Source organism: Primulina eburnea, chromosome 5 (genome assembly GCF_022965805.1).
Source record: "Primulina eburnea isolate SZY01 chromosome 5, ASM2296580v1, whole genome shotgun sequence".
Taxonomy (NCBI): Eukaryota; Viridiplantae; Streptophyta; class Magnoliopsida; order Lamiales; family Gesneriaceae; genus Primulina; species Primulina eburnea.
The window spans coordinates 14,600,347-14,672,435 of record NC_133105.1 but is presented as its reverse complement, the minus strand read 5'-3'; positions in this window follow the sequence as shown (position 1 = coordinate 14,672,435).

The window sequence follows — 72,089 nt, the reverse complement described above, 5'->3', positions numbered from 1 at the left end:
TAAACCTTTAATTTTTAATTAAGGGCCCATTAATGTATTATTTTTAACTTAAACCTAAAGAAGCTAAACCATAAACCTAATATCATAAAGTGGCCGCCCCTCCCTCATTCAGTAACCTCCATTTTCGAAAATATCCAGCAGTCATATCGGTTTTTCCTCAAAGCTTTCAAGAAAAATGCCTCTCCGCCTCTCTGGTGCAAGTCCTACGAGCATTAGGGGTGGGCAACGGTCGGTTTGGTTCGATTTTAGTCTACAACGGTTTGGTTTTTCGGTTTTCGATTTTGAATATCTCTAGTCCAAAATTAAACCATTTTATTACGGTTCGGTTCGGTTTTTTTGTAATACGGTTCGGTTTTTACGGCCGGTTATATACGGTTGGCTAAAATTTGTTGAGAGATAAAATTATATGTCACTTTATGTCTTTAAAATCTAAATCATAGTATTTTTCAAATATTTAATTTGTGAGACTTGATCATTTATATATATATATATATATATATATATATATTATATATATATATATATATATATATATATATATATATATATATATATATATATATATATATATATATATATATATATATAACATGTGTTGTGTATAAACATGTCATACGAATATAATAACTATATATAACTAATTAACCATGTAAACACGGAAAATGCATGAATCCAACGGAATATTCAGTAATAAGAATGATAACAAGGTGTCAACCAGCTCGAATGGAACAAAAATATTCTTACGAAATATTAAAGAAATATATACAGAAAAAAAGAGAACGTCGACTGATGAGTGGTGAGAAATAAGAGAAAACGATCGGATTGAAAAATTGAGGGTTAATGATACTAAGTTCCTAAATCTTAATAGGCCCATTATATATAAAAAGACTTATATTTAACAATAATATGACCCATTATACATAAAAACCTTATATTTAACAAAAATATGGCCGGTTCGGTTTTTCGGTTTTTTTGGGGCTTAAAACCGAAAACCGAACCGAAAAACCGAACTTTATATATTTTAAAACCATAACCGACCGAAAAACCGATAAAACCGAACCATTTAAACCGAATTATTCGGTTCGGTCGGTTTTTTCGGTTTTTCGGGTTTTATGCTCACCCCTAACGAGCATATCTTCGAGTTTTTGAGCACATAAATGTTAAGGCACGTCATGTATCTCATTTTCTCATCATTTACGCCATTTATTTGCTGATATATATGTATTTGCATCAGGAATTCTTTGATTTATCTGTGGTGTCATTGTTGCAAAGGTTTGACATGAAATATGCATTTCCTTGACTCATACTCATTTTTTTCCTTGTGTTTGTGTAAAGGGCTGCCAGTCATGACCCTAGGGGACTGTTCACATCAAGGACCAGGTCGAGAGTTGTGTGGGCCGATCGGTACTTTGGGGTTCTATAGCTCTGGTAGGGCTAGATCGAAGGATTTGGGTGAACCGCCATGTATGGCTCGATTCCAGCCAGGAAGCTAACCATCTTGGGTCCTTGACAGCGCTGGGAGAGGGCTATGAACAGCTGGACATGGTCTAGAAGCATATAAGAGGAGTTAGGTTGAAGGGTGGCTCGGTTGGCTTGATCGGCGTGGCTTCGGATGTAACGCACAGGGCTTGTTGCTTGGGCAGTAGGATTAGCTAGGTTTGGTCAAGTAGGGCCTCTTGGGTTTGGACTTGGTCTAAGAATTGTTGGTTAGGTGCTGGTTCGCTTGGTCTTGAGCTAAGGTCGATTATTTAGAGCTCAAGGTGCACTAGGGTTTCGTTCTTCTTGGTGCAGAAATTTTCAGCAAGGGTCAGGGGCATTTCGAGGGTTATAAATGGTGGGACATGGGTTGTAAGGGGTATGGTTAAGTATTATTAAGTCACGGTTTAAGTTGGGAAAAATTTGGTTAGGTTTCGGGTGGATTAGGGTTAAAACCGAGACTTCGGTCCAAGTTTTAAAACGAATCGTATAAGTTTTGAAACGAACTTGAGTTTACCTCTAAGAATTGCTTATAAATGTGTTTTGATGTGTTTTAAGGAGTTTGGTTGGCTTCGGGTCGAAATTTAGAGGTCTAGGGGTAAAATGGTAAATTAGGGTTTCCAAGGGCAAAATGGTCATTTTGCACGCGGGTCATCCTAGTTGCGCCCTAAACACGATTTTACATGTTTTAAATGCTTATGTTATCACGAATATGACTTTTTAGGTAAATACAAAGTTCTAAAAAGCGCTCTAGGCGGCTAGGCGCTAGGCGGAGGTCAGCCGCACCGATAAGGTGCTACGCGACCATCCGCGACGCTAGGAGGACCTGGGCGCGCCTAGGCGGACTTGGGCCGCCTAGGGCCTGCTTTTTTTTTAAAAAAAACTTTGGCCTTTTAAAATTTTTTTATCCACTAACAAGCCCATTTAACAAAATAAAATTTGGGCTAGGTCTGCTACAATTTTTTCATTGCTTCTCGTTATTTTCCCTCCTCCTCGGCCACGACTGATGCTCCTTCTCGGCCACAACTTCTGCTGCAATTCTTTCCTTCTCGGATTTTTGTTATTTTCCAGACTGGAACTCTCCTTCTCGGCCACGACTCCTGCTCCTTCTTGGCCAAAACTCCTGCTGCAAATCTGAAGAACTGTTGCTCACTTACTCGGGTTTTTCTTTTGTGTAGTATTATTCATTGACAATCTTCAATAACAATGGCAGTCGATAATAATAAATGGAGCCTCCTCCCTCGTGAAAACCTTGCTACTTTACAAAATGAAATGGTCCCATTTTTTAAATTCATTGATTAAGCTATTAGCTAGAATCTGGCCAACCTTGATGAATCATTGTATATCACATACTTCAATCTTCAAGTCATCTCTTAATTCTCATCTTTTGGACCTACTATGGAATAAGTATTTGGGTTTTTTTGTTATCAACTTGATATGTTTTGAGAATTATTTTGAATTACTCGTTGAAATGTGTTCTGAAATTGAAAATTTGTATGCTTAATTTTAATTGCCTATTGTACATTGCTGATACAGCCTCCTTCCACAATTTTGTATATTACTCGTTGAAATGTGTTATTGAATTATTCTTTTTCTGAAAGTATCCAGACTCCTTCCACAATTTTGGAAAAATGTATGATTCTGTGGCCATGTATTTAATTATTGAGGCATCTACAACTTCTGATACAGCTTATTAGCAGTTAACTTCTGTATTTAAATATCATGTTGTATAGATTTTGTGATGTTGTGGCAGTGCATTGTCAAAATATATGGAGTGACTTTGAGCTTTTTAGTACTATCATTTGTTTGTGTGGTGTTATCACATCAAATTTTTATGTCTATTGCTGAAAAGGTTTAAATGTTTCGTATTCAACAAGATTTGGAGGGTAACAATGACAATCAATCCATCGTCGACTGCATCCGTCACTCAGCCTGAATCTGGGATTTTTAAGAGAAAGTCGAATGACATCGGAGTATGTTGATTGATCCTAAGAACCTCGACAAAGTTAAATGTAAGTTGTGCGGGAAAATGATGTCCGGTGGAGTGTATAGAATCAAGGAGCACATAGGAAATATACCTGGAAATGTATCTGGGTGTCGAATCTAATAAGTGCAAACATGCTATTTTAGAAGGGAGAAACAAAAAGAAAAACAAAATACTTGAAGAAGAAAGTTGTAGAGCGGAGGTGAATATTTCTCTAGACGAAGAAGAAGATGCTGAAATTGAAGGGATAGATGGAATTAAAAAGCCTCATCTACTTGGCCCCATGGATAGATATGAATTGATGATTGCTCACGAAAAATAGTCCTTAGCCTTCATGAGTCCCAATTTTTATTCCACCTTCTTCCTCTCTTGTCCAGCCCTTACCTATGCATCTAAAGGTCCTTAAACATGTGTTAAATCATCCCTTCAAGTTCCCCTATTATGGCAACCCCTTTGTGTATCGTTAGGAAGAGTTTTTTTTTTTTTTAAAAAAAAAGAAACTCTAGTTTTATGCATGTATATCCTTAAAAACGTAAATAAAACTTGTGCACCATATTCCTCATGCAAACATAATCAAATATACATAATATGGTGTAAAAGATGTTTGAAAGAAAGTTAAGACGTACCTTTGCGTTTATTATCCACGAAAAAGGGATTGGCGATGCGAGGGACGTCGGCGGAGAGGACTTTGCGGAATTTTTCCTTCCATATTCATATGAGTTTCCTTTCAAACTATTGTGTGTGCGTGTGTTTTGGGGGAGGGGAGAGTCCTATTATTATGTTGAGGGGGAAGGGCGAGAGTTTTGTGTGGGTCGGGGAAGGTTTTAGGCTTTTAATTACTAAAATTAAAACTGCTAGTATAAGTTTAGACCCATTAACCTAGTATAATAGGCCCATTAAACTCATTAGTTAATATTTAAAATATATTTTTTTAAGAAAGTCTACGAAAATATTAGTCGAGTTCTCGAAACATTCGTATTTTCGTAGAAAATCAAACACCCGTTTAAAAATACGACTAGGCATATAAAATCACTTCAAAATATCTCATTTTAAAAAATTCCACATAACAATACCACATATTAAACAATTTAAAATATTTATTTAATAAAAATAATTTTCTTCATATAGCCACAGGTCTCCGTTCCTCGATCGCGTCTCGAATAACATTTAAAATACAATTTTATGCATTCTAACAGAAAATCATATTTTAAACATGTAATCATGCGCATCATAATTAATTCATGCCATTAAAATCATTTAATTAGTCATTTTTCATTTTTCCCTAGGTTCGCATGTAGTTAAGTTACGTTATCGCATTTTAGACCTTACAATTCCTCTCTCACTTAGGGCACCCAGAGTAGTGGGTATTGTAATTGACATGTCATCCAAATATTTTTCAACCCCTAACATTCACCACTGTGCTCTTTTGATTTGTGTGCCAAATCAATAACCGACTACAACTTTGTAACTGTTATTCATATTTTTTTTTCATTTTTTATGCTTTTATTTATATTTAATTATTTAAATATACATGAAATGTCACTTTCACACTGCAGAATATCTATCTTTTTAATATACTTTTTAATTATATTTCAAATCCAATCAAGAATTCTCCCAAAGAAATAAATTTTTGAACGTTAGTTTTTTGAATGTTACCCAACGTTCAAAAATAAGTTTATAAATACATTAGTTTTTAAGAAATTAAAATTCATATTTTAAACATCCTACATAAATATTTCTCTCACAAAAAATATTACATACAAAAAATTTTCTGAATGGATAATAATTCCAATAATTTTTTTAGGGATTTTTTGAACTCTCCAAATATCGACGAAAGTTCAAGTGGAGAAAATTCACGAGTTCGTCCGAGTGTCCAACATCCTCCATTTTCATTTCTTGCAAAACAGCAACAAAATTTGCAACATTTTCCATATTCATCACCATTTTTTTGAAAGCCCCTCTAGCTTCGTGGAATACATGTCCCCGAGAATATTGGCAGAATAGCCAATATTTGGTGCAAGCTCCATCCCATGGAACTAATCCTCTTCAATCACCGGGGCTTCAATCAACTGAATCGATAAGGCCTAGTGTTGATGTAAGTGTAAGTGATAAAGGGCTAGAAGCATCTTATGAATTCCGAAATCCACAATTTCTTCCTTTTTAGTCCCAAATAGGACTGGAAAATATTACGGTCAATCAGGCAAGCGTAACGGTCCAAGATTCAGATGGAGATCATGGCAACCGAACAACGTGGACAGTAGCAGATGATAAGCTCCTTCCAGCAGCATACACAATGATGAGCGAAGGCCCAAGTGTTGGTAATGCCCAGAAGAGTGAGTCTTTTTGGAAACGGGTGGTAGAATGCTACAATACCAATCGAGACACGAAAGATAAAAAAAAGGACTGCAGAGAAAGCCAAAGCACACTGGGCTGCGGTGAAAAGGATCGTGAATAGATATAATGGAATCTACAATAAATGGTGCACAGATCGACCAAGTGGATGGAGTGACGAGGATTTGATTAAGCGGTCTCATGAAGAATACAAGAGTACCATCAAATATACTTTTCAATATGAACACGTGTGGAGGATACTTAAAGACAGTCCTATGTATGCTCCTCAATCCTAAGGACACCTGTTACGTACCGTAATTTTAAACTATTATAAAATTTGAGGAAAAATAAAAATTTTCTTAAATAAGTAGGAATCATCCAAATTTCAATAAAAAATCATCTGTTTGTATAAAATATTTGCAATAAAACAACCACAACCAAATTTTGCAAAAGCAATTGTTTAAACATCGTCAACTGTATCATGAAATCAAAGTATTTGAAACAATCATAAAGTTCTTAAAAACATAGGCGGTCCTCAGGTTTAGCCTCCTGCACAGTCCAAATCAGCTCATTGGTCCCTACCTTTCATCTCCTCATGGTAATCCTCACCTGCATCGATCAAGTCTAGTGAGTCTAAAGACTCAACATGTATAAACTAGAGATAACAAATAATACGTCATAAAACCACATGCAACTTAAAAGTAGGACGTACATATATAACTTGAACGTAATGATATAAATATAGACGTGACATCATCATAAAACTTTTCATAAACATACTTGCATCATACATACTTGAACATGCATAACTTCATCATTTTTCATAGAGATATGTTTCAAAGTAAGTGACTCATACATAAATGTGCCTGATCAGACTAAACCACAATACTGGGCTGGCAAGGAAAATCCACTACCACATACATGAGATCCCCGTTCATGCTTTACCGGGTGGATTGCTCTCTGGTCATGCTTTACCGCTTTCGAATTCTGATCTAAACCCGGTCATGCTTTACCGGCCGGGGTCAAGAGGTCACCGGTCACCGGCTTCCAAACCCATTCATAATTGGTTACAAGACATTTAGCAGACCTCAAAAATAAAATACCTTCTCATTTTTCACGTCGAACATACTTACATGGCGTTGAGGGATTCGTTGGCTCTCGCTTGGGGTCACTGCTTCACATACTAATATGAGTTCAAGCACTTATCTTTCATAACTTAGACGTATTAATCATGCTCACAACCAAAAATGACAAATTTTTTATGATGTTCAAATCTCTCGGGACTCGACCTCGTTTAGTCATCGTACTAAACCATGATATTAAACCCCAAAACAATCCTTATATTTTCCCAAACATGGAAGAAATGTACCACGTGTACACATCCGGGTCGGGGTCTTTGTGTAGACTCTGCAAACTTAACCTACGAAATTAACAAAGGCACAGAGCCCATGTCAGGGTCCGGCTAGGGGTCCGTCTAGGCTCTGTAATTTCACACTCCGGAAGAAACAAGGGCATGGACTATTAGAGTAGGTGCCCGGCAAGCCAACATGTGGCTAGAGCTTTTATTGACTCTAGTGAAAAAAAATCTTTATTTTAATAATATTTTACGATTTTAACCGATTACGGCATTATACTTTATCTGTATACCCATGCAAGCTGCATAGATAAAGTCCTTGAATATACAATAGGTACCATGAGGTCTGCGACTCAACGTAAGATCATGAAACTCATTAAGAAGTGTACCGTATATTCTAAAAAGGTTGCTAGTCGAATCAGCCGCCTAAAACAAGGATAAAGGTCGCTCGAGCTCGAGACTAGCATCTGTGATGTAAACGCCATGTTTCATTGGCAAGTGCATGGAGATGTCCATTCACACATATGGGTGATCATATGATGATGCACTAACAACCCTCCCTCGGACTGTCCAAGTGGTTCTCACTTATCGAGTGGAATAGTCCGCAGTTATGGTTGTACACCATTAGTCCTTTGACCCAGGACAATGTAGGGGCTATACGTACTAGCATGCACTTTGATCCGTTTACCGACTCTATCGAGGGTCATCAGGTGGCGAGTTTGGGTGTAGTTTCGAAATACGTAGGAGCAAATACATTGTAGTCGGGGATTCACCGTTCGTCTACGGGTGAAGATAACATATGTGATCTGATGAGTTAATAGTGCAAGGAGTCTCTGGCCAGAGCAAGAAATGTGCTTTAGGAAAAATTGTTTTCCTAGTTGCACATACCATTCCACTAATAGTACTCAAAGATAAATCACATCGTTATCGAATTCATATGCAACTCTCGATATACCAATAGTTTCATATTCGTTCGGGATATATGTGTTGAAAGGACCGTAATGTACCCTAACTGTAAAGGCCCTCTAAAACTTCTTGCTTTAAAATTTGCGGAAAATTAAAAATTTTCTTTTTAAAAGAACTTAATTGGCCTTACTCATAAAATCAACCGGTGAATCAAGTTCAATGTTTAAAATAAAGCAGCGGAATAAAATAATCGTTTTCCAACAACAACAATTTAAAATGTTCGATGACTGATAAAAATATTAGTTTGCGGAATAAAATAAACACTGCTGCACTGAGGTCCTCGGGTGCCACTATTGCCGACCCAAGCTGGCTCACTGGTCCCCGCCCTCGGCCCTGACCTCATCAGTACCTACAACAATCAAGTCTAGTGAGTCTAAAGACTCAGCATGCATATATTGCAGTAACGAGTAAAAATCTGAATTATAATAACCATGGGATAAAATTTCATGTCATGAGGCATGCTGAAAATAATCTGTACTCATGCTGAAAATAAACTGATCTGAGCAATTATAATACGTGCATAACTGAACTGATAATCACAGTAAAAATATTTGCTCCTTGGAGCCTGTACTGAAATAACTGATAAAATTTTTTGTTGAGATTATGTTTTACGCTTGTGGCCACTGCACTAAGCTGAACTGATCGGTAACTGACTACCGGGGAGCCTGGAACTGAGCTGGCGGTCACTGAAGATCCGATGGTGTCATCCTGAACTGATCGGTCACTGGCGACCGGGTGGTACCAACCTGAACTGAGCGGTCACTGGCGACCGTATGATAATGCTCCCACATAGTGAATGAACCACAAGTCATATCGCATAAATCTCAAAAATATCATTTTATGTATTCATGCACGTAAAATAATTAACTGACGATAATGAAAATATCCTGAAATTTTTTACCAACTGGAATGGATCGTCCCCAGGCTCGCTGCAACCTAACTGTGCTATGGAAAATATGCAAATTCTAAAACTTGCCCAACTATGAAATTTACGTACAAAAGATGCGACTATGACGCCTAATGACTTCGTATTCAATCATGACTCTGAACCAAACCCGAACCAACACTGAACCGTCATTTAGTCATGATTAAAATACGCTAAGAATACTGAAGTAATGCTCCTAAAATTATGAGGGTCGAAATCTAGGTGAAATGGAGGCCAAAACATGAAACGCTCTTTCGAAAGTCAATTTGGCACATCGCACCGTAAATTCTCGTACGACCTCAAAAATGATCCGAATCACGAACGGTCAAAAACATGACCTTCCTAACTCAATGGGGCACTGTCCAGTCCAAGGCCATAGGCTAAAAGCCGACCGAGAACTCGAACGAACCTCTGAACCGACACAGCAACTTGCTGTAATTTCCAGCAACTGCGCAACTACAAGACTTGCGTTGGTTTCGAGACTATCGTCCATTAGGGGCGTGAACCACCGACCAGAGACTCTTACCAACGTCCCAAGGAATGATTTGAACCATGGCTAAGGGCCCTAGGCCAGCCAAGATTCGCACATTCCAGCAACCAACCGACAAATCCTACCCGAGAACAAAAATCTGCACGTCGGGCTCTTGTTCTTGTTTTGCTGTCATGGATCGTTCCGGTGGTCATTTGATTGACCAAGGCTCGATCTAGAAATCAAGGGGCAAGGTGTAAACCATGGCTAAGGGCCCTAGGCCAACCAAGATCCACACCAAGCCACAATAAAACGCAAACACACTTGCTGTCCAAAAACTGAAGGCCGAGGGGGTGGGGGACTGTTCTTGTTTCGTGGGTTGTCTTGCGTCGTTCCAGTGGCCATTAATGGACCATGGCATGACCTAGACATCTTGGGGTGTGGTATGAACCATGGCTAAGGGCCATAGTCCAAACCAGATCCGAACCATGCCACCAAAACCAAACTCACTTGTGCTGTCAAAAAATACCAAAGGGCCGAGAGGGTGGCCTGCTCTTGCTTCTTGTTTTAAAACCGATGCACCATGGACCAAGCCACCAAAAGGGCGACTTAGTCACTTCTTAGTCATGCTAGGGAAGTGTTCTAATCATGGCTATAGGCCCCGAGGCAGCCAAGATCAGATTTATTTCCCAAATGACAGCAAACTGATTTTTGAAACACAAATCTGTACCTACGGGGTGCTTGCTGTCATTTCGTTTTTCCAGCAAGCATGGGGCTTGTTTGAATGGACCAACATGGTCCTAATGCATCCTATTACATGTATAGATGTCGCCTTAGGAGCCTGGAGTCGAGCAATCCACCTGAAACATCACAACAAGCGAAAACCGTGAAGCTGCCAAAGAACACGAAAAATCTGCATGTGATTCCTTTGAAAAATCTGTGGTGTATTTCGGTTTTCTGGTATAAATTCATGTACAAGTGATGTTTAAAAATCATAGTAGGACTTGATTGAGGTTTGAAAGAAATAAATACATGCCTTGGATTTTTCGTTTGAAAGAAACGAACGAAACGACGACGCGACGCGGAGGAGTGGAGCGTTCTTGCTAGCTTGTTCTTTCCTCAATTATTCTCTCTTGTTCTAGGCTATGAGGGTCACGAAAATTCTACTCTAAAATGATCTGGATTTCGAGATTAGGGAGAGGATAATATTGGCTAGGGGAGTGAGGGAGATGGATGCAAAATATATGGGAGAAATCAAGACCAAATCTCCCCTTTATTTTAAATTTTGAATGATGATTGCTATCAAATAAATTGTTGGGGTGCTAAGGATGGGGTGGCCGATTTTTTTTTAAGCTAGACTAGGATAGGATAGTGCTAAATAGATAATTAAATGGTGCTCCCAAAACTCAAAAGATTATCCTACTAATTAAATTCAAAGAAAGGGTAAAATGAGATAAGGCAAATGAATTGTTTACTACACTAAGGGGTGGCCGAAAATTTGATTATTAAATGGAGGGGAATTGTTGATTATCTAGTAAATTAATAATCCTTAAAAGCCATACTAACCCTTTAATTAATTTAGTGAATTAATCCTTTAATTATTGGAACTTAAATGGATTTATTTTCTACTCACCTCAAGTAATTAAATAAATCCTCAAACTTCATTTTTAACTTAAATTAACTTACTTGCTAGCTAAATAAAATCCTGGATATATTTTCTGAAATCTTAAATTTATCTCTAAACTCCAACTCCAGTCCGGCCTCGCTGAAATAACTGAAATGCTGAAATCGAACTACTGGACTGAAATAATAAAATAATTAACTTCAAAAATAATCAGGCAATGAAGTCAATTAAATTTAAAATACTAGAATTATGCATGGTTTATACGTAGACTGATTTACGGGTTCTACACTAACCAAGACTAAAAGTTCTTGCAAGCACTATCAGCGATACCTAGGGGATCATGGAGTGATGCTACTAGACGCTCTTACCATGATCCGATGAGTGCAATCAGAAATGAGTTCTGACATTCTTGATCAAAGAGTTGATGAAAAGAATGAGGTTAACTAGAGTAAACCCGAATAAGAATAAATGTTATACTGAATCACATGGAGATGTGAACCCATGTCTAGCTGTATCCCTGAACCATTGAGGGTCACACAAGTATCGGATTCTGTGTTCCCGTTGAGATAGTCAAATTTCAAGGAGTTGGAATTTGGCGACTATAGTTTGATGGAGATCAAACATGAAGCTTATAAAGGAGTTTATTAGCTGATTCCATAGGATGGAAGAAATGGAAGTTAGATTGATTGCTAAATAAGGAGAGTGGAACTGTCTGTTTTGTGAAGGAGTTCACTAAAACTGGCAGCTGCCAAATATGGTAACTGCCATATACGGTAAGTTCTAAATTTCGCAAATGGAAATTTTGATCTTCGAAATTTTCGATTTTCATTATATGAACAAGATTTGTATCCTTGTTACATCGGCGCTTTCGGATCGTCGATCGGGGTTATAATGAGTTCAGAATCATTTTTTTAGTGAATTTGGAATTTACTAATTAAATTATTGTGCTAGTAGTGGTGATTACTAATATGCACAAATTCTCATAAATATTCTAGAGGAGTCTAGAATTAAATTAACTAAGGAGTTAGTTTATAAATTAAATAACTGTTATTTAATTTAATATACATATACATGTAGATATTTTATATGGCGATATAAAATTTGTGATATATAATATTATTATATCATGTATTATTAAAGGTTAATAAATACATTATATATTAAATATGTGGGAGTTTAAATATAATGAAATTATTAGAGTCCTTGTGGGAGATGACTCCTAATTAGATTAGGAGTCTCACTCTATAAATATATCATTAGGGTTCATTGTTGCATGATGAAATTTTGCACACAAAATTAAAAACACTTTCCTCCCTTTGCAAAATAAACCCACGGCCACCCCTTAAGTTTTGGAAGAAAATTTTGACCAAAAGCAAATTAGATTTCCTTAATTATGGATTAAGAATCTATAATTTTGGTTAATGATTAATTAAGAGTTAATTCGCATAAAAACAATGATTTTCAATCATGGATCTCTCGGCCAATATACCAAAGGTTTGGGAAAATTTTGGCCAAGTGATTTTTCTTTCCACCACCGCGCCGTCGACGCTACACCGTCTCCGGATTTTGGAAATTCGGAGATTACAGTCTCAACGCACAAATTGTTTTGTATTACTAGTGCAATCCAGACAAGGAATTCAGTTTCTGATCGTGGACCCAATTAGACGATCCAAGGAGAAGAATCGTTCGTAGGGATTTACAAGAAAGACTATCTACGCATAAGAATCGGAATAGTTTGGAGTCCAAGCGTTAAGAACACAAAGGTATAAATTCTGAACACCTTATGAATGATTTGAACACACGACACCCAAGAACAATATTTTTAAACTTCCGCTGCGTCTTGGGTGCGAGAATACGATGTCCCAACAGTGGTATCAGAGCCGGTTATTCTCAATCGTGTGTTTTAATTAAATTTTGTTGAGTTTATCATTTCTAACCGCGTAAGAATTTTTATGAAAAACGCCTCTAAAATTAATTTTGAAAAATCTGTTTTTGAAAAAAAAAAATTAATTTTGGGTCTTCTCGGAACTGTTCCAGGCAGACGCGCGGTCAGCACCGGCGCGGCATGCGCACAGTGTGCACGCGCGTCCCTGCACGGCGCTTGCGCAGGCGCGCAACGCGCGCGCATCGGGCGGCGCAAGCGGGTGCCCAGGAACGTCTCGGGCCCCTCGCTGGGTCGTGGGCTTGAATTGTTCGGGCCCGAGGGTGATTTTATGATTTTTTTTAAAATTTTGGGTTAAATTGATATTTTATGAAAATACGGACGATTTTACCCCTACAATAATTTTTATAAAATCAGTTTCTTCCAAAATAAATAATTGTAATACTATTTTAATTATTTATGGTAAAAGGTGTTTTACAAGAAATTTAATTATTTGAAATTAAATAAAAATGTTTATTTAATTTGATAATTATGACGGTTAGTGATAATTTACGAGATACACTATTTATTGATAATATTTGATATTATCGGATTTATATAATATATGATATTAGATGTTAAAAAGATGATCGAGAGCCATGACCAATGTGCTAGGTGTATGTTAGGATATTTTACGTGTTTTGATTTTGATTATTTAATAATTAAAAGTGGACCTAGTTTATGGTCCGTTCCCACCCCCTAAATTTTTATCCCAATGTGCCATGGATATTTAATGTAAATATTAGAATTAGTGGGAGATCAAGATTTGAAGACGGTGGGCCCTATCCTTAGAAGGAGTTTTGAAGATCGAAGACATGTAAAATATTGGAAGCTTATGTAATATTGCATTTGCATCCCTGCATTTACCTAGATTATGGACATGGATCCGTATGTGGCTCGTACGGATCAATTAGCTCTCGGTTATCGATCATCCTTTATTATTATTTATGATCTATGTGGTATATTATAAATAATCAGTATGTGCGTTATTATATAATAACAAGAGTTGCATGAATCTGGCAATTATACAAACAATCATGGCACAAGTTTTAAAATTAATGATAATGATGAGACAGATTTAAAATTAAAATCCCTCATTTTGGATGAGATCCAAAATTTAAATCAAGCCCATTAAAAGGATAATTAAAAGAAAGTTTAATAATTTCTTGCCTTCCATCAACGGTGGTTGCATGGTGAATGCTACCCGCGATCAGTGTCTGGCTCATATTATTGGGGAGGCTTGGATGCCGGAAAGCTGTGACTTTCACTGACATATTTGATGTGAACTACGTGGAACTCTCATGACTTCTGTTAGGATCGGTTATTGGCTAATTAGTGTTTAGAAGGGGGGGTTGAATAAACACTAATAAGAATTTAAATGTTTTCCGAAAAAGATAGTTCAGTCTTGTTACAAACTGAACTAAGTATCCCGTCAGTCAATATCAACCAGTTAAACTGAATAAGCAGTTGCGGAAAATAAACTGTTTGATAGATAGAATATCTAACTGAAAATGAAAAGCTGAAGTAAAGATAACACGGTATGTTTATGGATGTTCGGAGAATTGAATAACTCCTACGTCACCCCTTCTATCTCAAGGATAGGATATTTACTAAAAGACTTTGATCGAGTACAACGCTTGTACAGACCCACTTCAGTTAGGACTTATCTATTGCCTGAACTGAAACTCTTAGTATAATACAATGATCTCTGTAAGTGACTGAACTTAGCACTTAATCGAATTTTCAATATTTCACAGTGCTAATTTGCTCAATGTGTAGCCTTGATTGCTACGAATAGATATGATACGAGTGAGCAGAGATTTTGACAGAGTAATGGCAAGTTTAAGATTGGTCAATAACGTTATTTGTCAACTGCTCTTTTGTCATATTTATAGACTTCTCTTTCAACGGTAATTTTGAATTCTCGTATCCGTTGATTGCCACTTTATTATTTCTTGGACAATGTTCTTGATTGCCGCTTCATCATTTATTGCAAGACGGCGTATAAATCTTGATAGCCGAAACACATTGTTCTATGCAGTGCGGCTTTCCATATTCAGTTGCTGTCTGATATGTCTTTTTGTCTGTTTGAATGATCTTTCCCGAGGTATCTTCAGTCGAGAAGCTTTAATATATTCGGCTGATAGTTTTACTGATCAGTTCTCAACTGATCAGTTTGTGTCAACTGATTTTAGTTGAATGTTCAGCTGCCGAATATGCTTTCATGTATTAGTTGGTTTAGTTGATTGGTTTATGTTTTGTCAAACTCCAAATTCAGTTTCCAACAATTTCCCCCTTTATGGTGTTTGACAAAACCAAGAGATTTGACTCAGCTTTTTGTTGATAATGGATTATGCGACTGATTCATAAGATAACAGAATTCCTTGTAGATAATATAAATTCTGAGAGAATAACATCAGTTGGAGAAAATAACATCAGTTGATAATAATCTGATTCATTCAGATAATTCTTTAGCTGTTTTCCCCCTTTTTGTCAAATACCTCCATTTTGTCCGTTAGCTTTTGAACGTGAAGGGATAGAATTTTGACATCTGATGTGATGCTTGAAGTAATAGTGTTGAAGGAGATCTGTAGTAACTCCATTTGCTTTGAAACAAAGGCTTCCAGTCGCTGAAATCTTTGACTGTTTACATTTTGATCTGTAGATAAGGAATTGAGTAACCCCTGCTTTGTTTGATCCATAGTTGTGACAAGAGAGTCCATTTTGACTCTAAGAGCATTCATTTTCTCTAAGTTGGACTCATTTAGATGATCCAATTTTAGAGTATGAGATAGTTGCGTGTTCTGAATTTTAGAGATGGCAGAGATCATTTGCTCCATATTATTGTGTAAATGCTGGACTTCTTCCAGAATAAGATCAATATCTGAAGCATTTTGAGGAGGAGATTGATAGGATGATCCTGTTTCTTTGGTGATGTGTTTAGAAACGACTAGTGTGTGATCAGTTGAGACTGGATCATCAACATTTTGAATTGAAACATCAGTTTCAATTATTTCTCCTTGAACTGTAAGTGGAGGAGATGAATTTTGTTCAGCAAAATGACTGGTTTGTAGAATAACAGATGGTGGAGAATTGAGCACCGGTTCTTGTAGCGGAGGATCTTGACAAGCATGAGGGTTTTCCGTTGAGGTATTCATGTCAGCAGATGAAGCTTGCAAAATTGGTTCTTTTGCAGTAATATTCAGTGGGCAATCCCATCTTCTTCCTTTCTTCTGCTCGCGCCCTATTCATTTTTTCAGTGTTGGCGTTTGCTTTTCTATGCTGATAACCCCATGGCGTTGATCCGATGTTCACATGTACAGTATGTTTGACTTCTTCTAGTTGATAGTTCATACAGTGCTCCGTCAAAAATAGCTCCCTTTCATTTGCAGTGTTTCCAAGCACAGTTTCACAGCCTTGTTGCATCAACCTCCCATGAAACATTTTGTCTCCATCAATTTTTTCAAACATGTACTCAATAAAACAGATGGCCAGATCGTTTCCTAGTTCATCGACTTGGACAGTGTGTTTAGAAACGACTAGTGTGTGATCAGTTGAGACTGGATCATCAATATTTTGAATTGAAACATCAGTTTCAATTATTTCTCCTTGAACTGTAAGTGGAGGAGATGAATTTTGTTCAGCAAAATGACTGGTTTGTAGAATAACAGATGGTGGAGAATTGAGCATCGGTTCTTGTAGCGGAGGATCTTGACAAGCATGAGGGTTTTCCGTTGAGGTATTCATGTCAGCAGATGAAGCTTGCAAAATTGGTTCTTTTGCAGAGATAGGAGCCTCTTCATCAGTTTGATCAACTGGATGATCAATTTTGTCATTTGTAGATTTACTCAAGTGAGAATCCTGAACGATGACTGAAATGATCTCGTCGATGGGAGCAAAAGAAAGCTCAGCTTCGGTGTATAGTTGTTGTTCAGTCGGAGGTGACTGAAGTTTTTCTATAATTGGTACGTCAGTTGTAACAAGGGCCAGTTCAGACGATGGTTGCTGCTGTTCAGTGAGTGATTCGTCATCTTCGTTTTCATCATCAGTGTCTGAGTTTCCTTGATGAATAACTAATTCCTGATCCATTTCCCAAAATTTAATCTGAGATAGCAACCCAACTAGATCAGAATCTAGTTGAGTGATCACTGCTTGATCAGCATAGGCAGTTGGATTTGTGGGAATATAGTTGTTCTTTAATTTGCTGATAATTTGAGCCAACTTCTTTGCTCACACTTGATCAAATAAGTAGTTTTTCCTTTCCATAGCCAGAGTAATGGAGGCGGCTTTCACTGTCTTCAGAACATAATCTTCCAGTTTAATGAATTTATTCAGTTGAGATTTGTTCTTCAGTTTCTTGGCAAAAATTTCAGTTCGGTAGGCCTTCCAATCATTATAGACCTGAATTTTTGAAGCTGCAAAATCATTAACCTTTGCCCAAACAAGGTCAATGTGGGTCTGAATCGGATTTGTTGGTCGGGATTTTTCAATCATCTTCCCCTTTCCTTTGTCAGAACTCATGAGGTGTGGAATTTCTAATCCAGTTCGAGTTGAATCCACCACTTCTACGAATTTGATGCCTTTCGGGCGTGCGGGTGCGACACCAATTGGTCGAGATATCTGAGTTAAGGGAGCTTTGGCCCTAACTGATTCCCTCTTTGTGCTAGCTGAATCATCAGGTGGAATGATGTTCAAGGGAACAGCTTCTATCGGTTGCTGACTCTCTGTGGTCATTGACTGATCAGCAGCAATGGTGACTTCAGCAACTGACCTCACTCTTTGAGTTCTTGTTTTCTTGACAATCTGAGGTGATGGGGTTCTTTCTGAATCAGTTGTACTCAGAATCAATTTTCTTTTAGTGATCTTCCGTGGAGGTAGATTTTTGACTTTCTTTTCTGATTTTGTAGTCGCCTGATCAATTCCAATCTCCTTCTTAATCTTGACGAATTTGGCAGGAGAAATGTCCATGGTGATTTTTGGTGGCATGGTATTCTTTGCATGAACACCTTGAATTTCGATAATCTTTCAGAATCAGCATCCACTAAACCTCTTACTTTCAAAAGATAACTGATTTGTACGGCAAAACCCTTGGATTGTTTTGATGACAAAAACATATTCTTCAGTATGTTGAAGATGAGCCGTTTCCAGTTGAATTTTTGATCAGTCATAATAGCAGTAATAGCTTGAAACTTTTCCAATGTAAGGGCAGCAAATGATCCTGCTTTTGCTAGGAGCCCTTTAGCAATTATATCAGCAAGCAACTGAATTTCATGTTTCAGTTCCTTCTTAGGATCGGAAACTTTAATTTTCCGTCCATCAGCAGATAAAAGTATTTGCATTTCTTCAATATCAGATGCTTTGACATCCGACAGTTGTGCTAATCCCTCACAAGGTAAAGAAAATAATTCCCCAAAAGAATCTTCAGATATAGTCAGCGACTGATTATTGACAGTAGAATTTATGATACCTTCTGAGTCAATTTTGCCAGAGGAATAAAAATCTTGAAGTTCTTTTGGATATATATCCTGCGATGATTGTCCCAGAAATTTTCTCAGACCAGCATTTTCGAGTTTTTGAAACACCTTTTTGACCTCTTCATCTCCGAAAGATAAAATGGATCCAAAATTGATTGTCATAGCATTAAGCATGTAAGCGGGAATCTGAGTTGTCATTTCGTACTGAGTAATTTGCTGAAAGAGAAATTTAGAGAAGATATATGTTCTTTCTTTCGTCAGTTTGTGAATAATCAAAGAGTAAAACTGAAATGAGGCGGGCAATTGTACATATGTTTGTGACTATTCAAATTTTTGGACACGTGTCAGTCCGAAATAATTTGTGTTTTTCAAAATAGCGTACGCGTGCCAAGTGTGTGCAATTTTGAGCGGTTAAAAACGTGTACACGTTGTAAACTTAAAATTCATCATGATTTAGCAGGTAGTCACGTCATATGATTTGGAATATAATAGATTTAATTTATTAACTTTGATGAGAAGATTAGTAGAATTTTCAACAGAACGATCAGTTAGGGAAAACTGAGTCCTTTCAGTTAAGAATTCACTAACAACTGTCTTCTCAGTTAATCTCTTAAACCATCATTCCCCCTAAATAAATGCATTAAAGAAAAATGACGGCAATAGTCAGTAATGAATTGAGACGAGTATAGTGCTTGGCATATCAAACGTCACAGAGAGAAGTGTCCTTTCGTCTTCCTTGTCCTGGCCTATAAATAAGACTGAAAAGTTAGTCACACGTATCAGCTGAAAACTTTTAAGAAGAAATGGCAGGAGCAAGTAGTTCAAGCGTCGTTCCAGTTTCACTTGAGGCACAAAAAGCTGCGATAGAAGACGAGGTCTTCTATGCTAATCTTCCCTACTGGGAAGAGTTACAGGAGCTAGAGCTCCTGTACAACTCAGGAAGGGTCACCACCTTTAGGAGGATGGCCCAGTTAAGAGAAGTGCGAAAGCACTTAAAAATTTCTGTTGAGGTGGATGCCTTCAAGGAGGGCCACCTTTATGAGTTGATGCTGCGTAAGGAGTTGGAGACACTTAACAGCATCGCATCTTCTCATAGTTTCTGCAAGACTTCATCCTCAGCACTAGCTGTTTGGATGAACATGTGGATAACTAGTGTGAAGGAAACCTATGATCATGTAATCTTGTCCAATATTTATGGATAAATGAAATATTTATTTTGATTAATGTATCATTTTATTTTGTTTTTGTGCACAATGATCTGGTATGAGATATAAACGCTTAAACGCTAACTGATATTAGTTGTGATAAACAGATAAACTGATAAAGGATAAATTTTAATAATTTGGTTATAAAATTCAAACTAATGCAAGTTATTAATTATTAACTAATAACTTAAAGTCATTGGTAAATAGGAAAGACATATTTAATGACTTAACACGCTTCGGCTTCTTCATTTTTCTTATAAATAGTGATCACAATGTGATATATTATCAGTAAAACTTTCAATATGTCTGATTCTGATACGGGCAGTAGCACTCATGTTCATGTGACTGAACAGTCAGCCCATCGTTTAGCTGAGATTAAAATAAAAATGGAGAAATATGTCTTTCACAAGGTGTTGACAACTTGGGAGAAGATTCAAGATTTGAAGAATGTGAGTGACAGTGGTGTCATTCCTACTTGTGCTCAGGAAAGGAGAGCACAAAAATTTCTTGCTCGTTTTGATGTTAGCCATGTTAGAGAGTTGGTAGAAGATAAATGTCTTTTAGAGGCACTGCTGCGGAAGGAGTGGCATGTTGTTGATAAGATTTCGAAGTCTAGGGCATTTGCCAGAGTTCGAATCTATGAGTTGAATGATTGGGTTAGAGAATGGCTAGATACAGTTGGATCTATGATTTCTTCTGTAAATTGGGAACGTTGGTATTCTTAATAAAATGTTATTCTTAATTTGTTGTGTTCTTATTTTCTGTATTTAATTCTGTTATAGAAGATATATCAATTAAGCCAAGAATATTTCGAAAATAAGAAAACTTAGCCTCTGGTAGCGGTTTTGTAAAGATGTCTGCTGCTTGTTGTTCCGTTGAAACATACTCCAATCTGATGTTCTTCTTCAGTGCATGATCCCTGATGAAGTGATGTCTGACATCTATGTGCTTGGTTCTGGAATGAAGAACTGGGTTATATGTTATAGCGATTGTACTTGTGTTGTCACAAAATATCGGTGACTCCTTTGCATCGACACCATAATCTTTCAGTTGTTGTTGAATCCAAAGCAGTTGTGCGCAGCAGCTTCCAGCAGCAAGATATTCTGCTTCAGTTGTGGAAGTTGCTATGGATGTTTGCTTCTTACTGAACCAAGAGATCAGTCTGTCTCCTAGAAACTGACATGATCCACTTGTGCTTTTCCGATCAAGCTTGCATCCTGCATAATCTGCATCTGAATAGCCAACTAAGTTGAAAGATGAGTCTTTTGAATACCATGAACCAACATTTTCTGTGCCTTTAAGATAACTCAAAATACGTTTGGCCGCAGAAAAATGTGATTGCTTGGGGTTAGCTTGAAATCTTGCACATATACATACATCAAACATAATATCAGGGCGACTAGCAGTTAGGTACAATAAAGAACCTATTAATCCTCTGTATAGTGTTGTCTCAACTGATATTCCCCCTTAATCAGTGTCTAATTTAATTGATGAACTCATTGGAGTGCTTGCTGCTGAACAAGATTCCATGCCAAATTTTCTTAGCAATTCCTTGGTATATTTGGTTTGACTAATAAATGTTCCTGAATCCAGTTGCTTCACTTGTAAACCAAGAAAGAATGTCAGCTCACCCATCATGCTCATCTCGAACTTTTCCTGCATCAACTTAGCAAATTTCTTGCATAATGTGGGGTTAGTTGACCCAAATATAATATCATCAACGTAAATTTGAACAAGTAAGATATGATCATTTTTCGAGAATTTAAACAAAGTCTTATCAACTGATCCAATAGAAAAATCATGATCAGTTAGGAATTTTGAAAGGGTGTCATACCAAGCCCGTGGGGCTTGTTTGAGACCATATAATGCTTTGTTCAAATGATAAACATGATTAGGAAAATTATGATTGACAAAACCTGGGGGTTGCTCAACGTAAACTTCTTCATGCAATTGGCCATTTAGAAATGCACTTTTCACATCCATTTGATAGACTTTAAAGTTCTTGAAAGATGCATAAGCAAGAAATATTCTGATTGCTTCCAGTCTTGCAACTGGTGCAAATGTCTCGTCATAATCGATCCCTTCTTCTTGTCTATAGCCTTGTGCTACGAGCCTAGCTTTGTTGCGCACAACTGAACCGTCTTCGTTCAGTTTGTTCCTGTATACCCACTTTGTACCTATAACAGTTTTAGAAGCTGGTCTTGGAACTAAGTTCCAGACATTGTTATGAATAAACTGAGTTAGCTCTTCTTGCATTGCATTAATCCAATTAGGATCAGCAAGAGCTTCGTCAGTTTTCTTTGGTTCTAATTGAGATACAAAAGCTGAATGAATAAATAGATTGAGCATCTGATTTCTGGTTCTTACTGGATCAGATGGGTTACCTATTACCAGTTCTGGAGGGTGTGATTTCTTCCATCTATATTCAGCATTTGTTGTATCGCAGCCAGCAAATTCTTCGTTGGGTAACTGAATGTTCTCAGTTTCATTTGGAACTGATTCAGTTGATAATTGATTTCCATTAGTTTGCTCCATTAACTGATTGTCAAGATTTGCTTCTAATTCAGCTGGTTGATCCAATATCTCAGGTTCAGGTGTATGAAAGATATTCTGATTATTACGATTTTCGTCTGAGTCATCATCTTCCAGACTGATATCTGTAAAACGATCAGCTAGCTCAACTTGATCAGTTGGCTTATCAATTAGTGCCGTTTCATCAAAATCAACGTGTGCAGATTCTTCAACATTCAAGGTTTTCTTATTAAATACTCTGTAAGCTATGCTAACTGATGAATATCCAAGGAATATTCCTTCTGCTGATTTGACGTCGAATGTTTTTAGATAATTTTTACCATTGTTGTGAATGAAACATTTACAACCAAATATTTTGAAGTAAGTGATTATGCTTTTTCTTCCATGCCAGATCTCATATGGTGTTTTCATGTGATTTTTATTAATCATTGATCTGTTCTGAGTATAGCATGCAGTGTTTACTGCTTCTGCCCAAAATCTTTGAGAAATATCTGAATCAGCAAGCATTGTTCTAGCATCTTCCTTAAGAGTCTGATTCCTTCTCTCAGCTACACCGTTTTGCTGAGGTGTTCTTGCTGCTGAGAGCTAATGCTTGATTCCGGCATTTTCTAAAAAGTTTGAAAGTGTTTGATTGATGAATTCAGTTCCTCGATCAGTTCTGATTCGATCAATCCCAACTGATTTTTCATTTAAAAGTCTTTTGAAAAGTTTAATCAGTTGTGCAGTAGTATGGTCTTTGGATTTGAGAAATATAACCCAAGTGAATCTTGAAAAGTCATCTACAACCACTAAGGTGTATTTCATTCCCCCTAAGCTCATGACTGGTATTGGACCAAAGAGATCCATGTGCAATAGTTCTAAGCATCGGGATGAAGATTTACAGCCTTTGTTTTTAAAAGAGGATCGAACTTGTTTTCCATACTGACATGCTGAACAAAGTTTTTCTTTTGAAAAATTTATTTTGGGCAAACCAGTTACAAGTTCATGCTTACTCAGATAGGCAAGAGATTTAAAATTTAAATGATTTAATCGTTTATGCCATAACCAGTTTTGAGATGATTTAGACGCAATAAAGCATACTGGTGTATAAGGTTGATCATTCCAACTGACTTTGTAAGTGTTTCCACACCTTTTGCCAGTTAGAATAATTTCTTCAGTTGAGTTTTTGACTGAACAAGAGTGTTTGTCAAACTGAACTGAGAATCCATTATCGCATAACTGACTAATGCTTATCAGATTATACTTAAGATTCTCGACTAATAAAATGTCATTAATGGTGAAATTACCATGGATAAGCTTACCCTTACCCACGGTTTTACCTTTGGAGTTATCCCCAAAACTGATGTTTGGACCATTGTATTTGACCAGTTGGGACAATAAGTTTGAATCTCCTGTCATGTGTCGAGAGCATCCACTGTCCAGGTACCATATTGATCCAATGCTTGTTCCTATTGTCTGCAATTAAACACAAAATAAGATTCTGGTAACCTTTTCTATTTGGGTCCATAGTTGATTAGTCCTTTTGGAATCCAGACTTGAATCAGTCTAACTGACTGTCCTGTTGCTGTATTCCATATGGTCCTTCCCTGTCTGTGTGTGCTTGGTGTATATTGTGAGGATGATATAACATGTGTTTTGTTCTTTTTCGACTGGTTGTTCAGCCGATATCTTTTCTGAACCGGCTTATTGTTGTGGTAGTTTGAGTAGCCATATGAATATTTTCTGCTGAGAGTTTTTGGTTGCTGATTCCATGAATCAGTCTTACCCTTTGGAGTATATCCAATTCCACATCTCATGCCTTTATTCATATTCTGAGATGGCTGTTCAATCAGTTTGCTCGACTCTTCTTGATTTTGTACCATAACTGATTTTACAAAGCGAATATATTTCCCTTTGTTCGTATTCAGTTTTGGTTGAGTATCTTGGGAAGACAAATCATCGTTACTACAGAATCCTAAACCAGTTTTATCATCAACTGATTTATGAGAATTCTGTATATTAGTTAGAGCTTTTGATGATTTGTTCCAAACTTGAATGAGCTCATTGAGCTTTGTATTTTCAAGCGACAATTTTTGAATCATTGATTGATTCCTGCTTCTTTCATCAGTTAGTTCAGCAATCTCCCTTCTTAGACTCAACATTTCAACTAATTCATCAGTTTTTGTTTTATCGTCTTTGGGATCATCTTGCTTTGCTATGAGTTTTTCAAATGATGAAGCAAGCTTTTGATACTCATTGACCATGTCATGAAGAGTTGAAATGAGTTCTTCTCGTGTAAAATCAATAGAGCTAAAATCAAATACCTGCTCGCAGCTTGATTGATCTTCTATGTTATCTGCCATTAAGCATGTTACTTCTTCCTCATCACTTGAACTGCAAGAGCTTTCTGGATCTGACTCTTCACTGTCAGTTTCTGCCCATTTGGCTTTGCTGTCTTCAGCTAGAAGTACTTCATGTTTCTTCTTGTAAGGCTTCTTTTCGTCCTTAGATCTTCTTTTGTGCTCATATATCTTCTTCTTTCTTTCAGTTGAGATTTGATTGTCCTTTTTAGGCTTTGTACAGTTGGCAATAAAGTGACCTGATTTGCCACAGTTGAAACATACATTTGATTCTTCTCTGGAGTTGTTTCTTTGATAATTCTTCTGAAAATTTCCTTGATTTTTCCTCATGAATCTTCCAAATTTCTTAATGAATAGAGACATGACATCATTACTCAGCTGATCAGCAGTTTTCTCAACTGAACCAGTTGATTCATTTCTAACAGCAGTCAAGGCAGTAGTTGCTGCTGGAGTGGATGGTTCACCTTCTCGAGTTTGAAGTTCAAACTCATATGCTTTTAGATCTGCAAATAAATCATGAAGTTCAACTTTGTTAAGATCTTTGGATTCCCTCATTTCCATAGTTTTGACATCCCATTCTTTGGGAAGTCCTCTGATTACTTTCAACGCTACTTCTTTATTTGTATATACCTTTCCAAGTGCATTTAGTTCGTTGATAATACAACTTGTTCTTTCATCATACTCATCCATTGTTTCACCCATCTTCATTCTGATGTTGTCGAACTTCTGCACAGCAACTGAAAGTTTGTTTTCTTTAGTTTGATCATTTCCTTCGCAAAGTTGAATTAACTTTTCCCAATTTTCTTTGGCGGTTTTGCACATTTTGATCTTACTGAATGTTACTTTGTCCAGTGTCTTATACAGTATGTCTTTTGCAACGTTGTCTAGGTTTGCCTTTCTCTTGTCCTCTGTAGTCCACTCATCTCGAGGCTTTTCAATTCGGTGAGGTGCCCCTTCAGTAATAGCAACAGCTGTGTTTGCTTTCAAAATTTTCATGGGTCCATCAGTTATGACGTACCACATGTCATCGTCTTGTGCAGCTAGATGAGCCTGCATTCTGATTTTCCAATCATCAAAATCTTCCCTGGAGAACATTGGAATCTTATTGAATGAAGACATAATGATTAGATTGAGGATAGATAATCTTTGACAGGATATGCCTTGCTCTGATACCACTTGTTAGGATCGGTTATTGGCTAATTAGTGTTTAGAAGGGGGGGGTTGAATAAACACTAATAGGAATTTAAATGTTTTTCGAAAAAGATAGTTCAGTCTTGTTACAAACTGAACTAAGTATCCCGTCAGTCAATATCAACCAGTTAAACTGAATAAGCAGTTGCGGAAAATAAACTGTTTGATAGATAGAATATCTAACTGAAAATGAAAAGCTGAAGTAAAGATAACATGGTATGTTTATGGATGTTCGGAGAATTGAATAACTCCTACGTCACCCCTTCTATCTCAAGGATAGGATATTTACTAAAAGACTTTGATCGAGTACAACGCTTGTACAGACCCACTTCAGTTAGGACTTATCTATTGCCTGAACTGAAACTCTTAGTATAATATAATGATCTCTGTAAGTGACTGAACTTAGCACTTAATCGAATTTTCAATATTTCACAGTGCTAATTTGCTCAATGTGTAGCCTTGATTGCTACGAATAGATATGATACGAGTGAGCAGAGATTTTGACAGAGTAATGGCAAGTTTAAGATTGGTCAATAACGTTATTTGTCAACTGCTCTTTTGTCATATTTATAGACTTCTCTTTCAACGGTAACTTTGAATTCTCGTATCCGTTGATTGCCACTTTATTATTTCTTGGACAATGTTCTTGATTGCCGCTTCATCGTTTATTGCAAGACGGCGTATAAATCTTGATAGCCGAAACACATTGTTCTATGCAGTGCGGCTTTCCATATTCAGTTGCTGTCTGATATGTCTTTTTGTCTGTTTGAATGATCTTTCCCGAGGTATCTTCAGTCGAGAAGCTTTAATATATTCGGCTGAATGTTTTACTGATCAGTTCTCAACTGATCAGTTTGTGTCAACTGATTTTAGTTGAATGTTCAGCTGCCGAATATGCTTTCATGTATTAGTTGGTTTAGTTGATTGGTTTATGTTTTGTCAAACTCCAGAATTCAGTTTCCAACAACTTCGGCTCATATTATTGGGGGATCTCATGGCCACCGTCCATTAAGGTTCAACATTGATGGGTCGGGCTTGACACATGAAGAGAAACGGGATCATATTATTGGACCCTCCTCAAACGTGAGGCAAAATTATGTAAGGGTTGCAAGGAGTTGCAATTGGGCTCTACCTTTTGGAAGTTATGATTGGCTGATATTATTCAGGATCATAATTTCGCAATTGGGCCTTGCGTACTCACTAAGGAAATTGGATTTACCGTTTGTCATCAGAGGGTAGTGAAAATGTCAAAATAGTGGGAGGCAATTCGTAAAAACAAAAGTCCATATTTTACGTCTTACAAAATATTTTAAAATATTCGGTAACGTTTATTCTGTTTCTATATCAGTATATTTATGATTTCCTCACGTAATTCATATATGTCATTAAAACAAGCTAACCGAACACTAATTTTCAAGATTGGCTGGGAAAATTGTTCTAAATTCGAAGAAAATAGCATACACACTAATGTCAGTCTTGCTGAACTGACAAAGCGCGCAAGATGGTGAGACCATAGTATGCAAGCTAAAGTGTAATATGCTCAGTTCTATGTCAAAAGAACTGTAGAGACAGTTTGAGAAAATTTTGAATGATGTTGACACTCAAAAACACATGCAAGATTTGCATAGTGCATGAAACTCACATAATGATGCACGCCACTTTCAAGGAATACATGACTACACGCATGCAAGATGGGGCTCTTGCCCATGAGCATGTTGTAAGTATGATTGGGCCTAATGAGAAGGTGGTGGGCCTGGAATTTGACAAAGCCCAATAAGTCAGAACAAGTTTGCTTCACTGCAAGAAGTCTGGACATAAGAAATTATCTGGGCCAGAAATATTTTGGCAATGATAAGTGAATGTTCAATTAAACATAATTTCAACAACAACCAAAAGAAAACAAGACAGTCTAAACCGAGCACATTTGTGACACATTAGGCTAGGACATATTTCCCAAAGAAGGATCCACAAGCTAGTGGGAGAGGGTATGTTTGACTCGTTAGACATAAACTCTCTAAGAGACGTGTGAGTCATGTCTGAAAAGAAAAATGGCCAAGGCCCCTTTCCTAGGGAAAGTGGAACGTGCACATGATTTGTTGGATTTGATCCATACAGATGTGTGTGGCCCGTTAAGTGTTAGCACGAGATTTAGCCATTTCCATTTCATTACTTTTACTGATGACGATTCGAGGTTTGGGTATGTGTATTTAATGAAATACAAGTCTGAAACTTTTGAAAAGTTCAAAGAATTTAGAGCAGAATTAAAGAAACAATTAGGAAAGAGTATTAAAACACTACAATTAGATCGAGGTGGAGAATACTTGAGTACTGAGTTTCAAGACTACCTTAACGAGAATTAGATTCTCTCACAGTGGACTCAGCCTGCCACACCCCAGTTGAGTTGTGTGTCAGAACATTGTTATCAGATGAGATAGACATGGTTCGATTTATGATGGGATTCACCGAGTTGTTGTCATCCCTTTGGGGATATGCGCTTGAAACAACAGCAAGGTTGTTGAATCAAGTCCATACAAAGGCAGTGAATAAAACTCCATATGAGATATGGATGGGAAAGCAACCAAAATATTCTTATCTAAGAATATGGGGATGCCTTTCTTACGTGAAACAGGCAGTGAGAGAAAAATTGGATAGTAGAGACAATTTGTGCTACTTTGCGGGATATCCAAATAACTCTGTTGGATATTACTTCTATTTATCCTAGTGAAACAAAGGCATTTGTTTCAAGGAATGCCACATTCCTAGAGAAGGAGTTTCTATTAGATAGAAAAGACGGGGTGATAGAACACGATGAGATTCGAGAACCACCCACTACACAAGTAGTAGAATCCACAACCCAACAGCCAATCAAAGAAACACAATCTCCTAAGAGATCTGAATGGATCCCAAGACCGCCTAATAGGTTGAGTCTGCTTCTTGAAAAGAGCCAAGATGAGCACATTCCTGGATGTGATCCAAGAAATTTCAAGGAAGCATTATCTGATGCCGATTCATCTAAATGGCTTGAAGCCATGCAGCCCGAAATGGACTCCATGTATTCGAACAAATTATGGTCCTTAGTAGACCCACCTGAGAGAATTGTTCCCATAGAATGCAAATGGATTTACAAAAGGAAACTTGGAATGGATGAGAAGGTGGTGACCTTCAAAACTAGATTGGTAGCAAAAAGATATACTCAAAGACAAGGTGTTGACTATGAGGAAACCTTTTCTCCAATCGTGATGTTCAAGTCCATTAAGATACTGCTAGCCATATCAACATAGTATAACTATGAAATATGGCAGATGGATGTGAAGACAGCGTTCCTTAATGGAGATATTAAGGAAAAGATTTACATGTCTCAACCTGAAGGATTCACATCAGTATGAAATGAGCATAAATTATGCAAACTTCAGAGATCCATTTATGGACTCAAACAGGCATCAAGGAGCTGGAACTTCAGATTTGACAACACTATAAAAGAGTTTGATTTTGTCAAAAATCCTGAGGAACCTTGTGTATACAAGAAGGTTAGTGGGAGTGCAGTGACATTCCTAGTACTTTATGTTGATGACATACTACTAATTGGGAATGATGTAGGGATGTTGCAGTGAACTAAAGTATGGTTAGCTGTTAAGTTCTCCATGAAGGATATGGGTGAAGCATCATATGTATTAGGAATACAGATCTATAGAGATAGATCAAAGAGGATGCTAGGGCTTACCCAATCCACATATATAGATACCATATTGAGGAGATCCTCTATGGAGGAGTCCATGAGAGGATATCTCTCATTGTCTCATGGTGTGTATCTATCCAAGTCTATGTGCCCTAAGACTGATGAAGAGATAGAAACCATGAGCCGCATTCCATATGCGTCTGCCATAGGCAGTATTGTGTATGGTATGATATATACTCGACCTTATATTGCATATGCATTGAGTGTTGCAAGCCGATATAAGTCGAATCCCAATCTATTGCATTAGAAAGCAATAAAGGACATTCTTATGTGTTTGAGAAGAACTAAGAATTTGTTCTTGGTAAACGGGAGTGGAGAACTAAAATTGGAGGGCTACACTGATTTTAGTTTCCAATCAGATGTGGATGATTCGAAATCGACCTCTAGATTTGTATTCAAGCTCAATGGTGGTGCTGTCTCTTGGAAGAGTTCCAAGCAAGACACCACAGCGGATTCAACCACTGAGGCCGAATACATAGCTGCATCGGATGTAGCAAAGGAGGGTGTTTGGATAAAGAATTTCATACAAGACTTGGATGTCATTCTCAAACAGTTGATCCAGTCCCGGTCTACATTGACAACACCGGTGCCGTAGCGCAAGCGAAGGAACCGAGGTCTCATCAGCGATCTAAACATATACTGAGGAAGTTTCACATAATCCGTGAGATTGTGGGAAGAGGAGACATTTCGGTAGAGAGATTCTCCTTCACAGATAAGGTTGTTGATCCACTGACGAAGCCCCTGTCAGGACCATTGTTTGAGAAGCATTGCGAAGAAATGGGTCTAAGATCTATGGGTAATTGGCTATAAGGCAAGTGGGAGATTATTAGAGTAGGTTCCCGGCAAGCCAACATGTGGCTAGGGCTTTTATTGACTCTAATGCAAAAATATCTTTATTTTAATAATATTTTACGATTTTAACCGATTGTGGCATTATACTGTATCTTTATACCCATGCAAGCTGCATAGATAAAGTCCTTGAATATACAATAGATACCATGAGGTCTGTGACTCAACGTAAGATCATAAAACTCATTAGGAAGTGTACCGTATATTCTAAACAGGTTCCTAGTCGAATCAGCCGCCTAAAACAAGGATAAAGGTCGCTCGAGCTCGAGACTAGCATCTGTGATGTAAACGCCATGCTTCATTGGCAAGGACATGGATATGTCCATTCACACAGATGGGTGATCATATGATGATGCACTGAACAACCCTCCCTCGGACTGTCCAAGTGGTTCTCACTTTTCGAGTGGAATAGTCCGCAGTTATGGTTGTACACCATTAGTACTTTGACCCAGGACAATGTAGGGGCTATACGTACTAGCATGCACTTTGATCCGTTTACCGACTCCATTGATGGTCATCAGGTGGCGAGGTTGGGTGTAGTTTCGAAATACGTAGGAGCAAATATATTGTAGTCGGAGATTCACAGTTCGCTTACGGGTGAAGATATCCTACGTGATCTGATGAGTTAATAGTACAAGGAGTCTCTGGATATAGCAAGAAATGTGCTTTAGAGAAAGTTGTTTTCCTAGTTGCACATACCATGCCACTATTAGTACTCAAAGATAAATCGCATCGTTATCGAATTCATATGCAACTCTCGATAATAGTTGCAGATTCGATCGGGATATATGTGTTGAAGGGACCGTACTGTACCCTAACCATGACTAAAGGTTCTTGCAGGCACTATTAGTGATATCTAGGGGATCATGGGGTGATGCTACTAGACGCTCTTACCATGATCCGATGGGTGAAATCAGAAATGAGTTCTGACATTCTTGATCAATGAGTTTATGAAAAGAATGAGGTTAACTAGGGTAAACCCGAATAAGAATAAATGTTATTCTGAATCACATGGAGATGTGAACCCACATCTAGCTGTATCCCTGAACCATTGAGGGTCACACAAGTATCAAATTCAGTGTTCCCGTTGAGATAGTCAAATTTCTGGGAGTTGGAATTTGGCGACTATAGTTTGATGGAGATCAAACATGAAGCTTATAAAGGAGTTAAAAAATGGAAGTTAGCATGATTGCTAAATAAGGAGGGAAAGACAGTGGAACTGCCTGTTTTGTGAAGGAGTTCACTAAAACTGGCAGCTGCCAAATATGGTAACTGCGATATATGGTAAGTTCTAAATTTGCCAAATGAAAATTTTGATCTTCGAAATTTTCGATTTTCATTATATGAACAAGATTTATATCCTTGGTACATCGGCGCTTTTGGATCGTCGATTGGGGTTATAATGAGTTCGAAATCATTTTTTAGTGAATTGGAATTTACTAATTAAGTTATTGTGCTAGTAGTGGTGACTACTAATATGTACAAATTCTCATAAATATTCTGGAGGAGTCTAGAATTAAATTAAATAAGGAGTTAGATTATAAATTAAATAATCGTTATTTAATTTAATATATACACATGTAGATATTTTATATGATGATATAAAATATGTGTATATATAATATTATTATATCATGTATTATTAAAGGTTAATAAATACATTATATATTAAATATGTGGGAGTTTAAATATAATGAAATTATTACAGTCCTTGTGGGAGATGGACTCCTAATTAGATTAGGAGTCTCACTCTATAAATATATCATTAGGGTTCATTGTTGCATGATGAAATTTTACACACAAGATTAAAAACACTTTCCTACCTTTGCAAAATAAACCCACGGCCACCCTTAAGTTTTGGAAGAAAATTTTGACCAAAAGCAAATTAGATTTACTTAATTATGGATTAAGAATCTATAATTTTGGTTAATGATTAATTAAGAGTTAATTGGCATAAAAACCATGATTTTCAATCATGGATCTCTCGGCCAATATACCAAAGGTTTGGGAAAAATTTGGTCAAGTGATTTTTCTTTCCACCACCACGCCGTCGACGCTACACAGTCTCCGGATTTTGGAAATTCGGAGATTATAGTCTTAACGCACAAATTGTTTGGTATTACTAGTGCAATCCAAACAAGGAATTCAGTTTCTGATCATGGACCCAATTAGACGATCCAAGTAGAAGAGCCGTTCGTAGGGAATTACAAGAAGGACCATCTTCACATAAAAATCGGAATAGTTTGGAGTCTAAGCGTTAAGAACGCAAATGTATAAATTCTAAATACCCTATGAATGATTTAAACACACGACGTCCAAGAACAATATTTTTAAACTTCCGCTACGTGTTGGGTGCGAGAATACGATGTCCCAACAAGGACCCTGTGTCAGTGTCCGGTTTCGGGTCCGTGTAGACTCTGGAATTGTAAACCAACAAGAATCACTACACTTATGGCTTAATCCTCCTAACTCATTCATACGGACCGTCAACCAACACCTCGAGACCCATCCTAAAATGCTATGACAATGATTCAAACTCCCATGATGCCTCAAAACAACGATGCAAATCATACAACTGCAACTCAAACTGTGAACATGACATTTTGACACCAAAATGTTTCATACGACTTCTAATTTAATCAAGTGCCTATCGATACGAAACGAAGCACAAAAAATCATCCCAACATCATACTCACGATACTTAAATGCAGCAGCAATCACCCAACGGTTCCCAACGAATCCTGCAACAAATAAACTTCAAGAACATGTCAAGAACACATTCTTAGAAAATTACAGTTTGAGCAGTCCCACGAAAACGATAATAACTAACTCGTTTCTTGTCCAAAAATTTCGAATTTACTGTCAAATCGAATTTATCAAAAAGTTATACGTTTTATATGCTGAAAGTTTTCCAGAAAATCGATTGAAAAGTCGCAGTATTAAAAATGACATCAAATTTATAGTTTTTAGATCCAAAGCGTTTCAAAACTGATCCAACAAATTTTTGCTCAAAAACTTTTCACAACATACATGAATTTTCACGCATTAAAAACAACAAAAAGTATAATATGACAAGATTGATGCAAGAATGAAAGAATATACACGCCTTGATCTTTTAAAAATACCGAAACGACGATACCTAAGAGGGAAGGATGCGATGGTTGATTCGGAACAATTTGTGGCTCGTTTTTCTTGAAGAAAAGAGGACGAAACTTGTTGGAAAAATCCTAGGGGAAGGGACGACTGCTGTTTCTCCCAGAACCCTAACGTTTTACTCAAATAAATGAAGTGGAAGTGAGAATGAATTTTGTGTGTGTGTGTGTATAGGCGTGTATGTGTGTGTGTTAGTGGTGTGTGTGCTTGAGTTTGTAAGTATTTATGGGAAAAATTTCTTAATTGATAATTAGTATGCTAATTAAAATACTAACCCACTATTAACTTTACTAAAATCTCATAATTTAAAATAAAATACCAATGATAAACTTTAAAAGTCTTAAAATCTTAAAATCATCTAATAATTAAATTAGGCTTTAAAAAAATGCTAAAACTTAATAAATCGTTTAAATTCCAATTTCTTGACTTGAAATAAAATACCCCATTTTAAAATCGTCTAAATCGTCGTCGGTCTCATTTCCTCGATCCCGCCTGCCTACTCAGTCTTCGGCACCTCCTGTCCCCTGATCAAAATGCTCACCTGCATCACACACGCCTAGTGAGTCTAAAGACTCAACACACCCATATCAGTAATAACAAATACATATACGTAGCACACAGCAGTGAAAAATAGCATAATCAACATAGATTTCATGAGCTTAAAAACATGAACATAAGCGTGTCGCGTAAAATCGTAACGTGTCAAAACATGTCTCATCATGTTATCATATCGTATGCGTAACCGTGACCTGTCAAAACATGGTAATAACATGTATCATCGTATCAGCATATACGTGTTAAAATCTTAATTTAAATTCCGTCCATTAGCTGTGACTTTCGTATGATCATGTCAGTCGATGGATCCATCTATGTGTAACCGCGGTACCCGGCGGCGAGGGTCATCAGCGACGGCATTACCCGCCCACTGAGCCCGGGCCTTAAATATCATCGTGTTAGTCACAACTAAATCACTTCCTTCAAAACGTGTCATCATATTCATCACTTAAATAAAAGAATGCATATACATAATTTTTCATTTAAACCAAGCTTGCACCGTATTTATCATAATTGCGTAAAAATTTTAAACATGATGCATAAACATTTAAAGTATCATAAATTTGTGCTCAGGGCGCTTCCAGGACCAAAATCTCACACCGGCTGCAAAATGGCTATTTTGCCCTTGGAAACCCGAAAATTCTTGTTTTAACCCTGGACCTCTAAAATTGACCCGAAGCTTACCAAACTCCTTAAAATGTCCCAAAACATATTTTAAAGCATTCCAAGATGTAAATTCGAGCCAAAATCGTAACTTAACCGAGACATTTTAAAACTTGGACCGAAGTCCCGATTTTAACCCGAATCGACTCGAAACTTAATTAAAATTTTCCCAATTTTTATCATATTTTAAAAAACACCATAATGGTCCTAAAATCTTATCCTCAGACCCTTGCACCTACGGCTGATGGTCCATAAAGTGAATAACATTATCGGCCAACCCCATATTTCTAATCCTAATACAACACATGGCCCCCATTTCTTAACCATTCGGTCCCCTCTTAAGCCCCCACATGTCCAGCCTTTAAGTCACACCATTATGACCCTAATGAATCTTCTAAACCAAGGCTAACCGATACATAAGGCTGCTTCACAAGCCACTTGCAGAAGCCAACCGAAACTAGCATCTCCATCACGATTCACGCTAGACTTCCAAGGATCGAGCCTCTCCCTCGACTACTCATGGCTTATTCCTAACCTCTTACTAGACTCTACAAGGTCTGAAACACCGCTTGGCTCGAACCCATGAATTGCAGCACACCAAAAAAAATCCCGATCTAGCCTTTGAATACCCTTCCCTACGCTAGGCCGAGCATTTTTCCTTCGAGCTTGGCAACCTCGCCTCTCCAGCACCTAAGTAACCTTATAAACCGCCTATACAGTCCTCTAGCATCATAGAACTAACAACCCCTTGCACAAAATATGAAAACGTGAGTGGTGAGCACAAAAATACATTTTTTACACATGAAAACCGAAGAACTCACACACACATGGTTGGATCGAAAAATCTCATGCATGATACAAACATTTCAGACATAAATCACGTGAATGATGCAACAATAATGTTACAACACGTGCCTTGATGATTGAAGAACAAGAACTATGCAATGGAGCCCCGGGATGATTTTTTTATTGCAAGAACAAGCCAAACACCGAAATCTTTCAGCTGCTGGGTGATGAAACCGAGGGGTGGGAATCTAAAAGAGGTGGGTGTCGGCTGAGATGGGATTAGGTTTAGGGAAAATGGTGTTTAGGTTTAATTAAATAGATAATGATAGGTTAATGGGCCACAATTTTATTTTAAAGGTTTATAAAAGAGTTTTAAGCCCAAGAAGTCCAAAAGTGGGCCCAATAATTCCAAACTCACTTTCGAAAAATATTTCGTGTTGAAAAGATTTTGAAAATATTAGCCGAACCATTAAAAAGTCATCTGATTCGATAAAATTCGCGTACCGTTAAAAATAAAGTCATGTGGGTAAGAATACCCGGTAAAATCCCATTATTGAAAAATACACTTAAAAACACCTAAATAAATTAATAAAATTTAATCATGTTATAAAATAATTTTTTCTTGAAAATTCTCCGGTCTCCGTTTCTCGTTCGGGTGTGAAATGCATCCAGAAACCTTAATGCACGAACTTTTAAAATTTCATTAAATAAATTTTATCATGCAATAATTATGCATAAAATGCATAAAAATAATTAAACGCCAATTAATTAAATAAACATGCATTTTATGCTTTAAAAGAATTTAATAAAATACCAAAAAAATTTAATAACTTGCATGCATGTGGTTCACGTGGACTTTCAAAATTTCGGGACGTTACTAAAATAAATCTTACCAAACAACTCCGGGTAGCGGTTCCTCATATCTGCTTCGGTCTCCCAAGAGGCCTTTTCCACTGCTTGGTTCAGCCACCGGACTTTGACCAACTTGGTCAGTTTGTTCCGAAGTCTCTGCTCCTGTCTGTCGAAGATTTGGACACGTCTTTCCTCATATGACAGATCTGGAGCCAACTGCAATGACTCAAAGCTCAAAACAACGAAGGATTGGCTAGATACTTCCTCAGCATTGATACGTGGAACACATTGTGTACACCGGCTAGGTTCTCCGGTAAGGGCTACACGATAAGCTAGTGTCCCAACACTGTCAAGAATCTCGAATGGTCCAATAAATCTCGGACTGAGCTTTCCTCTCTTCCCAAACCTCATCACACCCTTCATGGGTGCTATCTTCATGAAGATGTGATCACCTACGGCAAACTTAAGATCTCTTCTTCTCTTGTCAGCATAACTCTTCTGGCGACTTTGGGTGGTCTTCATCCTTTCTCGGATCTTGACCACCATATCCGCAGTCTGCTAAAAAATCTCTGGACCAAGTTCTGATCTCTCACCGACTACATTCCAATGAATCAGCGACCTGCACTTCTTGCCATACAATTCTTCGTCGGGAGCCATACCTATAGACGATTGGAAGTCTGTTGTTGTAGGTAAACTCCACTAAAAGGTAACTTTGATTCTCAATTCCCATTGAAATCGATCACGCAAACTCTCAACAAATCCTCCAAATTCTTAATCACTCGCTCAGAATGACCATCTGTCTGAGGGTGAAATGCAGTACAGAATAGCAACTTTGTTCTCATGGCTGCATGTAAACTCTTCCAAAGAATGATGTGAACCTCGGGTCCATATCAGACACAATAGAAACTGGGATCCCGTGCAACCAAACTATCTCCTTGATATAGAGCTCTACATACTGAGTCATGGAGAAAGCCGTCTTCATCGGTAAGAAACGCGCTGACTTAGTAAGTCGGTCCACAATAACCCAAATGGCATTGGACCCTCTAACTGACCTCGGCAAACCAACAACAAAGTCCATGGTGATGTTCTCCCATTTCCACTCGGGAATAGAGAGTGGCTTAAGAATACCTGCTGCCCTTTGATGCTCTGCTTTCACTTGCTGACAAGTGAGGCATTCAGACACAAATCGACGGATGTCCCGCTTCATACCTGGCCACCAATACAGGATCTGCAAATCCTTGTACATATTGGTACCTCCTGGATGGATAGAATACGGAGATGTATGTGCCTCTGTCAAAATATCCTCACTGATCGAATCGACACGAGGCAGCCACATCCTTCCTCTGTATCTCAAGATGCCATCAGAAACTGTGCAGAGTACACTATCCTTGGCTTCATCCTTCATTCTCCATTTCTGTAACTGCTCATCTGAAAACTGACCTGTACGAACTCGGTCTAGCAAGGAAGACTGGACTGTCAGATGAGACATTTTAGGAGCCCCGTCCTTGGGATAAACCTCTAGACCAAAACTCTGAATCTCTGACTGAAGAGATCTTTGCACTGACAGCTTTGCTACGACTACTACTTTCCTGCTCAAGGCATCTGCCACAACAATAGCTTTCTTGGGTGGTAGCTGATCTCGCAATCATAGTCTTTCACTAACTCTAACCACCGTCTTTGTCTCATATTCAGATCTTTCTGCGTGAAGAAGTACTTGAAACTTTTGTGATCAGTAAACATCTGGCATTTCTCGCCGTACAAATAATGTCCCATATTTTCAACACAAAGACAATGACAGCTAACTCAAGATCATGAGTCGGATAATTCTTCTCATGCACTTTCAACTATCTGGAGGCATAAGATATAACCCGACCATTCTGCATCAAAACTGCGCCTAAATCGAGCTGCTGGCATGGCTAACACTGGCGCTGTGATAAGAACTTGCTTCAAAATATCAAAGCTCTTCTAGCACACATCACTCCACAAAATATTTGGCATTCTTCTTGGTCAATGAAGTGAGTGGCACCGCTATCGAAGAAAATCCCTGAATGAATTTCCTGTAGTAGCCTGCTAAGCCTAGGAAACTGCGGATCTCTGAAGCATTCTTCGGCTCAACCCATTCCTTAACTGCTGTCACTTTAGCTGGATTCACCTCAATACCGATGCTAGATATTATATGACCCAAAAACGCTACCTTCTTCAACCAGAATTCACACTTAATGAATTTTGCAAATAACTTGCGACTCTGCAAGACCCACAAAACTGTACCCAAATGCTAACTGTGCTCCTCATGGCTCTTCGAGTAGATGAGAATGTCGTCAATGAATACTATGATGAACTGATCTAGGTAGGGCTGAAATACTCGATTCATGAGGTCCATAAATATCGCTGGAGCATTCATCAGTCCAAACGGCATCACCAAGAACTCGTAATGCCCATATCTGGTCCTGAAGGCAGTCTTATGAATATCTGCATCTTTTACCTTCAGCTGATGATACACAGATCATAGATATATTTTAGAGAACACTGAGGCTCCTTGCAAGTGATCGAACAAGTCCTCGATCCTTTGTAGTGGGTATTTATTGTTGATCGTTACCTTGTTCAGTTCTCGGTAATCGATACACAACCTCATGCTCCCATCCTTCTTCTTTACGAAGAGCACTAGTGCACCCCATGGTGAGAAACTAGGACGGATAAATTCTTTATCTAGGAGCTCCTGAATCTGCTGTTTGAGCTCTAAAATCTCAGCTGGAGCTCAATGGTATGGTGCCTTAGAGATTGGCACGGTGCCTGGCACAAGATCAATGGAAAACGCCAACTCTCTCTCTGGTGGAAGGCCTGTGAAGTCATCTGGAAAGACGTCAGGAAAGTCTCTGACTACTGGTACATCCGATTTAGATGGAGTGGGCACATTAGGTACAAAAATAATGCTGGCCAAGAAAGCCTGAAATCCTTTATGAATAAGTCTCCAAGCCTGCATGCAAGAGATCATACGAGAGAAACTCCTCCATCTATTTGGCTCTAAGAGAAACTGCTCCATGCCCAAAGGTCTTACCAACACTGATATTTCTGAAAGTCAATAAGAACTCTGTTCTTCGTCAGCCAGTGCATTCCCAAGATGATATCAAATTCTGGCATTGACAACACAATCAGATCGGCATACACTAGGTGGCCTTGCAATTCAAGATCAACGTCTCTAACCACGATAGTAGCTGATAATTCTTCCCCTGATGGGACTGTCACTGAATAGCTCAAGTAGAGTCCAATAGGCTGGACATCCAGATGATTAGCGAACTTCTCAGAAATAAAAGATTGAGTGGCCCCTGAATCTATCAAGGCCGTCGTGACTACTCTCTTTATGAAAATATTTCCAGTCAACGGGGTCGTGTCTGGGTTCGACTCCTCTACCTGCATGGCGAACACTCTACCCTGGGTCGGCTGCCTCCACTGTGGGCAGTCCTTCAACATATGATCGCTGGCTCCGCATTTGAAGAACTTGCCCGATCCGCATAAGCATTGTCCCGGATGCTGGCGGTGGCACTTCGGGCGTACTGGGTACGCACCAAGCTTCTGTGTAGCCTTCTGATGAGGAATGAGACCATTGCCTTTCGGTGGTCCCTGAAATGGCCTCTTCCCTTTCTATCCTTGGAGGCCCCTTGAACTGGGGTCGTTGTTGCTGTCTGATAGGGCCTCTTGCCCTACCTGTCACCCTCGATGTCCCTTGGTCCTGCTCTGCCGCCAAGGTTCTCGACACGGCAACTGCATAAGTAGTGGGACCAGCAACTCTCATATCGCGGCGCAAGATCAGCCGTAGACCATCCATAAAATGCCTCAGCTTCTCCCCAACATCATTTGCAATTAGGGGCACAAAGTGACACCCCCTCTCGAACTTCCTCACGAACTCTGCAACGCTGCTGTATCCCTGTCTTAGCATCATGAATTCCCTAGTCAATCTGGAACGTACTTCCTCAGTGAAGTATTTGGATTAGAAAACTTCCTTGAAACCGTCCTAAGAAAGGGTCTGCAAATTCACAAATATAGAAGAGCTCTCCCACCACAATCTTGCGTCTCATGTTAGTAGAACGTGCTGACCCTGTCTGCGTCCTGCAGCTCCATAAACGCAAAAATAACTTTGATGGACTTAATCCACACTTCAACTATCATCGGGTCAGTAGTCCCCGAGAACTCCTTCGGATCCATCCTCTAAAAACTATCGTAGACTGCCTCCAGTCTGGGCCTCGCCCCGGTGTCTACTGCAATCTGGTTCCCCGCAAATTGTGCGAAGACATGAGTCATTCCTGTAAGCATCTGAGCCTACATATCTGGCTGTGGACGAGGAGGGGTGGCCATCTCTCCATCCTGAGGTTTTCTGTCCTCATCACTTGCTCCACGCACAATCCTACGTCTGGGAGGCATAATATTCCAAAATTTACCCAACACGTAAATCCAATATGCATGAACATAATATCAATATCATAAGATGCACGGAATTTTGAAAATAAACATGTACATGATGAAATCATGACTTAATGCGTAATACATGAAATAATTTAAAACTTTAAAACTTATAGACTTGAGGTGTGACTTTGTAAACTTCTCGTAACTGGCAATAGGCATAACCCTTTACAAGAACACCACTCTGATACCAATTGTTATGTATCGCGCTTTTAAACTATTATAAAATTTACGGAAAAATAAAAATTTTCTTAAATAAGTAGTAATCATCCAAATTGCAATGAAAATCATCTGTTCATCTAAAATATTTGCAATAAAACAACCACAACCAAAGTTTGCAAAAGAACTTGTTTAAACATCGTCAACTATATCATGAAATCAGAGTATTTGAAACAATCATAAAGTTCTTAAAAACATAGGCGGTCCTCGGGTTTAGCCTCCTGTGTAGTCCAAGCCAGCTCATTGGTCTCCACCTCTCGTATCCTCATGGTCATCCTCACCTGCATCGATCAAGTCTAGTGAGTCTAAAGACTCAACGTGTATAAAATGAAGATAACAAATAATACGTAATAAAACCACATGCAACTTAAAAGTAGGACGTACATACATAAACTTGAATGTAATGACATAAACATAGACATGCCAGCATCTTAAAACTTTTCATAAACATAATTGCATCATACATACTTGAACATGCATAACTTCATCATTTTGCATAGAGATATGTTTCAAATCAAGTGACCCATACATAAATGTGCCTGATCAGACTAAATCACAATACTGGGCTGGCAGGGAAAATCCACTACCACATACATGAGATCCCCGGTCATGCTTTACCGGGTGGATTGGTCTCTGGTCATGCTTTACCGCTTTTGAATCCTGATCTAAATCATGTCATGCTTTACCGGGGTGGAGAGGTCACCGGCCACGTTCACCGGTGTTGGAAACTTAATTTCGGTTGTTTGACAAACTAAGTGATTAATTTATTGGACTAACTGATCAAGTAGCTAATAAACTGAAAGTTTCCTAACTGGAGATTAATGCGCAGTTCATCGAAGGCAACTGAAACCAGCCGAACTGAACTTACGAAGACAACTGACTAATCAGTTGGAAACTGATCAGTTGATATATTCAGTTGTGAGCTTACCAGCGAATCAGCTGTACACGTCATCAATTGTTAAGAAGGACATTCAACTGATCACAGTACAAAGCAGACTGCAACTCGTAATGGAACGCTGCATTTCAGAGATTACATGTACGATTGTCAGAAGAATATTGACGTGGCAATCAACGGACATAAAGATTCAAATAATATTTAATGTTACCGTTGAAGAGAAGCCTATATATAGGTGAGAAGAGCAGTTGAGAAATATTAATCGATCTATCCATTCCCTTAAGCTTGAAGTTACCCTGCTGAATTAATCACACCTATTCAAGAATCAAAAAGCTCACACTTATGAGATTTATTTGTAGAATTTGAGGCTACCTTTCGAGAATGTAAGCACAAACTGTTTTACTGTTAATTTGATCTTTAACTAGATCAGTTGTGCTAAGTTCAGTCAAAGTACTGTGAGAAATTTAGTAAACTAAGAGTTTCAGTTTTGGCAGTGTTAAGTCCAAAGTGAAGTGGGTTTGTACAAGTTTTGTATCGATCAAAGTCTTTTAGTGCATATCCTATCCTTGTGATATAAGGGGTGACGTAGGAGTAATTCAAATATCCGAACATCCTTAAATATTTGTGTTATTACTTCAGTTATTTATTCTATCTTTCAATTAGTTTATTTCCGAAACTGTTATCAATTAAACTGATTGTCATTGACTGACAGAACTGACACTTCATTCGAAAAGATTATAAAATCATGAGTGTTTATTCAACCTCCCATTCTAAACACATTTCAACATATCAACCGATCCTAACAAGTGGTATTAGAGCAGTTGAATCTTGTCTCAGAATACTCTTATTCACAAACTAATCAACATGTCTTCATTCAACAAAATACCTGTGTTTTCCAGAGAAGATTTTGACGACTGGAAAATAAGAATGCATGCTCATTTAGCTGCACAAGATGACGACATATGGTATGTCATTACTGATGGTCCCATGAAGATCCTAAAAGCAAATACAGTAGTTGCCATTACTGATGGGGCATCTCATCACATAGAAAAGCCCAGAGAGGAATGAACAACTTAGGACAAGAGGAAAGCCGGCCTAGACAATGTGGCTAAGGATATCTTATATATACAAAACGTTGGATAAAGTTACTTTCAGCAAAATTAAGATGTGCAAAACTGGCAAATAGATATGGGAGAAACTGATCCAGCTGTGTGAAGGAAACAAACAAACAAAAGAGAACAAGCTATCAGTTGCTGTTCAGAAATTTGATAACATCAAGATGAAAGCTGGTGAATCAATGCATGATTATGATGAGAGGAGCAGTGGTATTATCAATGAGCTAAATGCACTTGGAAAAGTTTATTCAAACAAAGAAGTGGCACTGAAGGTGGTCAGAGGTCTTCCCAAAGAATGGGATGTCAAGACCATGGCAATGTGAGAGTCAAAGGATCTTAACAAGATCAAAATTCATGACTTGTTTTCTGATCTAAAGGCTTACGAGTTTGAACTACAAACCAGAGACGGAGAGCCTTCTACACCAACTGCCACAACTGCTGTCAGACTGGAACCAACAGGTTCAGTTGACAAATCTGCTGATCAACTGAGTAATGATGCAATGTCATTGTTTGTCAAGAAGCTTGGAAGGTTGATGAAGAGGAATCAAGGAAACTTCCAGAAGCAATATCAAAAAAACCAATCCAAAGAAGAATCCTATGTTTGCTACAACTGTGGCAAATCTAGTCATTTCATAACAGACTGTCCTAAGCCAAAGAAGGACAGTCGAGTATCCATTGAAAAGGAAAAGAAGCCCTATGAGCACAAAAGATGGACCAAAGATGAAAATAAATCATACAAAAAGAAACATGAAGTTCTTTTGGCTGAAGAAAGCAAATCTAAGTGGGCAGAAAATGACAGTGACAAGTCAGAACCAGAAAGCCCAAGCAGTTTGAGTGAAGATGAAGAGGAAGTCAAGTTCTTAATGGAAGATGATCCTGAAATGGAGTCAGCAAGTGAACATGTATTTGACTTTAGCTCCACTGATTTCACTCGTGAGGAACTCATTACCACATTGCATGACATGGTAAATGACTATCACAAACTTGCTCGATCATTTGAGAAGGTTAAAACTGAGCAAACTGATCCCAATGACAACAAGACATAAACTGATAAGTCAGTTGAAATGTTGAGTCTAACAAGAGAGATTGCACAGCAAAAAGCTGAAATGATCGAAAATCAAGCTTTGATATGTCAGTTAAAAACAGAAATTTCAAAACTCACTGAACTCATTCAAGCTTGAAACAAGTCTTAAGTTGCATTAACTGAAATACAGAATTCACAAAAATCAGTTGCTGATAAAACTTGTTTAGGCTTTAACAATCATGATGAAAATTCTGCAAGTGATACAAAGCCAAGGTTGAGTGAAAACAAAGGAAAGTACATTACTTTTGTAAAATCAACAATCGTAAATTAATTGTCAGAACCTAGTAAACCAGCTGTTCAATTGACTGAAAGTAAGAACAAAGGCAAACAGTATGGAATTGGATATAGCCCTGAGAGTTCAACTGATTCAAGAAACTGGTCACCTAAACGATTCAGTTACAAAAGTCAGTACTCAAGGAATGGTTATTACAATTGCTACAACTGTAAGCCAGTTCAGAAATGATATCAAAATAATAGTCAGTTGAAAAAGGATACAATCATACTGTTTCATACTCAAATCACACACATATTGCCAAAAATTCGAGAAAAACCATTTGGAATACAACAACTAGGAAGTCAGCTAGACTAATTCGAGTTTGGGTTCCTAAAAGACTAATCAGTTTAGGACCCAAATGAATATGGGTACCAAAATTATATACTGTGTGTGATTGGAGGTAACACGAACAAACAAGGAATGAACTTGGTATATAGACAGTGGCTGTTCGCGACATATGACTAGAGATGCAAATTTTTTATCTCAACTGATTAAATATACTGGACCAAACATCAGTTTTAGAGACAACTCCAAAGGTAAAACTGTGGGTAAGGGTAATCTTATCCATGATAACTTTACAATTAAAGATGTTTTGTTAGTTGAGAATTTGAAGTATAACTTGATAAACATCAGTCAGTTATGCGACACTAATTTATCAGTTCAGTTTGACAGACACATGTGTTCAGTTAGAGACTCAACTAATGAGGTCATCCTAACTAGAAATCATTGTGAAAATACTTACAAAGTCAGTTGGACTGAACAACCTTATGCACCAGTTTGTTTCATTGCTTCCAAATCTTCTAAAAACTGGTTGTGGCATAAGATATTGAACCACTTAAACTTTAAATCTATTGCCTATCTGAGTAACCATGATCTTGTAACTGTTTTTCCCAAAATAGATTTTTCAAAAGATCAAATTTTTTCAGCATATTAGTTTGGTAAACAAGTAAGATCTTCATTCAAAAACAGAGGTTGTAAATCATCTTCCCGATGCTTAGAATTGTTACATATGGATCTTTTTGGTCCAATACCAGTCACGAGTTTAGGGGAATGAAAGACACCTTAGTAATTGTGGATGATTTTTCAAAATTTACTTGGGTCATTTTTCTCAAATCCAAACACCAAACTGCTGCACAACTGATTAAGCTTTTCAAAAGACTTTTAAATGAAAAATCAGTTGTGATTGATCGAATAAGGTCTGATATAGGGACTGAATTCATTAATCAAAATCTTTCAACTTTTTTAGAAAATTACTGAAATCAAGCATGAGCTCTCAACAACAAGAACATCTCAGCAGAATGATGTAGCTGAGAGAAGAAATCAGACCCTCAAAGAAGCTTCTAGAACAATGCTTGCTGATTCTGGTATTTCTCAAAGGTTTTGGGCAGAAGCAGTAAACACTGCATGTTACACTCAGACCAAATCAATGATTAATAAGAATCGTGTGAAAACAACGTATGAGATCTGGCATGGAAGAAAAAGTGTTGTTTCTTATTTCAAGATATTTGGATGCAGATGTTTTATTCTTGATAATAGTAAAAATCATTTAAAAGCCTTGATGCTAAATCTGCAGAGAGAATATTTATTGGATATTATTCAGTTAGCAAAGCATATAGATTTTTTAATAAAAGCTCTTTAAATGTTGAAGAATACATTCATGTTGTTTTTGATAAGCCAACTGATCAAGTTGAGCTTGTTGATCGATTTACAGAGATCAGTTTGGAAGATGATACTGAAGAAGAAAATCATATCAATAGAAATATCCTTCAAACACCTGAACCAAAAATACTAGATCAATCAGTGGAACATGAACCATCTCCTGACAATCAGTTGGTGAAGCAAACATATGATATTCAGTTACCAACTGATACAGCTCCAACTGAAACTGAAAACATTCAGTTGCCAACAGAATCGGTTGCTGATACTGAAATCAGATGGAATAAATCACATCCTCTAGAATTGGTGATAGGTAATCCATTTGACCCGGTAAGAACAAGAAATCAAATGCTTAATTTGTTCATTCATTATGCTGTTGTCTCACAACTGGAACCAAAGAAAAAACTGATGAAGCTCTTGTCGATCCTAACTGGATAAATGCAATGCAAGAGGAGCTAAATCAGTTTACCCATAACAATTTCTGGGACTTAGTTCCAAGACCAGTTTGTAAAACAATTATAGGTACAAAATGGGTATTCAGAAATAAACTGAACGAAGATGGTTCAGTTGCACACAACAAAGAAAGATTGGTAGCACAAGGATATATGCAGGAAGAAGGAATTGACTACGATGAAATTTATGCACCAGTTGCAAGACTGGAAGCAATCAGAATGTTCCTTGCCTATGCATCATTCAAGAACTTTAAAGTCTACGAAATGTATGTAAAAATTGCATTTTTGAATGGTCAGTTGCAAGAAGAAGTTTATGTTGAACAACCACCAGGTTTGATCATTCACTCTTTTCTTGATCATGTCTACCATTTGAATAAAGCTTTATATGGTCTTAAACAAGCTCCAAGAACTTGGTATGAGACACTTTCAAAATTCTTAACTGATCACGATTTTACTGTTGGATCAGTTGACAAGTCCCTGTTCAAATTTCTAAGAATGATCACATTTTACTTGTGCAAATATATGTTTATGATATTATATTTGGGTCAACTAACCCCAAATTGTGTGAGAAATTTTCCAAGTTAATGCAGGACAAATTTGAGATGAGTATGATGGGTGGGCTGACATTCTTTCTCGGACTAAAAGTGAGGCAACTGAAGATTGGTATTTTTATCAGTAAGACCAAATACACGAAGGAATTGCTCAAGAAATTTGGCATGGAGACATGCTCAGCTGCAAGCACTCCCATGAGCTCATCAATCAAACTGGACAATGATCAAGGGGGGATATCAGTTGAGACGACACTCTACAGAGGTTTAATATGTTCATTATTGTACCTAACTGCTAGTCGTCCTGATATTATATTTGTTGTTTGCATATGTTCTAGATTTCAAGAAAATCCTAAGCAAATCGCATTTTTCAGTTGTCAAAATAATTTTAAAATATCTAAAAGGCACTCAAAATGTGGGATTATGGTACGCTAAAGACTCTTCTTTCAATTTAGTTGTATATTCAGATGCAAATCACGCAGCATGTAATCTAGATCGTAAAAGCACCAGTGGATCTTATCAGTTTCTAGGAGACAGATTGATCTCATGGTTCAGCAAGAAGCAAACATCCATAGCTACTTTCACAACTGAAGCAGAATATCTTGCTGATAGAAGCTGATGTGCCCAACTGCTATGGATTCAGCAACAACTGAAAATTATGGAGTTGATGCTAAAGAATCTCCCATATTTTGTGATAATACGAGCATGATTGCAATTACTTACAATCCAGTTCTTCACTAAAGGACCAATCACATTGATGTTAGGCATCACTTCATCAGAGATCATGCTTTGAAGAAAGCTGTCAGACTGGAATATGTGTCAACTGAATAACAAACTGCTGACATCTTCACCAAAACATTGCCAGAGACTAATTCTCTGAAGAACTCTGAAGTAGAGATCTTCTCAAGCTGATGCCATTCTTTCCACAGCAGAACATGCAACAGAACTACATAAGTGACCAGTTGTGAAACGTGACAGACGTTATAACACTTGAAGTACTTTCTTACTACATCTCTCTGAGTGGTAGTGGGAACTGAACCATGTCGACGAATAGACTGGAGATCTTGAACTTTCACCCAAGAAGACATGACCTTCATCCAGATATTTTCTTCGATGTCTTTCTACACAACTTCCAGTTGAGGAAGTGTCCTTTGTGTCACTACGTGATGAGTACTGATGCAGGCATCTGAAATGCTTGAACTAGACATACTAGACATATTGAACTGTTGTTATCTAACATTTCTTTTATCTTACTTATAGACATGTCTCATTTAATATTGAAAAAGATGAAGAGACTCAAATCAATTGAAACATCTTTTGACTAACACAGACTGAGTTTTTCTTAACCTTTCTTTTTATAATATGCATTTATTGAGGGGGAATATCGATTGGAAAAGTTAACTGAGAAGACAATAGTCAGTTGGTCTTCAACTGAACTGATTACGTTTTCAACTGGTCATTCAGCTGCTGATCTAACTGATCTTCTCCTATAAGTTAACTGATAAATCGAATAATATTCTATATTAAATTATGTGACTGTTTTTCGAAGCATTAATTGCTGTCGTTCAATGAATAGTATTTGGAACGTGGACCCAAGTAATCCATTAATACTCTACACACATTTTTACCACACGAACACACATTTTTAATTCAAATTTTCATGGACCGACACGTGTCCAAAAATTTGAAGGGTCACTTACATTAGTAATATACCCGTTCCAATTTAGTTCTTCTCCTTACGCTTACTTAAAATTTACAGAGCAAAAACAAATTCAAGCTTTCTTTCTCGCAGAAAAATATTCAATCAAATGGTTAATCAAATCCCATCACATATCATGAACGCTATGGCAATCAATTTTGAATCTGTTACGACTGTAGGAGATGAATCTGTGAAGAACATCTCCATCAAATTGGAAGAAGCCAGATTGAAACAATTTTTGGGATTATCTTCCCAAGAAATCCATGTCAAAGAGGTTCAAGAACTCTATGCCAACAGATATGTTACTACAACTGGCACAATCGCAGCTACTGTAAATGGTCAGCTGCTGATCATTGAGGAGGAGTTCTTCTACAATCTATTTCAACCGCCTACTAATGGGCTAGTTAATTTATCTGAAGTGAAGGCATCTGATGAAGAAATGCAAACCACTCTATCTGCTGATGGTCTGAAAATCATGGTTTCCGATCCCAAGAAGGAACTGAAGCCAGAAATGCAACTGCTGGCAGATATAGTAGCCAAAGGGCTTTTGGCAAAGGCTGGATCCTTTGCTGCACTTACTCTTGAGAAGTTTCAGGCCATGATTGCTATGATGGCTGGACGGAAACTGAACTGGAAGAATATTATTTTCAACATTCTAAGGAATATGTTTCAGTCGTCCAAGCAATCTAAAGGTTATGCGGTGCAGCTCAGCTATTTACTGAAAGTAAAAGGGACGGTGACTGATGATTCTGAAAAGTCATCAAAATGAAAATCTTCAATGCCGAGAATGTCCAGCTACCTAAGCCAAAACTGGACATGTCTCCTGAGCAGTTCAAGAAGATAAAGAAGGAGATTGGGACGCAGGAGGCTCCCAAATCAGTGCAGAAAAAGAAGACAATCAATTGTAAAATGATTGTCAGTGAAACTGATTCTGAAAAGAATCCATCTCCTAAGTTCATCAAGAAACCAAGAACCTTGAAGACTAAACCTGCTGCTACAGTTGGGACCATCCCAACAGAACGACTGATGCAGTCGGGGGCTCAACAGCCTATCAAGGCGATTCCACTGAAAGCTGTTCCAACTGAACCCTCAACTGAGGATCAGTTGCCTCTATCTACCATTCTACCGAAGAAGAAAGTCACTAAATCTGTTGACAAGAAGAAGCTTGCTGGAGTTAAGGCTCCATTGATCACTGTTGCTGGCTACACCTCTCTACCTACTGCAAGACCTAAGGGGATAGTGATCAGAGAAAAGATTGATGCAACTACTTCAGGGTTGAGCATTCCTCATGCCCTGATTGATTCTAAAGGCAAGGGAAAATGCAAGAAGAGCCCAGTCCAACCATTGCAATCCAAACACACATTGATCTTATTTGGCAAGAGAACAATGAGTTTGCATAAAACAAACTCAATGTCTACAATGAATGAGTGAAGTTCAGAACTGAAGTCTTTGCCAAACAGCTTTAGAAGAAGTCTAAACAGAAGAAATTCATTGATATGGAGACTGTTGTTATGAAGGTAGTCAAGGCTTCTAAAGTTGTTCAGGCTCTGGAGCGCAAGAATTATTTCTTTAATCAGCTGAGAGCAAAGAGGCTACAACAGATAGTTGCTGAACTGCGACTGAGTTATGATCGTACCAGACCAACTGAATACAATGACAAAGCTGTGCATGACCAACTGGACACGGATCTCCTCTCGTTGCAAATGGAAATCAAAAACTGGGAAATGAATGAAGAACTGATCATTCCAGCAGTCTCCCAAGATTTTTCATCTGAAGAGCCAGCTGAACAGTCAGTTCAAGAGCAATCCAAAGATTCAACTGCTGAACCTACTCAACATGAAACTGAACCTTCCACATCAGTTGGTCAACCTACTCCATCTTCAACTGCTGATCCAACGCTTTATTCAGAAGCTGAATTATCATTGGCCAATCTCGATGAGGTCATCAAATCAGTCACCATTGATATTCAGCTGGAAACATCAATAAATTGAAGATGTTATCTTGACTGAAGAACCAACTGATAAAGCTGTAAATTTTGAAGAATCGGCTCAAAAGGCCATTTTTGAACAAACTGAAGAGCCAGTTCAGTCAGAAGTTGTGACTGAACATGAAATTTTGGAACAAACTGAAGAGGTTCAGCTGCACTCAGTCTCAACTGAAGAAGTGCCGGATGAAGAGCCAGTTCATCAACCAACTGAAGAACTAGTTTTGGAACCAACTGAATAACCTTCAACTACTTCTGTTCTTCCAACTGTCTCTTCTCCTCCCTAGGAACTTACAACTGCAAATATTTTAGAAATAGTGGCACATGAAACAGAACCAACTGACGGTGCTATGGTTGTATTCATTCAACAGGAAAGGGAGCAGATTCCAGAAACTTCCAGAGCCATGTCGCCTGGGATTTCAGACACTGATGCCCTATTTGAAGAACTTAAAAATGTTCAGTCCAACCTCGTCAGTATGATGAATGCTATTTCTGCAATACAATCAAATCAGCTTGCGTACACTTTGAAGCTCAACTCGAACAATGAGTTTACCTCAAACAGACTGAATCAAATCAATCAGAGTGTGACTTATCTCTTTCTCCAGATGGAAGAAATCAAGAAAGTAGACTATAATGGCCCGAAAATTCGTGTTTGAAAATTTACGGAAAAATTAAAAATTTTCTCTTTAAAATAATCAAAATTTGCCTCATTCACAAAATAAACTGATAAATCAAGTTTAAATGTTCAAAATAGCAGCGGAAGAAATCATTACTCACCAACATAATAAGTTAAAGTATCCAACAACTGATAAAATGTTTAAGCATAAAAAAATGGCAAGTGCTGCAAATGAGGTCCTCGGGTTCCACTACTGCCGACCCAAGCTAGCTCACTGGTCTCCGCCCTCGGCCCCGACATCATCAGTACCTACAACAATCAAGTCTAGTGAGCCTAAAGACTCAGCATGCATATATCGTAAATAACGAGTAAATAATATAGTAAAATTTTCATGGGATAAAAATATCATGTCATGAGACATAATGTGAAAATAACTTGTCATGAGCAATTATAATACGTGCATAACTGAACTGAAAATCATAGTGAAAATGTTTGCTCCTTGGAGCTCTGTAATAAAATAGCATGTCATAAATTTTTTGTTGAGATTACGGTCTACGCAAGTGGCCCCTGCACTGAAACTGAACTGAACTGACCGGTAACTGGCGACCGGATAATGCAATGCTCCCATGACCGGTAACTGGCGACCGGGTGAAGTAATGAACGTCTGATCAGACTAATGCCATAGTATACTGGGTGGTACATAACTGAATTGACCGGTACCTGGCAACCGGGTGAAATAATGCTCCCATGATAGTGAGATGGCCACAAGCAATATCACATAAATCCCAAAAATGAATATTTTTTATGCACGTAATCTAATTAACCAACATAATTAAATATGAACAATTTCGATCTTCTTGCATTAAAATCATGTACTTGCGATATTTAAAAATACCTATATGGCTTGATTGAAGAGTGAAAGAAGATATAAACATGCCTTGGTTTGTTTTGACAGAAAAAAACGAAATAACGACGCGGCGCGACGGAGACGAAGTGCTCTTCACTTTCTCACTTTTTCTCTCTTAATCCCTTTAAACCAAGCATGCACCATAATTATTATAATAGCGTAAAAATCGTAAACGTGATGCATGAACATTTAAAAATATCATGATTTGTGCTCAGGGCGCTGCCAGGACCAAATTCTCACCCTGGGTGTAAAATGACCATTTCGCCCCTGGAAACCCAAAAATTACCATTTTACCCTTGGACCTCTAAAATTGTGCCGAAGCTTACCAAAATCCTTAAAATAATACAAAACATATTTTAAAAACATTCCTAGACGTACACTCGAACCAAAAATTACAGCTTATCTAATTCGTTTTCAAACTCGGATCGAGGTTCCGATTTTTCATCCGAATCAATCCAAAATTTACTCGAATTTTCTACAACTATAACCATATTTTTAAAATACTAACTAGGTCCTAAAACAACATCATTAGCTCCCCAAATCCACGGCCAAAATCCTAGAACAAGCCAAACTCTCTATACAAAATTCTCCACTTTAATAAAAACAACATTCCCTTGTGCACTCATTCCTCAACACATCACCAACCTCTTAAATACTTTGAATCTCCACCATCCTCACGTCTCCCCTACTTATCCACCTAAGAATGAGTCACCACCAGAACCATGGAACTCCTCTAGCACACACTTATTCAATCCTACTCCTACTACAAACCCCACGACGCATAACCCAAATACCTTTGGCCACTCGCTACCTTCGCTCCACCACAGCCCCAGCGATCTCACGGCTCACTCCAGGGTCTGTCACGAACCCAGGTGGTTCAGCACAAGGACCGAGGACGAGCCATGCACCGCTGCGGCTCTCCTTCGCTCGATCTACGTACACCCAAAACGAGGAGAAACCAGCACAACTACACTCTCGGCCCTTCTCCTGCACAAACCAGCAACCAACGAAACCCCCAAGACCTCCCTTTGACACCCTATACAGCCCTTAATCAAGTGAAACCGCAGGCCCTTGCGCAGCATGAACAAAACGTGAGTAGTGATTCAAAAGTGCAAGGATGTATGTAAATCTTTCAACCAAGAACGTGCATACATGATAGATCGATGGGCTTCCATGCATTTACACACACTTTAACATAATATTGGCATGAATGATGCAAGGAACAAATATGCAGACGTGCCTGATGATGCTAAGGTAACAAGACGAGACGAGGGAATCGTGAGCAGTTTTTCTTGCAAGCCTAAGAGAAGAAAACGAGGCCTTCAGCTAGATTTTTCTGAAACCGAGAAGGAGAGGAGCTGAGGGAAAGTGTCGGCTGTGTAAAAGTGATTTGGTTTAGGGTTAATGGTGCTTAAGGTTAATTATATAGATAACAAAATATTTTATGGGCCTATATTGTCTAATTTAAAAGTTAAAAAGATAATTAAGCCTTATAAACTCAAAGTAGGCCCAATAAGCCCAAACCCACTCTCGAAAAATATTTCGAGTTGGAAAGATTTTGAAAATATTAGCCGAACCTTTAAAAAGTCCCCCGATTCGATAAAATTTGCGTACCGATAAAAAAATAAAATCTGCGGGTAAAAATATCCAAAAATTCCCATTTTTCAAAAGTACATTTAAAAATGCTTTAACTTAATTTATAAAAATAATTCGAGAAATAAAAATAATTTTCCTGAAAATTCTCCGGTCTCCGGTCCTGGTTTGAACGTGAAATACACCTAGAAACTCTAATGCGTGAACTTTGAAAATTTCATGAATTAAATCCTATCAAGCATGAATTATGCCTAAAATACATAAAAGTAATTAAACCTAAATCAATGAAATAAACATGCATTTAATGCTTTAAAAAAATTAAATAAAATACCAAAGAAGTTTAATAACTTCCATGCATGCCAACTTTTTAAATTATATCTACTAACATGCTAAATTTCCACTTCTTAAATAAAATAAGTCTTTATTAACTTATCTCAATCCTCCATCCCTAGTCCGGCCTCACTTATTCAATTGAAAAGGTAACAATTAAACTACTGCGTAAAATAAATAAATTTTTAAAAAAGAATTTAAATACTCATGCAATAAAAATCATTTTAATTAAAATACTAGAATTATGCATGACTTATACGTAGTCTAAATTACGGGTTCTACAATCCTTCCCCCTTAAAAGATCTTTCGTCCTCGAAATTAGAACTCACCGAATAGCTCTGGATTGCGACTCCTCATCTCTAGCTCAGACTCCCATGTAGCTTCCTCATCTAAATGGTTAAGCCATTTGACTTTGACTCGCTGTACCATTTTGTTCCGAAACTTATTTTCCTGTCTGTCTAAGATCTGCACTGGTCTCTCCTCATAAGACAGGTTTGGAGTAAGCTGCAACGGATCGAAGTTCAGAACATGCGAAGGATTTGCCATATACTTCCTCAGCATAGAGTGTGAAACACATTGTGTACTCCGGCCAGATTCGACGGAAGAGCCACACGATAAGCTAGCGTTCCAACCCTGTCGAGGATCTCAAATGGTCCAATGAATCTCGGACTGAGCTTCTCTTTCTTCCCAAATCGCATGACACCCTTCGTAGGTGCTACCTTCACAAAGACATGGTCGCCCACGAAAAACTCTAAATCTCTCCTTCTCTGATCTGCATAGCTTTTCTGTCGACTCTGAGCAGTCCTCATTCTATCACGGATATTGACTACTACATCGGCAGTCTGCTGAATAATCTCTGGACCCAACTCTGCTCTCTCTCCTACTTCATCCCAATGAACAAGAGATCTACACTTACGGCCATATAGTGCCTCATACGGAGCCATACCTATAGACGACTGGAAGCTGTTGTTATAGGTGAACTTTACCAATGGTAAGTTCGACTCCCAACTTCCTGAGAAATCAATGACGCAAGCACGGAGAAGATCCCCCAAGATCTGGATAACTCGCTCTGACTGCCCATCTGTCTGCGGATGGAAAGTTGTGCTAAACAGCAACTTCGTACCCACTGCCGAATGCAAACTCTTCCAGAATGCGGAAGTTAATCTGGGATCTCTGTCAGATACGATATAAACTGGGTTACCATGAAGTCGGACTATCTCCCGGATATACAACTCTGCATACTGAACCGTGGTGAAAGTCATCTTAATAGGCAAGAAGTGCGCTGATTTGGTAAGACGATCGACAATCACCAAGATAGCATTTGATCCTATGACTGATTTCGGCAGACCTGTAACGAAATCCATGGTAACATTCTCCCACTTCCACTCGGGAATAGGAAGAGGCTTGAGCAAATCTGTGGGTCTCTGATGCTCCGCCTTCACTAACTGGCAAGTCAGACACTTGGATACAAATTGTCTGATGTCTTTCTTCATCCCTGGCCACCAATACAATAACTGCAGGTCTTTGTACATCTTCGTACTCCCAGGGTGAATGGAGTACGGGGACATGTGGGCCTCTGATAGGATATCTGCTCGAATAGAATCACTGCTAGGAACCCATATTTTGTCTCGGTATCTCACAATACCGTCACTAACTGAATACAAGACACTGCCCTTGGCCTCATCCCTCTGCTTCCACTTTGCTAACTGCTCATCTGCTGACTGCCCACTGCGAATACGGTCAAGGAGAGAGGACTGAATAGTCAAGGTAGATAGACGGGGAACTCTACCGTGCGGATATGACTCTAGATCAAACCTCTGCATCTCAAGCTGAAGAGGTCTCTGAATCGTCAAATGAGCCATCACTGCGACTTTTCTGCTCAATGCATCCGCAACTACATTAGCTTTACCCGGGTGGTAGCTAATGTCACAGTCATAATCCTTCACAAGCTCCAACCAACGCCTCTGATGCATGTTCATCTCCTTCTGCGTAAAGAAATACTTGAGGCTCTTGTGGTCGATAAAGATCTGGCACTTCTCTCCATACAAATAATGCCTCCAAATCTTCAAGGCAAATGCTACGGCAGCCAACTATGGATCATGGGTAGGGTAATTTTTCTCATGAGTTTTAAGCTGACGAGAAGCATAAGCAATCACTTTCCCATGCTGCATCAATACTGCGCCCAAACCGAGCTGCGAAGCATCGGTATACAATACAAAATCTCCGGGCCCTGACGGCTTGGCCAAAACTGGTGCTGAGATAAGAGCTTGCATCAAAGTATCGAAGCTCTTCTGACACTCCTCGTGCCACACAAATTTAGCATTCTTCTTGGTCAATGATGTGAGTGGAACAGCAATAGAGGAGAATCCCTTAATGAACTTCCGATAATATCCTGCTAGCCCAAGAAAACTACCGATCTCTGATGCATTCTGCGGCACAACCCAATCTCTGACTGCTGCAACTTTTGCTGGGTCTACATCAATACCACTGCTAGAAACAATGTGGCCTAAGAACGCCACCTTCTCTAACCTGAATTCGCACTTATTGAACTTTGCGAATAACTTGTGCTTTTGCAAGGTCTGCAAAACTGTGGCCAGATGTCTGCTGTGATCCTCCTGATTCTTGGAGTAGACGAGAATGTCGTCTATGAATACTATCACAAACTGGTCAATATACGGCTGAAATACGTGATTCATGAGATCCATGAAGATCGCTGGCGCATTCGTCAGACCGAACGACATCACAAGGAACTCATAGTGGCCATAAAGAATCCTAAAAGCAGTCTTGGAAACATCAGCATCTCTCACCCTCAACTGGTGATAACCGGAACATAGATCAATCTTGGAGAATATCGAATCTCCCTGCAACTGGTCAAACAAATCCTCAATCCTCGGAAGTGGGTATTTGTTCTTCACTGTAACCTTGTTCAACTCCCGGTAATCAATGCAGAGCCTCATGGAACCATCCTTCTTCTTCACAAACAACACTGGCGCGCCCCATGGTGAAAAACTCGGGCGAATGAACTCCTTGTCAAGAAGTTCCTGAATCTTCTTCTTAAGTTCTGCCATCTCTGTCGGTGCTAATCTGTACGACGCTTTGGAGATCGGAGCCGTACCTGGCATAAGCTCGATAGAAAACTCTACCTCTCGCTCGGGTGGCATACCAAAGACGTCTTCAGGAAAAACGTCTAAGAAATCTCTGACAATCGGAACATCTGCGGCTGACTGACCCCGCCTCGGGGACGGATATAAAGGTTGCTAAAAATGCCCGACACCCTCTATGCATGAGCTTCCTAGCCTGGACATAAGGAATAATATGCGGTAGAGGAAAGTACCTGTCCGACTCGAATAAGAACTGTGTCATTCCAAGCGGTCGGACCAGAACAGATCTCCGATGGAAGTCAATCAAAACTCTGTTCCGCAATAGCCAATCCATCCCTAGAATAATGTCAAACTCCGGCATCGGCAACACAATCAGATCCGCATAAACGAGGTTGCCATGAAGCTCAAGATCTATGTCTCGGATCACATTGGTAGCTGCCGTTTCCTCACCTGAAGGCAACACTACTGAATAGGCCACGTCTAGCCCGATGGTCTTGACCTTGAGAAAATTAGCGAAGGTCTCCGAAATGAAGGAATGAGTAGCCCCTGAATCTATCAGGGCTTTCGTAGCTGACCCCGCTATAAAAATTCTCCCTAAAAGTTTGGAACATCAAGCTGAAACCAAAAATCTCAAGTACTATCCTATAGACATGCAGAGGCCAAAGTTATTCTAACTTAAATTCCCAAAATAATACTGAGTAGAGCATGCAATCCTATAACAGTTTCTAAGTTCAAAATCTTAATTCCGGTTCCCAAAACGCTGAAATTAAAATAATAACTTAAAGCTTAAAGGTACCTGTCATCAGCATAGTATCGGGGTTGTCTCCGTCGCATGGAGAGCAAACACTCTGCCCTGGGTAGGCAGGTTCTTCTGAGGGTACTGCAGAAATAAGTGGTTTGGACTACCACACTTGTAACACTTTCCGGAGCCAAACATACACGCTCCAAGATGGCGGCGTGAGCACCTAGGGCAAACTGGGTGCTCAAAAGTCATCGGGGCTGGGCGTCCCCACTGCTGCTGCTGCTGACCCCTGTTTCTAGGCGGCCCGTGAAACGGCCTCTTGGTCTGCTGCTGATGCTGCTGAGGAGGAAGGTGGTGTGGTACCTGGACTGGGCGCTTGCCCTGGCGATCTATCTCAATATCACGCTGATCTTGCTCTGCGGCTAGAGCTTTGGAGACAGCGACCTCATAAGTAGTAGGGTCAGGCACCCTAACATCAAGGCGCAAGATCGGCCGTAGAGCCACCAAGAAATGCATCAACTTGGCTCTAGCATCATTCGCGATCAGGGGCACAAAATGACAACCCCTCTCAAACTTACGGATGAACTCCGTAACAGTCATATCTCCCTGTCTCAGGCTCATGAACTTAGTGTCAACCTGGTGCGCACTTCCTCGGTAAAATATTTGGAGTAGAATACCTCCGTGAAGCGTGTCCAGCTCAGTGTAGCCAAGTTCAGGGCTACTGATGCTCCTTCCCACCATAAACGGGCATCTCCTCCGAATAAATAGGTGGCACATCGGACTCTGTCTGCATCTCCAAGCTCCATGAACTCGAAGATAACCTCGAGGGACTTGATCCAGCCCTCGGCAATCATGGGATCAGACGTCCCTGAAAACTCCTTCGGACGCATCTTCTTGAATCTCTCGTAGACAGCCTCGGGCCCTGTCGGCCTGGTCGCCACAGCCTGGTTCCCCACAAACTGTGCGAAGAACTGAGTCATCCCAGCTAGCATCTGGGCATTCATGTCAGGTGAAGGGGGTGGTGGAGGTGGTAAGTCTCTCTCCTGCCTCAGCTCCTCCCTGTACTCTTGGCAAGGCTCCTCATTTCTAGTGCGCTCGAGAATGCGTCTAGGGGCATACTGTTCCATACATAACCCATACGTAACCAACATGCATAATTCCATAATTTATTTAAATTTAAATACTGAACAATAAAATAAATCTGAACGTAAAACATTTCATGAAAACATGTTATCAAATAATTCATGCTTTAAATAAAATGCGTAAATGTAAACTTACAGACCGAAGACGTGACTTCATGACTTTCTCGTGGTCAGTAGTAGTGTAACCCTTTACAGAATAATTACTCTGATATCAGCTATAATGGCCCGAAAATTCGTGTTTGAAAATTTGCGGAAAAATTAAAAAATTTCTCTTTAAAATAATCAAAATTTGCCTCATTCACAAAATCAACTGATAAATCAAGTTTAAATGTTCAAAATAGCAGCGGAAGAAATTATTACTCGCCAACATAACAAGTTAAGGTATCCAACAACTGATAAAATGTTTGAGAATAAAAAAATGGCAAGTGCTGTAAATGAGGTCCTCGGGTTCCACTACTGCCGACCCAAGCTAGCTCACTGGTCCCCGCCCTCGGCCCTGACATCATCAGTACCTACAACAATCAAGTCTAGTGAGCCTAAAGACTCAGCCTGCATATATCGTAAATAACGAGTAAATAATATAGTAAAATTTGCATGGGATAAAAATATCATGCCATGAGGCATAATGTGAAAATAACTTGTCATGAGCAATTATAATACGTGCATAACTGAACTTAAAATCATAGTGAAAATGTTTGCTCCTTGGAGCCCTGTAATAAAATAGCATGTTATAAATTTTCTGTTGAGATTATGGTCTACGCAAGTGGCCCCTGCACTGAAACTGAACTGAACTGACCGGTAACTGGCGACCGGATAATACAATGCTCCCATGACCGGTAACTGGCGACCAGGTTAAGTAATGAACGTCTGATCAGACTAATGCCACAGTATACTGGGTGGTACATAACTGAATTGACCGGTAACTGGCGACCGGGTGAAATAATGCTCCCATGATAGTGAGATGGCCACAAGCAATATCACATAAATCCCAAAAATGAATATTTTCTATGCACGTAATATAATTAACCAACATAATTAAATATGAACAATTTCGATCTTCTTGCATTAAAATCATGTACTTGCGATATTTAAAAATACCTATATGGCTTGATTGAAGAGTGAAAGAAGATATAAACATGCCTTGGTTTGTTTTGACAAAAAACAAACGAAATAACGACGCGGCGCGGCGGAGACGGAGTGCTCTTCACTTTCTCACTTTTTCTCTCTTAATCCCTTTAAACCAAGCATGCACCATAATTAATATAATAGCGTAAAAATTGTAAACGTGATGCATAAACATTTAAAAATATCATGATTTGTACTTAGGGCGCTGCCAGAACCAAATTTTCACCCCGGGTGTAAAATGACCATTTCGCCCTTGGAAACCCAAAAATTACCATTTTACCCCTGGACCTCTAAAATTGACCCGAAGCTTACCAAAATCCTTAAAATAATCCAAAACATATTTTAAAAGCATTCCTAGACGTACACTCGAACCAAAAATTACAGCTTATCTAATTCGTTTTCAAACTCGGATCGAGGTTCCGATTTTTAATCCGAATCAATCCAAAATTTACTCGAATTTTCTACAACTAAAACCATATTTTTAAAACACTAACTAGGTCCTAAAACAACATCATTAGCTCCCCAAATCCACGGCCAAAATCCTAGAACAAGCCAAACTCTCTGTACAAAATTCTCCACCTTAATAAAAACTTCTCGGCCCTACACTCAACATTCCCTTGTGCACTCATTCCTCAACACATCACCAACCTCTTAAATACTTTGAATCTCCACCATCCTCACGTGTCCCCTACTTATCCACCTAAGAATGAGTCACCACCGAAACTATGGAACTCCTCTAGCACACACTTATTCAATCCTACTCCTACTACAAACCCCACGACGCATAACCCAAATACCTTTGGCCACTCGGTACCTTCGCTCCACCACAGCCCCAGCGATCTCACGGCTCACTCCAGGGTCTGTCACGAACCCAGGTGGTTCAGCACCAAGACCGAGGAAGAGCCATGCATCGCTGCGGCTCTCCTTCGCTCGATCTACACCCAAAACAAGGAGAAACAAACAAAACTACACTCTCGGCCCTTCTCCTGCACAAACCAGCAACCAACGAAACCCCCAAGACTTCCCCTTGACACCCTATACAGCCCTTAATCAACCAAAACCGCAGGCCCTTGCGCAGCATGAACAAAACGTTAGTAGTGAGTCAAAAGTGCAAGGATGTATGTAAATCTTTCAACCAAGAACGTGCATACATGATAGATCGATGGGCTTCCATGCATTTACACACACTTTAACATAATATTGGCATGAATGATGCAAGGAACAAAGATGCAGACGTGCCTAATGATGCTAAGGGAACAAGACGAGACGAGGGAACCGTGAGCAGTTTTTCTTGCAAGCCTAAGAGAAGAAAACGAGGCCTTCAGCTAGAGTTTTCTGAAACCGAGAAGTAGAGGAGCTGAGGGGAGGTGTAGGCTGTGTAAAAGTGATTAGGTTTAGGGTTAATGGTGCTTAAGGTTAATTATGTAGATAACAAATTAATTTATGGGCCTATATTGTCTAATTTAAAAGTTAAAAAGATAATTAAGCCTTATAAACTCAAAGTAGGCCCAATAAGCCCAAACCCACTCTCGAAAAATATTTCGAGTTTGAAAGATTTTGAAAATATTAGCCGAACCCTTAAAAAGTTTCCTGATTCGATAAAATTTGCGTATCGATAAAAAAATAAAATCTGCTGGTAGAAATATCCAAAAATTCCCATTTTTCCAAAATACACTTAAAAATGCTTTAACTTAAATTATAAAAATAATTCGAGAAATAAAAATAATTTTCCTGAAAATTCTCCGGTCTCCCGTCCTCGTTTGAATGTGAAATACACCTAGAAACTCTAATGCGTGAACTTTTAAAATTTCATGAATTAAATCCTATCAAGCATGAATTATGCCAAAATGCATAAAAGTAATTAAACATAAATCAATGAAATAAACATGCATTTAATGCTTTAAAACAATTAAATAAAGTACCAAAGAAGTTTAATAACTTGCATGCATGCCAAATTTTTAAATTATATCTACTAACATGCTAAATTACCACTTCTTCAATAAAATAAGTCTTTATTAACTTATCTCAATACTCCATATCCAGTTCGGCCTCACTTATTCAACTGAAAAAGTAACAATTAAACTACTGCGTAAAATAAATAAATTTAAATAAAAGAATTTAAATACTCATGCAATAAAAATAATTTTAATTTAAATACTAGAATTATGCATGACTTATACGTAGTCTAAATTACGGGGTCTACATAAACTGTCGACTGAATCTCATTTTCAAACTCAAGTATTAGTCGGCAGACGATTTGATTTCCTGGAGAATACAGTCACTAAAAGGGTTGATATGCTACAGAACATTGTAATGAATGTTGTATCAGATATTGCAGCAGTTGTTCGAATATTATCAAAGAAAGTTGATGTGCTTGAGAAAAAGGGGGAAATTAGAGAGACAAAAGAAGACAAAGGGAAGAAGAAGATATGAAGATCAACTGACTTCAGTTGCTGGTTGAAAACTTAACAGGATATCTTTATTCTTTATTCTTTGTACGAATATGTAAATAGATTAGTTCCTGAGTTTCATTCTTTATACGAATCTGTACATTAGAAGAATTATTTTATCTACAATAAACTCAAAGAATTAGAAGATTTTTTTTTTTTTCAGTTGATCAGTTCATGCTTTACAAGTTTTTTCAAACACCAAAAAGGGGAAAATTGTTGGAAACTTAATTTCGGTTGTTTGACAAACTAAGTGATTAATTTATTGGACTAACTGATCAAGTAGCTAATAAACTGACAGTTGGCTAACTGAAGATTAATGCACAGTTTATCAAAGGCAACTGAAACCAGTTGAATTGAACTTACGAAGACAACTGACTAAGTTGGAAACTGATCAGTTGATATATTCAATTGTGAGCTTACCGGCGAATCAGCTGTACACATCATCAGTTGTTGAAAAGGAAATTCAACCTACAACAGTACAAAGCATACTGCAACTTGTAGTGGAATGCCGCATTTTAGAGATTACTGTGTACGATTGTTAGAAAAATATTGACGTGGCAATCAACGAATATAAAGATTCAAATAATATTTAATGTTACTGTTGAAGAGAAGCCTGTAAATAGGTGAGAAGAGTAGTTGAGAAATATTAATCGATCTTTCCATTCTCTTAAGCTTGCTGTTACCCTGCTGAATTAATCGCACATATTCAAGAATCAAAAAGCTCACACTTATCAGATTTATTTGTAGCATTTGAGGCTACCTTTCAAGCATATGAGCACAAACTGTTTTATTTTTTATTTGATCTTTAACTAAATCAGTTTTTCTAATTTCAGTCGAAGAACTGTAAGATATTTATTAAACTAAGATTTTCAGTTTTGGCGTGTTAAGTCCAAACTGAAGTAACGGGTCTGTACAAGTTTTGTATCGATCAAAGTCTTTTAGTGTATATCATATCCTTGTGATAGAAGGGGTGACGTAAGAGTAATTCAAATCTACGAACATCCATAAATGTTTGTGTTATTACTTAAGTTATTTATTCTATCTTTCAATCAGTTTATTTACGCAATTATTATCAGTTAAACTGATTGTCATTGACTGACAAGATTCCTAGTTTTAGTTTGTCACAGAACTGACACTTCATTCAAAAATATTATAAAATTGTGAGTGTTTATTCAACCCCCCTTCTATACACATTTCAACCTATCAACTAATCCTAACAACCGACTTACAAACCTGTTCATAATAGGTAACAAGACATTTAGCATACCTCAAAAATAAATTACCTTCTCATTTTGCATGTCGAACATACTTACATGGTGTTGAGAGATTCGTTGGATCTTTCTTTGGGCCACTGCTGCACATACTAATATGAGTTCAAGCACTTATCTTTCATAACTTAGACGTACCCAAAAATGAAAGATTTCTTATGATGTTCTAAATCTCTCGGGACTCGACCTCGTTTAATCATCGTACTACACCATGACATCGAACCCGAAAACAATGAACCCTTAGAACTCCTAGGACTCAACCCTGGCCCGACCAAAGCCTCCTGCACCAGTAGCAAGCCGCGGACGAGAACACCCTATGCACTAGGACTCTAACCACCGAGCCAGCCCTTGGCCCAGCCCCTCGTGCACCCGATCCTGACCCTAGAGACCTAGCCTAGCCCAGCCCTAACCACTCTAGCCGAGCCCCGATCGCTTGCACATAGTAGCACCTTTGCACCTTAGCTTGGGAAGAGTCCTAGCTTGCTAGGACTCTTTCCCAGCCGCTATGCTCGAGTCCTGGTGTGGCTAGGACTATTTCCCTGAACCCACCATGCCCCAGCCCATCCCTGGTCATGCCCCAGCTAAGCCATGCATGGTTTAACCTCTTAACCGAGCCCTTGACACAAAATCGTGCATCCATTGTTACATCTTGTTCCCAATTCATGTCCAGCCTATAAACGTGCATTCTAGGACCCTTAACTCATGTAAAAACGTTCCATATACATTCCTTAATCATGGCATCCCCTTCATGTAAGTAATTAACAAGTTTTGAGGAAAAAACCATATTTTAAAACCCATGTTTTGCACAAAAAACGAAAATAATAAAAACGTTAACTTGTTTTTCATGTAAATCATATCAAATACATATTTAGGGTGTGGTAGATGAGAAAGGAAATAATTATGGCGTGCTTTTGCATATTTTACCCATGAAAATCTGTTGACGATGCGAAGAACGATGACGAAGGACCTCGGCTGAATTTCCTTGAAAAATTCGATTCTTTATTCTTGCAATATCTCATGTGTGCCATTTATTTGATTGAGGAAGAGAGTCCTTGTATTGATAGGAGTGAGGGGGCATGGGTTTATTGTGGGGACCCGGATGCTAGCTCATTTTTAATCATCTTTGGGATTAATTGGATCAATTAAATAATCTAGGTCGAAATATTTTTTTAAAAATACACAAGTGTACAAATTGTTAAAACATGAGATAATCCATCTTATTTAATTTACAAGATCAAGTGCGATATCTACATCATGATCTAATATACAAAACTTGTTCAAATCAAAGTCGTAACAAATTAGGGTTCGACAACTACATATTAAGTGTTGAAAGCCAATTCTACGTCTAGGCTCGGATCTCCACTCTAATCTCGATCTTTCATCCTCTTCTCGACCCTGATCATGTCCCACCTGTTGTTGTGTTGTTTCATGCACACATACAAACACAACAACAGCCGGATAACTCCGCTGAGAAATATATTCTCAGTATAAGCAATGTATACATGCATTTCATATAAACATATACAAAAGTATAAGCATTTATCAAATAGAATGTATCATAATCAGAGAAACGTAAATCGATATAAAACTATAAATCAAACTTTTAACTCTAAATCTTTGAATCAACTCTTATCTATGGATCCCAGTTTGAATAAGAACTCAACAAGTCTCCGATCCACTCTCCCCTTCTAGATGGTGGTACGTTCTTATTCCCAGACTTCGGTACACTATATTGAGTATCTACAATAGGAGTCGATCTACTCCTAAGCACATCGATATAAACCAAACGTCCAGTGACTTGGCACATCTGTCAATGACTCTTTTACGATATCTATCTTCTATTCTCTGCTTTTCTATAAATCAATAGAATAAGCACATGCATTCAAGGAATTAAAATATATCAAAACTGATAACAAATAATTATGTGGTTTTGGGAACTCAAGTTGTATCTGACTCGAGTTATCAATTCCGGTTTAAAATTGATTTACACCTTTCTTTTCTCGAGGTTTGGATCGTTATTCTTCTACCGATTCTGAAGTTGAAATCTCGATTTCAAGTCTGCAATATCAATCTGGAATAACATGTTCGAGTATACAACTCAACATAAGTCTTGATTTGATCAATCTCAATCTAATGACGTTTTGACGGCATAACAACGCAATATAGATATAATTCGACAACTCAAACGTCAACAGATACAAATCACAACTCATAATCAATACAATTACAGCCCACAGTTACCAAATTTGTACAACCCCATTCGAATATAACTGGAAAATGATAACAATTACATACGATATTCGTTCTTCGATCCGGTTTTGATTATATGATTACCAATATCTCAAGAACACATAATATCAATCATATCACGATTTCTTCCAACATCAAATTTCAAACCATACAGGAAATTAATAAAACTTACATCCTTTTGAAACTCTTGGTGAGAGAAACACAAAACTAAACTCGGATTGGAAATCGGACGGACGGATCTTGCAAAATCAGAATTCTAAGAGATGAAGGAATTTGAAGATTCTTGCTATGGCTTTTCTCGTTTCTCGCAGTTCAACTCTAAATGAAAAGGGAGGGGAAGCTTATTTATTTGTTGCATGACAAGACATGTGTCCTTTTCTAATTTCACATCCAACACTCCTCGCGCATATGCGCGTCCCAAGCTCGCGCATATGCGCGAGACCTACTGTCTCGGCATTTTTCAAATACACCAGCCCACGCATATGCATGCCTCGTCTCACGCATATAAGCGAGACCTATTGTCTCGGCGCTTGTAGATAAATCTACTCGTGCATATGCATGCACAAGCTCGCGCATATGCGCGAGGTCTTCTGTCTCGGCATATGGCAGCTCGCGCATATGCGCGCCTCAACTCCGCGCATATGCGCGAGCCCTTCTGGTCTCACACCTATAATCATGTCTTCCTATGTATTCCTCAGTCGGTTCCTTCCATAATCACGTCAATTTGTCGATAAAATAATTTTGGATTAAATGATATAATCTCGAGCATTACAATTCCCCCCCTCTAAAATCTGATTTCTTCCTCGAAATAGCAGGCAATCAAATCACATATAAAAATGTATAACATAAGCTAAATAAGAAACTCACATAAGTGAAACAATTCTGGAAATTTATGTCTCATATCTGATTCAATCTCCCAAGTAGCTTCTTCAATACCATGACGACTCTGCTGAACTTTTACAAGCGGAATAGTTTTCGTTCTGAGTTGCTTTTCTTTACGATCAAGAATCTGAATCGGCTTTTCAAAATAACACAAAGTTTCATCAAGTTCAGCCTCATCTGGTTGAATAATATGAGAAGAATCAGGAATATATTTCCGTAATAAGGATACTTGAAAGACATCATGTATTCCAGATAGAAACGGAGGAATGGCGAGTCGATAGGCACGATCACCTATCTTCTCCAGAATCTCATACGGACCGATATAACGTGGAGATAACTTTCCTCGCTTGCCAAATCTGACAACGCCTCGGAAAGGAGAAATCTTCAGAAATACTCTGTCTCCTTCCTCAAATCCTAACGGTCGACGTCGAATATTTTCATATTTGGCTTGTCTGTCTTGAGCTGTCTTCATTCTCTGCTGAATCTGCTTCACTTTCTCGGTCATATCTCGGATCATATCAAGCCCAAGTTCAGGTACCTCGGAGATATCATCCCAATAGAGAGGATATCTGCACTTCTTGCCGTAAAAAGCTTCAAACGGAGCCATCTCTATACTCGTCTATTAGCTGTTTTTGTACGAGAATTCAAAAAGTGGTAAAGAATCTTTCCAATTATTGCCAAAATCTAGCACTACCGCTCTAAGCATATCCTATAATGTCTGGATAGTCCGTTATGACTGTTCTGTCATTCTGAGGATGATATGTTGTACTCAGATGTAACTTCATACCTAGAGCTTGTTGCAAACTGTGCCAAAAGTGTGAAGTAAAACTAGGATCACGATCTGATACAATGGACTTTGGCACTCCATGCAATCTAACCACTTCTATGACATAAATCTCTGCATCTGGTCATGTCTGTAGGTCATTCGATAAGGAATAAAACATGCTGATTTGGTCAATCTGTCAAAAACGACCCAAATCAGCATCACAACCTCGGGAGGATCGTGGTAGCTTCGTAATAAAATCCATGGAAATGTGATCTCATTTCCATTCTGGATTAGATAAGCTATGCAATAGACCTTCTGGTTTCTTTCTTTCTTCTTTCACCTGTTAGGCAATTCAGGCATTTGGATACAAAAGCTGCAATATCTGATTTCATCTGTTCCCATCAAAACTGTTTCTTCAGATCATTGTGCATCTTTCTGCCACCAGGATGAATACTAAAACGATTACCATGTGCTTCTATCAGAATCTACTATTTCAAGTCAGAAACATCTGGCACAAGACGGTTATTCATTATAACACATCATCACGAACCTGATATTCTGATTGATGCCCTGATCTGACCATCGTAATAGAGTTCTGAATATTCTGATCAACTTTCTGTGTTTATTTGATTCTTAAAATCAGCTCGTTCAACTTGAATAGTATAAAGTCTCAAAGGTTTACAATCTATCTCAAATACCAATCTAGAAAAACACCAATCTTCAATCAAATTCGAAAGACCAATCGTCGATAAGGATAAAGAACATACCTTTAGACTCAGTGCATCAGCTGATGCATTTGATTTTCCCGGATAATATTTGATTTCACAATAAAAATCTTTCAATAAATCAATCCATCTTCGTTATCTCATATTCAGTTCTGACTGTGAAAATAGATATTTCAAACTCTTGTGATAAAATAGATTTCAAACTTTTCACCATATAGATAGTGTCGCCAAATCTTCAATGGAAATACGATGGCAAGCTAATTCAAGATCATGAATCGGGTAGCGAGTCTCATGTGGTTTCAATTGTCTCGAAGCATAAGCAACAACATGTCCTCGATGCATCAGAACACAACCTAATCCTCTGTGAGAAGCATCACAATAAAATAAAATATCACCAGTACCTGATGGAATAGTCAACACCGGAGCACTGGTTAATCTCTTTTCAATTCAAGAAAACTGGATTCACACGTCTCTGACCAAACAAAAGGGGCATTCTTCTGAGTTAGCTGAGTAATCGGCTTAGCAATACTCGAGAAATCTTTAATGAATCGACGGTAATAGCCTGCTAAACCCATAAAACTGCGTATCTCTGGCATTGATGTCGGTCTAGGCCAATTGATCACAGCCTCAACTTTGATAGGATCGACAGAAATACCATCTTCAGTTATAATGTGCCCCAAAAAATACAACTTGTTTCAGCCAAAACACACATTTCGATAACTTGGCATACAGTTTCTCAGCTCTCAGAGTTTTCAATACAATTCTCAGATACTCAGCATGATCAATCATATTCTTGAATAAATCAAAATATCATCAATAAATATAATCACAAAAGCATCGAGATATTTCTGAAATATACGGTTCATCAAACCCATTAATACAGCTGGAGCATTAGTTAAACAAAACGGCATTACTATAAACTCATAGTGGCCATACCTGGTTCTGAAAGTTGTCTTCGATATATCCGAATCTCTGAATCTCAGCTGATGATATCCAGTTCTCATATCGATCTTGGAATAAACAGATGAACCTTGCAACTGATCAAATAAATCATCGATACACGGCAAAGGATATTTATTCTTTATCGTAGCTTTATTTAATTGCCGATAGTCAATGTAGAGTATCATTGAACCGTCTTTCTTTCTGACAAACAGTACTGGAGCACGCCAAGGAGAAACACTCATTCTAATGTAACCCTTGGCTAATAAATCCTCTAGCTGATCTTTCAATTCTTTCAGTTCAATCGGTTGCATTCTGTATGGAGTTTTAGAAATAGGTATTGTACCTGGTATCAGCTCAATGCTGAAGTCGACTTCTCAGACTAGAGGTAAACTTGGAATCTCATCTGGAAAGACATCAGCAAACTCATATACCACTGGCAAATCTGCCAATGAAGGACTTGATTTCAGTACATCTACATAATACACAAAGAATCCATCTGCTCCTTTCTGTAATAATCGAGTCATAGACAAAGCAGATATCAAAGGAATTCGAGATCTAGAATCCTTATAGTAAAATTTCCATTCATTAGCCAGTATCAGGTATGACTCTTACAATTGTTCTAAAACAATCTACGATAGCTCTGTACTTGGTCAGCATATCAATACCAATAATACAGTCAAAATTAGACAAACCGAGTACAATACAATCTAACTCTATCTCATTACCATCATACTGCAGCATACAATGTTTAATAGAATTCACTGATATAAGACCTCTCCCAAAGGTGAAGAGACATATACTACAGCAGATAAAGACTCAACAAGCAAAGAATGTATCAATGCAAATCGCTCAGAGATAAAAGTATGGGATGCACCCGTATCTATCAACACATAAGCAGGATAACCACAAAGAGAACAGTTACCTACAACTACATCATCAGGTGTTTCCTAGGCCTGTTCCTAGGTCAATGCAAACACTCTGGCCTGCTGTCTCGGAGGCTAGCTAACAGTCTGGCTTCCTCTTGGCCTCGCTGTGACTGGGCAGGTGCTGGATGTAAAGATTGAACAACAGATGATCGTCTATTAGTCTGAGCCACTGATCCAGATGATTCTTCTCCCTGGGATCGTTGAGAACCTTTCTGTGGAAAAACTCTGGCAAAATGTCTCTGCTGTCGGCAGATTTTGCAACTACCAAACACTCCTTGGAATTTCTCTGTGGGATGTCTTCCTCCACATGTTCTGCAATATAACCATGTATAATTCTGACTCTGTCGTGAACCACTGGAGCTAGATGAACTACTACCAGACTTCTTAAACTGTTTCCTTCAGGGCTTTCATATGATCCTTCTTCCCACTGCTGCTACTGCCACTATCAAATCTGGGAGGGGGTTGGTGGATTTGGATTGAAGGTTGTTGTTGTTTCGGCAATGGAGCAACATATGAAGCTCCATTCTGCCTGATCATGCTCGCTTCAGCTCCTTTTACTCTGTTCAAAGCATCAGCAAAATTATTTGGTCTCCCAGTATTTACCAATGTAAAAATATCAGGATTCAGCCCATTGATGAACTGATCGGCTACAGCTTCATCATTATCAGCAACGTGAGGAGAAAAACGTAGCAAGGTAGAGAATTTGGCCATATATTCTTCAATATTCAAATTACCTTGTTTCAGGTTGGCAAACTATGAACCCTTGTTCTTCCTGTACGATACTGGGAGAAATCTTTGGTAAAATTCAGTTTTAAAGATCTTCCAAGTAATAACTGTACCGCGATGCTCCAAAGTCTTTTGGTTGTGAGCCACCAGCTTTTTGCAACATCATGTAACCGGTGCCCAATCATGTCTGACTCTACGCTCATCTGTATAATCAAGTGAATCAAACAACATCTCAATATCATAAAGCCAGCTTTCACAATCAATAGAAGTCTCAGTGCCTTTCAAAGTCGACGGTTTGAACGACTGAAATCTCTTTAACAGTGTTTCCATGGGTGTCGCTGTAACATCCATCGGATTATTGAAGGTACTACCCTGTTCTGGGATTCTTCTAAGAGGCATATCTTATTATCAAAATGGTTAGTAATAAAATCTAACAAATCTGTCATCAGTCTTCCTCTGATCATCTTACCTCTGATCAAGAATTGATTCTGATTCATTCTTCAATAATACATGTTTCCAATCAAATCAGATAATCAGGTAACATGTATTTTATAAAGAAGTAAAAAATGCTGTCATATTAGCATACGACATATGTAACTCAACATTATATTCACTCGCATGCTAGTACCACATAAGCAAGGAAGAAGACTTCATCTACCCCGCTCACTCTCTTCTATTTCAGTCTAGGGAACATACTGCTCTGATACCACCTGATGTGGGGACCCGGACGCTAACTCATTTCTTAATCATCTTTGGGATTAATTAGATCAATTAAATAATCTTGGTTGAAATTAATTTTTTTAAAATACACAAGTGTAAAAATTGTTACAAC